General features: G+C 48.1%; 1 pseudogene; it reads right to left on the bottom strand.

Annotated features, from left to right (window-relative positions):
* Positions 1 to 31,729: 31,729 nt before the first annotated feature.
* On the bottom strand, positions 31,730 to 43,041 carry LOC131559646 (serine/threonine-protein kinase PAK 3-like; annotated as a pseudogene).
* Between the last annotated feature and the right edge of the window lie 28,582 nt (positions 43,042 to 71,623).

Below are 71,623 nucleotides of genomic sequence, written 5' to 3'. Positions count from 1 at the left end.
CTGTTTTCTATCAGTTGGCAAGCTGCGCACACAATCCCAGTGTTGTACAGCTTCCTTCTTCACCTTTCCGATGCTGCCGCTCTCTCCGGCTCCCGGAGCCGAAGAAGCGGCTTCTTCGCGCAAAGACGATTGTACCGCTCACAGTGCTCTCTTAGCGCGGCTTCTGCCGAAAGAAGCCCGGGAGCGGCTCTTAGCTCCGGGGGCATCGTACCTTCGTCTTTAGCGTCTTTTGTTGTCTACATCTTAGCCGAAAGCTTTTCCACTCTGTCTGGCAAGGAAAACCTGCGGGAGCACAGAAAACATCTCCCATCGTGTTCTGCACGTTGCACGGAGGTCTGCCAAGTGTTTGCCATAAAGAATAGAAAATCTGTCCGAAACAGCTTCTTATCGAATATTCATGTGATTGGAAAAGTCAGGAACGTGGTAATGTACTGTTTTCTATCAGTTGGCAAGCTGCGCACACAATCCCAGTGTTGTACAGCTTCCTTCTTCACCTTTCCGATCATGCCGCTCTCTCCGGCTCCCGGAGCCGAAGAAGCGGCTTCTTCGCGCAAAGACGATTGTACCGCTCACAGTGCTCTCTTAGCGCGGCTTCTGCCGAAAGAAGCCCGGGAGCGGCGCTTAGCTCCGGGGAGCATCGTACCTTCGTCTTTAGCGTCTTTTGTTGTCTACATCTTAGCAGAAAGCTTTTCCACGCTGTCTGGCAAGGAAAACCTGCGGGAGCACAGAAAACATCTCCCATCGTGTTCTGGTATTGCTCGGAAGTCTGCCAAGTGTTTGACAAGAAGAAAAGAAAAGTGGTCCAAAACAGATTCTTATCGAATATTCATGTGATTGGAAAAGTCAGGAAAGTGGTAATGTACTGTTTTCTATCAGTTGGCAAGCTGTGCACCCAATCCCAGTGTTGTACAGCTTCTTTCGTCACCTTTCCGATGCTGCCGCTCTCTCCGGCTCCCGGAGCCGAAGAAGCGGCTTCTTCGCGCAAAGACGATTGTACCGCTCACAGTGCTCTCTTAGCGCGGCTTCTGCCGAAAGAAGCCCGGGAGCGGCGCTTAGCTCCGGGGAGCATCGTACCTTCGCATTTAGCGTCTTTTGTGGTCTACATGCTAGCAGAAAGCTTTTCCACTCTGTCTGGCAAGGAAAACCTGCGCGAGCAAAGAAAACATCTCCCATCGTGTTCTGGACGTTGCACGGAGTTCGGCCAAGTGTTTGGCATAAAGAAAAGAAAAGCTGTCCAAAACAGCTTCTTATCGAATATTCATGTGATTGTAAAAGTCAGGAAAGTGGTAATGTACTGTTTTCTATCAGTTGGCAAGCTGCGCACACAATCCCAGTGTTGTACAGCTTCCTTCTTCACCTTTCAGATGCTGCCGCTCTCTCCGGCTCCCGGAGCCGAAGAAGCGGCTTCTTCGCGCAAAGACGATTGTACCGCTCACAGTGCTCTCTTAGCGCGGCTTCTGCCGAAAGAAGCCCGGGAGCGGCGCTTAGCTCCGGGGAGCATCGTACCTTCGTCTTTAGCGTCTTTTGTGGTCTACATGCTAGCAGATAGCTTTTCCACTCTGTCTGGCAATGAAAACCTGCACGAGCACAGAAAACATCTCCCATCGTGTTCTGGACGTTGCACGGAGGTCGGCCAAGTGTTTGGCATAAAGAAGAGAAAAGCTGTCCAAAACAGCTTCCAATCGAATATTCATGTGATTGGAAAAGTCAGGAAAGTGGTAATGTACTGTTTTCTATCAGTTGGCAAGCTGCGCACACAATCCCAGTGTTGTACAGCTTCCTTCTTCACCTTTCCGATGCTGCCGCTCTCTCCGGCTCCCGGAGCCGAAGAAGCGGCTTCTTCGCGCAAAGACGATTGTACCGCTCACAGTGCTCTCTTAGCGCGGCTTCTGCCGAAAGAAGCCCGGGAGCGGCGCTTAGCTCCGGAGAGCATCGTACCTTCGTCTTTAGTGTCTTTTGTGGTCTACATGCTAGCAGAAAGCTTTTCCACTCTCTCTGGCAAGGAAAACTTGCGCGAGCACAGAAAATATCTCCCATCGTGTTCTGGACGTTGCACGGAGGTCTGCCAAGTGTTTGGCATAAAGAAAAGAAAAGCTGTCCAAAACAGCTTCTTATCGAATATTCATGTGATTGGAAAAGTCAGGAAAGTGGTAATGTACTGTTTTCTATCAGTTGGCAAGCTGCGCACACAATCCCAGTGTTGTACAGCTTCCTTCTTCACCTTTCCGATGCTGCCACTCTCTCCGGCTCCCGGAGCCGAAGAAGCGGCTTCTTCGCGCAAAGACGATTGTACCGCTCACAGTGCTCTCTTAGCGTGGCTTCTGCCGAAAGAAGCCCGGGAGCGGCGCTTAGCTCCGGGGAGCATCGTACCTTCGTCTTTAGCGTCTTTTGTGGTCTACATGCTAGCAGATAGCTTTTCCACTCTGTCTGGCAAGGAAAACCTGCACGAGCACAGAAAACATCTCCCATCGTGTTCTGGACGTTGCACGGAGGTCGGCCAAGTGTTTGGCATAAAGAAGAGAAAAGCTGTCCAAAACAGCTTCTTATCGAATATTCATGTGATTGGAAAAGTCAGGAAAGTGGTAATGTACTGTTTTCTATCAGTTGGCAAGCTGCGCACACAATCCCAGTGTTGTACAGCTTCCTTCTTCACCTTTCCGATGCTGCCGCTCTCTCCGGCTCCCGGAGCCGAAGAAGCGGCTTCTTCGCGCAAAGACGATTGTACCGCTCACAGTGCTCTCTTAGCGCGGCTTCTGCCGAAAGAAGCCCGGGAGCGGCGCTTAGCTCCGGGGAGCATCGTACCTTCGTCTTTAGCGTCTTTTGTTGTCTACATCTTAGCAGAAAGCTTTTCCACGCTGTCTGGCAAGGAAAACCTGCGCGAGCACAGAAAACATCTCCCATCGTGTTCTGGACGTTGCACGGAGGTCGGCCAAGTGTTTGACAAGAAGAAAAGAAAAGTGGTCCAAAACAGCTTATTATCGAATATTCATGTGATTGGAAAAGTCAGGAAAGTGGTAATGTACTGTTTTCTATCAGTTGGCAAGCTGCGCACACAATCCCAGTGTTGTACAGCTTCCTTATTCACCTTTCCGATGCTGCCGCTCTCTCCGGCTCCCGGAGCCGAAGAAGCGGCTTCTTCGCGCAAAGACGATTGTACCGCTCACAGTGCTCTCTTAGCGCGGCTTCGGCCGAAAGAAGCCCGGGAGCGGCTCTTAGCTACGAGGGCATCGTACCTTCGTCTTTAGCGTCTTTTGTGGTCTACATGCTAGCAGAAAGCTTTTCCACTCTGTCTGGCAAGGAAAACCTGCGCGAGCACAGAAAACATCTCCCATCGTGTTCCGGACGTTGCACGGAGGTCTGCCAAGTGTTTGGCATAAAGAAAAGAAAATCTGTCCAAAACAGCTTCTTATCGAATATTCATGTGATTGGAAAAGTCAGGAAAGTGGTAATGTACTGTTTTCTATCAGTTGGCAAGCTGCGCACACAATCCCAGTGTTGTACAGCTTCCTTCTTCACCTTTCCGATGCTGCCACTCTCTCCGGCTCCCGGAGCCGAAGAAGCGGCTTCTTCGCGCAAAGACGATTGTACCGCTCACAGTGCTCTCTTAGCGCGGCTTCTGCCGAAAGAAGCCCGGGAGCGGCGCTTAGCTCCGGGGAGCATCGTACCTTCGTCTTTAGCGTCTTTTGTGGTCTACATTTTAGCAGAAAGCATTTCCACGCTGTCTGGAAAGGAAAACCTGCGGGAGCACAGAAAACATCTCCCATCGTGTTCTGGTATTGCTCTGAAGTCTGCCAAGTGTTTGGCATAAAGAAAAGAAAAGCTGTCCAAAACAGCTTCTTATCGAATATTCATGTGATTGTAAAAGTCAGGAAAGTGGTAATGTACTGTTTTCTATCAGTTGGCAAGCTGCGCACACAATCCCAGTGTTGCACGGCTTCCTTCTTCACCTTTCCGATGCTGCCGCTCTCTCCGGCTCCCGGAGCCGAAGAAGCGGCTTCTTCGCGCAAAGACGATTGTACCGCTCACAGTGCTCTCTTAGCGCGGCTTCTGCCGAAAGAAGCCCGGGAGCGGCGCTTAGCTCCGGGGGGCATCGTACCTTCGTCTTTAGCGTCTTTTGTTGTCTACATCTTAGCCGAAAGCTTTTCCACGCTGTCTGGCAAGGAAAACCTGCGCGAGCACAGAAAACATCTCCCATCGTGTTCTGGTATTGCTCTGAGGTCTGCCAAGTGTTTGGCATAAAGAAAAGAAAAGCTGTCCAAAACAGCTTCTTATCGAATATTCATGTGAATGGAAAAGTCAGGAAAGTGGTAATGTACTGTTTTCTATCAGTTGGCAAGCTGCGCACACAATCCCAGTGTTGCACGGCTTCCTTCTTCACCTTTCCGATGCTGCCGCTCTCTCCGGCTCCCGGAGCCGAAGAAGCGGCTTCTTCGCGCAAAGACGATTGTACCGCTCACAGTGCTCTCTTAGCGCGGCTTCTGCCGAAAGAAGCCCGGGAGCGGCGCTTAGCTCCGGGGGGCATCGTACCTTCGTCTTTAGCGTCTTTTGTTGTCTACATCTTAGCCGAAAGCTTTTCCACGCTGTCTGGCAAGGAAAACCTGCGGGAGCACAGAAAACATCTCCCATCGTGTTCTGGTATTGCTCGGAAGTCTGCCAAGTGTTTGACAAGAAGAAAAGAAAAGTGGTCCAAAACAGCTTCTTATCGAATATTCATGTGATTGGAAAAGTCAGGAAAGTGGTAATGTACTGTTTTCTATCAGTTGGCAAGCTGTGCACCCAATCCCAGTGTTGTACAGCTTCTTTCGTCACCTTTCCGATGCTGCCGCTCTCTCCGGCTCCCGGAGCCGAAGAAGCGGCTTCTTCGCGCAAAGACGATTGTACCGCTCACAGTGCTCTATTAGCGCGGCTTCTGCCGAAAGAAGCCCGGGAGCGGCGCTTAGCTCCGGAGAGCATCGTACCTTCGTCTTTAGCGTCTTTTGTGGTCTACATGCTAGCAGAAAGCTTTTCCACTCTGTCTGGCAAGGAAAACCTGCGCGAGCACAGAAAACATCTCCCATTGTGTTCTGGACGTTGCACGGAGGTCTGCCAAGTGTTTGCCATAAAGAAAAGAAAATCTGTCCAAAACAGCTTCTTATCGAATATTCATGTGATTGGAAAAGTCAGGAAAGTGGTAATGTACTGTTTTCTATCAGTTGGCAAGCTGCGCACACAATCCCAGTGTTGTACAGCTTCCTTATTCACCTTTCCGATGCTGCCGCTCTCTCCGGCTCCCGGAGCCGAAGAAGCGGCTTCTTCGCGCAAAGACGATTGTACCGCTCACAGTGCTCTCTTAGCGCGGCTTCTGCCGAAAGAAGCCCGGGAGCGGCGCTTAGCTCCGGGGAGCATCGTACCTTCGCATTTAGCGTCTTTTGTGGTCTACATGCTAGCAGAAAGCTTTTCCACTCTGTCTGGCAAGGAAAACCTGCGCGAGCACAGAAAACATCTCCCATCGTGTTCTGGACGTTGCACGGAGGTCTGCCAAGTGTTTGGCATAAAGAAAAGAAAAGCTGTCCAAAACAGCTTCTTATCGAATATTCATGTGATTGGAAAAGTCAGGAAAGTGGTAATGTACTGTTTTCTATCAGTTGGCAAGCTGCGCACACAATCCCAGTGTTGTACAGCTTCCTTCTTCACCTTTCAGATGCTGCCTCTCTCTCCGGCTCCCGGAGCCGAAGAAGCGGCTTCTTCGCGCAAAGACGATTGTACCGCTCACAGTGCTCTCTTAGCGCGGCTTCTGCCGAAAGAAGCCCGGGAGCGGTGCTTAGCTCCGGGGAGCATCGTACCTTCGCCTTTAGCGTCTTTTGTGGTCTACATGCTAGCAGAAAGCTTTTCCACTCTGTCTGGCAATGAAAACCTGCACGAGCACAGAAAACATCTCCCATCGTGTTCTGGACGTTGCACGGAGGTCGGCCAAGTGTTTGGCATAAAGAAGAGAAAAGCTGTCCAAAACAGCTTCCAATCGAATATTCATGTGATTGGAAAAGTCAGGAAAGTGGTAATGTACTGTTTTCTATCAGTTGGCAAGCTGCGCACACAATCCCAGTGTTGTACAGCTTCCTTCTTCACCTTTCCGATGCTGCCGCTCTCTCCGGCTCCCGGAGCCGAAGAAGCGGCTTCTTCGCGCAAAGACGATTGTACCGCTCACAGTGCTCTCTTAGCGCGGCTTCTGCCGAAAGAAGCCCGGGAGCGGCGCTTAGCTCCGGAGAGCATCGTACTTTCGTCTTTAGTGTCTTTTGTGGTCTACATGCTAGCAGAAAGCTTTTCCACTCTCTCTGGCAAGGAAAACTTGCGCGAGCACAGAAAATATCTCCCATCGTGTTCTGGACGTTGCACGGAGGTCTGCAAAGTGTTTGGCATAAAGAAAAGAAAAGCTGTCCAAAACAGCTTCTTATCGAATATTCATGTGATTGGAAAAGTCAGGAAAGTGGTAATGTACTGTTTTCTATCAGTTGGCAAGCTGCGCACACAATCCCAGTGTTGTACAGCTTCCTTCTTCACCTTTCCGATGCTGCCACTCTCTCCGGCTCCCGGAGCCGAAGAAGCGGCTTCTTCGCGCAAAGACGATTGTACCGCTCACAGTGCTCTCTTAGCGCCGCTTCTGCCGAAAGAAGCCCGGGAGCGGCGCTTAGCTCCGGGGAGCATCGTACCTTCGTCTTTAGCGTCTTTTGTGGTCTACATCCTAGCAGAAAGCTTTTCCACGCTGTCTGGGAAGGAAAACCTGCGCGAGCACAGAAAACATCTCCCATCGTGTTCTGGACATTGCACGGAGGTCGGCCAAGTGTTTGGCATAAAGAAAAGAAAAGCTGTCCAAAACAGCTTCCAATCGAATATTCATGTGATTGGAAACGTCAGGAAAATGGTAATGTACTGTTTTCTATCAGTTGGCAAGCTGCGCACACAATCCCAGTGTTGTACAGCTTCCTTCTTCACCTTTCCGATGCTGCCGCTCTCTCCGGCTCCCGGAGCCGAAGAAGCGGCTTCTTCGCGCAAAGACGATTGTACCGCTCACAGTGCTCTCTTAGCGCGGCTTCTGCCGAAAGAAGCCCGGGAGCGGCGCTTCGCTCCGGGGAGCATCGTACCTTCGCATTTAGCGTCTTTTGTGGTCTACATGCTAGCAGAAAGCTTTTCCACTCTGTCTGGCAAGGAAAACCTGCGCGAGCACAGAAAACATCTCCCATCGTGTTCTCGACGTTGCACGGAGGTCTGCCAAGTGTTTGGCATAAAGAAAAGAAAAGCTGTCCAAAACAGCTTCTTATCGAATATTCATGTGATTGGAAAAGTCAGGAAAGTGGTAATGTACTGTTTTCTATCAGTTGGCAAGCTGCGCACACAATCCCAGTGTTGTACAGCTTCCTTCTTCACCTTTCCGATGCTGCCGCTCTCTCCGGCTCCCGGAGCCGAAGAAGCGGCTTCTTCGCGCAAAGACGATTGTACCGCTCACAGTGCTCTCTTAGCGCGGCTTCTGCCGAAAGAAGCCCGGGAGCGGCGCTTAGCTCCGGGGAGCATCGTACCTTCGTCTTTAGCGTCTTTTGTTTTCTACATCTTAGCAGAAAGCTTTTCCACGCTGTCTGGCAAGGAAAACCTGCGGGAGCACAGAAAACATCTCCCATCGTGTTCTGGACGTTGCACGGAGGTCGGCCAAGTGTTTGACAAGAAGAAAAGAAAAGTGGTCCAAAACAGCTTATTATCGAATATTCATGTGATTGGAAAAGTCAGGAAAGTGGTAATGTACTGTTTTCTATCAGTTGGCAAGCTGCGCACACAATCCCAGTGTTGTACAGCTTCCTTCTTCACCTTTCCGATGCTGCCGCTCTCTCCGGCTCCCGGAGCCGAAGAAGCGGCTTCTTCGCGCAAAGACGATTGTACCGCTCACAGTGCTCTCTTAGCGCGGCTTCGGCCGAAAGAAGCCCGGGAGCGGCTCTTAGCTACGAGGGCATCGTACCTTCGTCTTTAGCGTCTTTTGTGGTCTACATGCTAGCAGAAAGCTTTTCCACTCTGTCTGGCAAGGAAAACCTGCGCGAGCACAGAAAACATCTCCCATCGTGTTCTGGACATTGCACGGAGGTCGGCCAAGTGTTTGGCATAAAGAAAAGAAAAGCTGTCCAAAACAGCTTCCAATCGAATATTCATGTGATTGGAAACGTCAGGAAAATGGTAATGTACTGTTTTCTATCAGTTGGCAAGCTGCGCACACAATCCCAGTGTTGTACAGCTTCCTTCTTCACCTTTCCGATGCTGCCGCTCTCTCCGGCTCCCGGAGCCGAAGAAGCGGCTTCTTCGCGCAAAGACGATTGTACCGCTCACAGTGCTCTCTTAGCGCGGCTTCTGCCGAAAGACGCCCGGGAGCGGCGCTTAGCTCCGGAGAGCATCGTACCTTCGTCTTTAGCGTCTTTTGTTGTCTACATGCTAGCAGAAAGCTTTTCCACTCTCTCTGGCAAGGAAAACTTGCGCGAGCACAGAATACATCTCCCATCGTGTTCTGGACGTTGCACGGAGGTCTGCCAAGTGTTTGCCATAAAGAAAAGAAAAGTGGTACAAAACAGCTTCTTATCAAATATTCATGTGATTGGAAAAGTCAGGAAAGTGGTAATGTACTGTTTTCTATCAGTTGGCAAGCTGCGCACACAATCCCAGTGTTGTACAGCTTCCTTCTTCACCTTTCCGATGCTGCCACTCTCTCCGGCTCCCGGAGCCGAAGAAGCGGCTTCTTCGCGCAAAGACGATTGTACCGCTCACAGTGCTCTCTTAGCGCGGCTTCTGCCGAAAGAAGCCCGGGAGCGGCGCTTAGCTCCGGGGAGCATCGTACCTTCGTCTTTAGCGTCTTTTGTTGTCTACATCTTAGCAGAAAGCATTTCCACGCTGTCTGGCAAGGAAAACCTGCGGGAGCACAGAAAACATCTCCCATCGTGTTCTGGTATTGCTCGGAAGTCTGCCAAGTGTTTGACAAGAAGAAAAGAAAAGTGGTCCAAAACAGCTTCTTATCCAATATTCATGTGATTGTAAAAGTCAGGAAAGTGGTAATGTACTGTTTTCTATCAGTTGGCAAGCTGTGCACCCAATCCCAGTGTTGTACAGCTTCCTTCTTCACCTTTCCGATGCTGCCTCTCTCTCCGGCTCCCGGAGCCGAAGAAGCGGCTTCTTCGCGCAAAGACGATTGTACCGCTCACAGTGCTCTCTTAGCGCCGCTTCTGCCGAAAGACGCCCGGGAGCGGCGCTTAACTCCGGGGAGCATCGTACCTTCGCCTTTAGCGTCTTTTGTGGTCTACATCTTAGCAGAAAGCTTTTCCACGCTGTCTGGGAAGGAAAACCTGCGGGAGCACAGAAAACATCTCCCATCGTGTTCTGGACATTGCTCGGAAGTCTGCCATGTGTTTGACAAGAAGAAAAGAAAAGGGGTCCAAAACAGCTTCTTATCAAATATTCATGTGATTGGAAAAGTCAGGAAAGTGGTAATGTACTGTTTTCTATCAGTTGGCAAGCTGCGCACACAATCCCAGTGTTGTACAGCTTCCTTCTTCACCTTTCCGATGCTGCCGCTCTCTCCGGCTCCCGGAGCCGAAGAAGCGGCTTCTTCGCGCAAAGACGATTGTACCGCTCACAGTGCTCTCTTAGCGCGGCTTCTGCCGAAAGAAGCCCGGGAGCGGCTCTTAGCTCCGGGGGCATCGTACCTTCGTCTTTAGCGTCTTTTGTGGTCTACATGCTAGCAGAAAGCTTTTCCACTCTGTCTGGCAAGGAAAACCTGCGCGAGCACAGAAAACATCTCCCATCGTGTTCTGCACGTTGCACGGAGGTCTGCCAAGTGTTTGCCATAAAGAATAGAAAATCTGTCCGAAACAGCTTCTTATCGAATATTCATGTGATTGGAAAAGTCAGGAAAGTGGTAATGTACTGTTTTCTATCAGTTGGCAAGCTGCGCACACAATCCCAGTGTTGTACAGCTTCCTTCTTCACCTTTCCGATCATGCCGCTCTCTACGGCTCCCGGAGCCGAAGAAGCGGCTTCTTCGCGCAAACACGATTGTACCGCTCACAGTGCTCTCTTAGCGCCGCTTCTGCCGAAAGAAGCCCGGGAGCCGCGCTTAGCTCCGGAGAGCATCGTACCTTCGTCTTTAGCGTCTTTTGTGGTCTACATCTTAGCAGAAAGCTTTTCCACTCTCTCTGGCAAGGAAAACCTGCGGGAGCACAGAAAACATCTCCCATCGTGTTCTGGACATTGCTCGGAAGTCTGCCATGTGTTTGACAAGAAGAAAAGAAAAGGGGTCCAAAACAGCTTCTTATCAAATATTCATGTGATTGGAAAAGTCAGGAAAGTGGTAATGTACTGTTTTCTATCAGTTGGCAAGCTGCGCACACAATCCCAGTGTTGTACAGCTTCCTTCTTCACCTTTGCGATGCTGCCGCTCTCTCCGGCTCCCGGAGCCGAAGAAGCGGCTTCTTCGCGCAAAGACGATTGTACCGCTCACAGTGCTCTCTTAGCGCGGCTTCTGCCGAAAGAAGCCCGGGAGCGGCTCTTAGCTCCGGGGGCATCGTACCTTCGTCTTTAGCGTCTTTTGTGGTCTACATGCTAGCAGAAAGCTTTTCCACTCTGTCTGGCAAGGAAAACCTGCGCGAGCACAGAAAACATCTCCCATCGTGTTCTGCACGTTGCACGGAGGTCTGCCAAGTGTTTGCCATAAAGAATAGAAAATCTGTCCGAAACAGCTTCTTATCGAATATTCATGTGATTGGAAAAGTCAGGAAAGTGGTAATGTACTGTTTTCTATCAGTTGGCAAGCTGCGCACACAATCCCAGTGTTGTACAGCTTCCTTCTTCACCTTTCCGATGCTGCCGCTCTCTCCGGCTCCCGGAGCCGAAGAAGCGGCTTCTTCGCGCAAAGACGATTGTACCGCTCACAGTGCTCTCTTAGCGCGGCTTCTGCCGAAAGAAGCCCGGGAGCCGCGCTTAGCTCCGGAGAGCATCGTACCTTCGTCTTTAGCGTCTTTTGTGGTCTACATGCTAGCAGAAAGCTTTTCCACTCTGTCTGGCAAGGAAAACCTGCGCGAGCACAGAAAACATCTCCCATCGTGTTCTGGACGTTGCACGGAGGTCTGCCAAGTGTTTGCCATAAAGAAAAGAAAAGCTGTCCAAAACAGCTTCTTATCGAATATTCATGTGATTGGAAAAGTCAGGAAAGTGGTAATGTACTGTTTTCTATCAGTTGGCAAGCTGCGCACACAATCCCAGTGTTGTACAGCTTCCTTCTTCACCTTTCCGACGCTGCCGCTCTCTCCGGCTCCCGGAGCCGAAGAAGCGGCTTCTTCGCGCAAAGACGATTGTACCGCTCACAGTGCTCTCTTAGCGCGGCTTCTGCCGAAAGAAGCCCGGGAGCGGCGCTTAGCTCCGGGGAGCATCGTACCTTCGTCTTTAGCGTCTTTTGTGGTCTACATGCTAGCAGATAGCTTTTCCACTCTGTCTGGCAAGGAAAACCTGCACGAGCACAGAAAACATCTCCCATCGTGTTCTGGACGTTGCACGGAGGTCGGCCAAGTGTTTGGCATAAAGAAGAGAAAAGCTGTCCAAAACAGCTTCTTATCGAATATTCATGTGATTGGAAAAGTCAGGAAAGTGGTACTGTACTGTTTTCTATCAGTTGGCAAGCTGCGCACACAATCCCAGTGTTGTACAGCTTCCTTCTTCACCTTTCCGATGCTGCCGCTCTCTCCGGCTCCCGGAGCCGAAGAAGCGGCTTCTTCGCGCAAAGACGATTGTACCGCTCACAGTGCTCTCTTAGCGCGGCTTCTGCCGAAAGAAGCCCGGGAGCCGCGCTTAGCTCCGGAGAGCATCGTACCTTCGTCTTTAGCGTCTTTTGTGGTCTACATGCTAGCAGAAAGCTTTTCCACTCTCTCTGGCTAGGTAAACTTGCGCGAGCACAGAAAACATCTCCCATCGTGTTCTGGACGTTGCATGGAGGTCTGCCAAGTTTTTGGCATAAAGAAAAGAAAAGCTGTCCAAAACAGCTTCTTATCGAATATTCATGTGATTGGAAAAGTCAGGAAAGTGGTAATGTACTGTTTTCTATCAGTTGGCAAGCTGCGCACACAATCCCAGTGTTGTACAGCTTCCTTCTTCACCTTTCCGATGCTGCCTCTCTCTCCGGCTCCCGGAGCCGAAGAAGCGGCTTCTTCGCGCAAAGACGATTGTACCGCTCACAGTGCTCTCTTAGCGCCGCTTCTGCCGAAAGAAGCCCGGGAGCGGCGCTTAGCTCCGGGGAGCATCGTACCTTCGTCTTTAGCGTCTTTTGTGGTCTACATGCTAGCAGATAGCTTTTCCACTCTGTCTGGCAAGGAAAACCTGCACGAGCACAGAAAACATCTCCCATCGTGTTCTGGACGTTGCACGGAGGTCGGCCAAGTGTTTGGCATAAAGAAGAGAAAAGCTGTCCAAAACAGCTTCTTATCGAATATTCATGTGATTGGAAAAGTCAGGAAAGTGGTAATGTACTGTTTTCTATCAGTTGGCAAGCTGCGCACACAATCCCAGTGTTGTACAGCTTCCTTCTTCACCTTTCCGATGCTGCCGCTCTCTCCGGCTCCCGGAGCCGAAGAAGCGGCTTCTTCGCGCAAAGACGATTGTACCGCTCACAGTGCTCTCTTAGCGCCGCTTCTGCCGAAAGAAGCCCGGGAGCGGCGCTTAGCTCCGGGGAGCATCGTACCTTCGCCTTTAGCGTCTTTTGTGGTCTACATGCTAGCAGAAAGCTTTTCCACTCTGTCTGGCAAGGAAAACCTGCGGGAGCACAGAAAACATCTCCCATCGTGTTCTGGTATTGCTCGGAAATCTGCCAGGTGTTTGACAAGAAGAAAAGAAAAGTGGTCCAAAACAGCTTCTTATCGAATATTCATGTGATTGGAAAAGTCAGGAAAGTGGTAATGTACTGTTTTCTATCAGTTGGCAAGCTGCGCACACAATCCCAGTGTTGTACAGCTTCCTTCTTCACCTTTCCGACCGAGGGGTCAGAGCCAGCCAGCGTGGATTTCCATGTCTGCATTGATGATCTGCATGAGGGGATTGAGTCCAGCATAAGCAAATTCACAGATGACACCAAGCTGGGTATGTGTGTGGATCTGCTGGAGGGTAGGAGGGCTTTGCAGAGTGCCGTGGACAGGCTGGATCCAGAGCCCAAATCCAACAAGGTTGGAGGTTGAACAAGTCCAAGTCCTGGGTCCTGAACTTTGGCCACAACAACCCCTGCAGCACTACAGGCTGGGGACAGAGTGGCTGGAGAGAATACAGGCAGAAAGGGACCTGCAGGGACTGATGGACAGCAGGCTGGGCATGAGGCAGCAAGAGTGCCCAGGTAGGCAAGAAGGCCAATGGCTCCTGGCCTAGATCAGGAATGGTGTGGCCAGCAGCAGCAGGGCAGGGATTCTTCCCCTGTGCTGGGCACAGGTTGGGCAGCACCTCGAGTGCTGTGTCGAGTTCTGGGTCCCCTGGGGTGGGGAGTTAGAAGAAATTTGTATCAGGAAGAGTAAAGAAAGCAAAGGTGAAGCAGAGGAAATGCTCAGGGCCGTTTGGGGGTGGATGCCTGGCAGCCCTGGTCTGAGCAACAGCGTCTGCAGCGGGACAGGAAATTCCCAGCTGATGGGAACAAACTTTCTGCCTGAGTGCAGAGGCCACGAGAAAGCTGAGTGGTTTCCCTGGTGTCCCCCAGCCCTTGCTGGCCCCAGGGGCTGATGGCATTTGTGCTCCCTCAGGTTCATGTCCCCACAGCAACAGCATGGGGGTGCTCCGGCTGCTGTGTGCAATGCAAACAGGGGCTGCTGAGCCAGTGCTGCCGTGTCTGTGCCTGCAAGGATGGGGCACCTGTGTGAGCTGGGGGAGAGGCCAGGGCTGCAGAGGGGGGGATGTTGTTGGCAGCTCCATAAGGACGCTCTGGGACGCTGCCCTGGGCTGTGCAGCGCACTGGGGATGGATCAGCCCCTGCTCTGCTGCTCCTTCCCATCTCCCCCAGGGCCCTTGCAGAGCCCCAGCCATGCTGTTTGCCCCCAGCCTGCCCACGGCCAATTTGGGGCTGCTCACGGGGGTCTCTGTGCTGAGCATTGGCCTGGGTGTGTTCTTGAGAGAGCCTGGGCAAGGAGCCTGGAGCTCCCAGGACCTGGGATGAGGCATCAGCGCTGCCCCAGCAGTGCCCATGGCCTGTCCCTGCTGCAGCCCTGGCACTGCCACCCCCAGGGCTGTGCCCGGCCCCGAGAGCACTCAGGCCCTACAGCAACACCAGGGCCACCAGGGCAGTGGGGCAGGGCCACGGCAGCAGCACTGGAAACACCAAGTGCTGCTGCTGCTGGGCACAGATGCTGTGCCAGCCCTGATCTGCCCCCAGCTCTGCACACAGACATTGCTGCTGCAGCTCCAGAGAAGGCAACAAAAGGGCATCTCTGCAGAAAACTTGGCTGGGAGATCCTTTAGTTCCTTTAAAGCCACAGAGAGTGCAGCCCCTCATTGACACAGTCTGTGGTTACAGTGAAGGAATAGAGAAACAAAATGAGAAATGGTATAAAAAATGGCATTTCTTTATAGACAATATGAAAAAGTTAAAAGAAAGAAACAGAACCTCCAGAAAGAAAGCAGCAAGAAATATCAAAGATTAGTTTTATTACAAGCACTTTGCATAAATTAGCCAGCAGTTTAATGTTCCTGAAACCATCCAGTCATCAGTCTCCACATTGCAGCCTTCAGCTCCTGGTTCCTCAGGCTGTAGATGAGAGGGTTCAGGACTGGAGGCACCACCGAGTACAGAAATGACAGGGCCCGATCCAGGGATGGGGAGGAGATGGAGGGGGGCTTCAGGTAGGCAAATGTGGCTGTGCTGATGAACAGGGAGACCACAACCAGGTGAGGGAGGTAGGTGGAAAATGCTTTGTGCCGTCCCTGCTCAGAGGGGATCTTCAGCACAGCTCTGAAGATCTGCACATAGGAGAAAACCATGAACACAAAACAGCCAAAACTTAAACAGGCAATAACAGCAATGAGTCCCAGTTCCCTGAGGTTTGAGTGTGAGCAGGAGAGCTTGAGGATCTGTGGCATTTCACAGAAGAACTGGCCCATGGCATTGCCATGGCACAGGGGCAGGGAAAATGTATTGTCTGTGTGCAGCAGAGAATAGAGAAAGGTGCTGGCCCAGGCAGCTGCTGCCATGTGGGCACAAGCTCTGCTGCCCAGGAGGGTCCAGTAGTGCAGGGGTTTGCAGATGGACACTTAGCGGTCGTAGCACATGATGGTCAGGAGGAAATGCTCTGCTGAGATGAAGAACACAAAGAAAAACACCTGTGCAGCACATCCAGTGTAGGAGATAGTGCTGATGTTCCAGAGGGAATTTTGCATGGCTTTGGGGACAGTGGTGCAGATCATGCCCAGGTCAGTGAGGGCCAGGTTTAGCGGGAAGAAGAACATGGGCGTGTGCAGGTGGTGGCTGCAGGCTACGGCACTCATGATGAGGCCGTTGCCCAGGAGGGCAGCCAGGGAGATGCCCAGCAAGAGGCAGAAGTGCAGGAGCTGCAGCTGCCGCGTGTCTGCCAATGCCAGCAGGAGAAAGAACCTGATGGAGCTGCTGTTGGATATTTGCTGTGCCTTGGCATGGGGATCTGTAAAAAAGTAATCATGGAATAGTTTGGTTTAGGAGAGGACTTGAAATATCCCAGCACAGCCTGGGGGCACTTTCCCCCCACTGCCTACCCAGGGCGCTGCTGCCTGGAGCTGTCCCTGCCAGCAGCTGCTTCCCTGTGCCCAGGGGTGGGCCCTGCCAGTGCTGCCAGAGCCCAGCCCAGCCTTGGGGGCTCAGCTCTGCCGTGCAGACCCCTCCCAGCTCTGGCATTTCCCGAGGGCAGCTCTGGCTCTGCAGGCTCAGATGGCAACATCACAGGAACCCTGAGGAGACTGGGAAAGCAACACTAATGCTGCCTCTAAGGGGCCCTGCAAGGATTTCTGTCACTGCCTGGTTTATTAACATCTGAGAGAATTTTGGGGTTTTTTTGGGGGTTTTTTTCTCAACCTTAACTGAGAGATGAATATCTATGTGCACTTTCCTATCCAGGCAACCCAGAACAGCACATTCAAAAAGCAGGAAATTCCCTTTCATGCAGCCCCTGCCTTGCTGTGCTCCCTGTATAATCTATTTGTTCTGACATTAAATGCCATCCTGGAAGCAGTCCTGAACAATGCAGCATCCTCCCCACACAAGGAGAACACTTCCAAGCATGACCAGCTGTCTCCTCCCAACCAGATCTTGTTCCCCAGCGCTGGGAGCAGCTGCCAGGGCTGGCTGAGAGCTGTCCCTGGCAGGCAGCAGAGTCCCTGCCCCAGCACAGCACCCTGGGCTGCAGGACCCTGCTCTGCAGGAGAGCCCTGGGCACCCCTGGCTGCTCTGGACAAGAGACAATCAGAGAATGTACTCACAGTGTCTGTAGGCATTGGGATGTTCCAGCTTTGGGAGATGGCTCCAGGAGCTGCAGCTGCATTGTCCTGCAGCCAGAGGTTCCTGTGCCAAGGGCTGGCAGTGATTCTGTCCCAGGCACTTCTCAGCACCTTCCCAGCCCTGACTGATTGAAGCTCTCTGTGCCTCTGTGCTGTGCCCAGGGTGGCTGCAGGCAGTGCCCCAGCCCTGCTGGGCTGGCAGAAGAGCTGCTCATCAAGAGAAATGTGCTTTTGAAGCTCTTCTTGGTTACCAGGAGCTGCCTCTGTGCCAGGAGCCCAGCTCAGCTCAGCAGCACAGACACAGAACCAGGACTTTAATGAGCCCTGGGGTTTTGTGCTCAGTCCCTGAACATGAGTCCCTGAGAGGGAGCTGAATAAATCTCTCCAGAACTCCAAGGCAGAATCCAACTCCAAAGTTTCTTGGTCTTTTAATGGGTCCCACTGAGGGACACAACTGAGAAAGTGTCCCCAGGCCCCAGGCAGAGCAGAGAACTGGAGGCAGTGATGACAGGTGGGGACAAAGAGAAGCAAAGCCTTGGTGCCCTGGGGCACAGCAGGGTCTGTGCCACCAAGGGCTGGGAGGAGACACCTTGTCCTGAGGCCCTGGGGCCTCCTGGCACAGCCCCAGTCAGGCTGGGCACTGTCAGCCCCTTGTCCTGCCCTCAGCATCCCCCCCTAGCCCACATCCCGGTGGCCTCAAGGATCTGCTGGAAGTAGTCCCTGGGGAGCCTTGCTCAGCAATGGCCCTGGGGGCTCCTGAATGCTCCCTCTAGGGACTGCAGGTTTTTCAAAGAACTTTGGGTTTGGCTTTTGCCTTTGAGTCTCTGAGAGGTTTGTGCAATCATGGCCTCAAATTATCTGCTTTAATTAGTCCCTGGAGAGGCTTTGTCAGTAACAACACTCATTGGGGCTCATTAGTACTTCAGCCTACTTCAGTTATTTTAAGGTACTTGGTGTTTCCCTTTTGATACTGACTCTGTGAGAGGTTTGTGCAATCATGGCCCCAATTATCTGCTTTAACGAGTCCCTGGAGAGCTTTGTACTGACACTTAGTGGGGCTCATTAATGGCTTTAGATACTTAAGGTTTTTAATATACTTTATGGATTTAAGAATACTTTTAGGTAATTTTAAGGATTTCCTTGCCCACACTGAGTCTCTGAAAGGTTTTTGTACCATCCTGACCTGCAGTTCTCTCCTCCAAGTAGTCCATGAGGAGCCTGTGTTGGGTATCTTCCCTCTTTCTGTTTTATAACCAACATGGAACTGAAAGAATTTTTTAAGACTTTCTAAAAGCATCCAAACAAACATGAGACAATTAACAATACAACAACAGCTAAGAAAATAAATGTCCTTTTTTAGATAGACATCATCCAACCCTTTAGTCCCTTGGATTGGAAGAGTTCATTGACCCAGTCTTTGTTTTCCACTTGAAACTTCTTGAACCCTTCCTTCAGTACCTGAATGCTCTTGTGGATTGACTCGCTGTGGCTGGAGAGGTTCATGCAACACATGCCCTCAGAGTCTACACAGTCATGCCCATGTGCCCAGAATAAAAACTCTATCACTGTTCTGCAAGGTGGCATGTTTGATGGTCTCTATGTCTGAGAGCAGGCCACTCAATGTGAGGGAGTAGCATTGGTTTGCTTACTTAACAGGCACCCAAGATGGTCTGATTGTCCTAAATCTTTAGCTGCAGCCACCCGAGCTAGTCCAAATTGGCGGTGCTACCATCCAATACCTGGATTAAAGTTTTCAAAGCCATCTCTTTGATATCATCCAATACTTCTCTGAGGATACCTGCTGCTTGATCATCTGGTAGGCTGTGTTGTCCTTCTCCAGCTAGATGGTTGATTGTCAATTCCGCCCTTGCCTCATTATTAGCATACTCATTGCTATTAGCATAATAAACACTTCCATCCCTCTTCCCACAGGGTGTATTCTGTAAATGACAACAACATAATATATTTTAAATCATAGGTGCCAGAATTTTGAAGCACCCTCGGGGTTCACATCGGTGACCTGAGCCATACGTGCTGCCGGAAGCCTGGAAAGCTGCAAGAGCGCTCACGAAAGAGGTATGAAAAGGCAAGCAGCATATCCGTTATCCGCCGCATATCTAGAATGCCGAGGGATAAAGGGGATAGATTTGTTATTAGCCTACGGATACGCTGAAGAAACTTTCCTTAACCCACGTGAACTTTCGGAATGGAGAAAATCTGGGGATATACTGTGGGAAGCAGTGTTAGAAGATGATAAGTCAGCAAAGAAACCGAGCAAGCCATGGCGGGTGATATACAATACACTTCAGCATGTCTCTGAGTGCAAAGCAGCAGCTGCGGCTCGGGACGCCTGCGAGGCTGTGCTGCTCCGAACTCGGCATGGGCGCTCCGCCATGGGGAGCAGCCGCAGCGAGCGGCCGCCTGAAATGCTGCGCTGCAGCGGCGGCAGCGGCGGCAGCCGCGGGGGGGTTCGCCCCCTAAGACACAAGCGCCGCGGGACCGGAGCGCTTCTTCCAGCGGGAGCGCTCTCCCTCCGCCCCGCAGCCAGCAAAAGCTTCAGTGTGAGACCTAACAGCTTAATAAATGTGACTCTTGTCAACAAAAGAAAGATTCCTACTGCAACTAAGAAGCCAGTGATAATAAACAAAGGACACCAAGGACCATTACGGTCAAGACGTTTTTCACCTAAGTTAAAAGGACTTTTTGTTTTTCCTAGCAGAGACTGTAAAAGAGACTTTAAATATCAGAAGCCCAACTAACTCAGTCAGTAGAACATTAAACTCTGAATTATATTTTGAAAAAATTTAAAAATGTTAAAAATGTGTTAAAGTGGTTGTAGAAGTAAGATGTAATGAGTGTGGTTTTTGTATTTTTTAAGCTTTGTTTAGATGTGATAAAAGTAAAAGCAAGCACTGAATTTAAAAGAATTTTTCCACAGGTATACCTTGAACAAACTTCTTATGTTTAAGTGCATTCAAGTATAAAAATGCTGCAGCAAATACATGAAGAAACTTGTTTTAGTTTAGTGTTTTAGAATCAGGCCTGTAAGTAAGTTATAGTAAATGCTATATTTTATTTCTATAGTAAGTATTATCCGTTGCTAAGTAGTTTAAGTTCAATTATCTATTAAGTGCCATCAAATGTTAAATACTGTTAAGGTTTAGTTTTGTTAAGTTTAAGTGTTATTAAGTTTATGTAAAGCTAGATTCTGTTTAAATTATATTAGGTGTAAGTTATGCAGAATTTAAAATCAGTTAAGTTTTGTTAAAGTTTTGTTAGATTTAAGTGATTTTACATGTAAGTTCTGTTGATTTAAAAATCTGTTAAGTTTAAGTAAAGATAAGTTTAAGTAATGTTAAGTTCTATTAAGTTTAAATATTTTAAGTTTAGGTATTTTAAGTCTAGGTGCTATTAAGTTTAAGTGATATTAGATAGATTTATCCTTTTACGATAGGCGTTTATTTTTATCACTTCTGTGTGAAGTGTTGTTGTGAACATCAGAGAAACTCCAGTTAAAAAAGGACAATCAGAAGCATTTGTGAGTAGAGCCATTCCTGTTTGAAGTATATCTGCTGTTTGAGAATAGAAAGCAAACTGACCAGACAGTTGACACGGGTGAAACCGGCGCACATGTTACTGCTTTAGCTTTTTTTTGTAAGTTGTATTAGCACACCTGAGTTTTGTTTGAGCCTTGTAGCACATAGAATTCTTTTTGTATCTGCTGTATAGCATATCCTATAAATAGTGATAGACTTTTTGGTTTGTTTCCCTGGCTTAGATCCCTTGTAAGAGAGAAACCTTGCTAGCTGAGAATACTGTTTGAAATACTGTTTAGTTGTTAGAATTGCCTATTTTTGTGTTGCAAAGAGTGTGACACAGATAGCCCATAGAATTTTGCTTTTCATAAAAAATAAAAACAGGGGAAGTGTTGGGAAACTTAGGAGACTAGAGACTGGAAAATACAAAGCCGTGGCTAATTCCAAGTCCTGCACCTGTGAGATAGCGTGTCCTTGGGCCTAGCTGCAGTAGGATAACAATTAGTGAAAGAGACATGAGAAAAGAGAGATGTAACCCCTAAGGAATGAGGAAGAGTTCATGGTATAGTTTAACCAATAGATTACTTGGCTTACAGAATATTCATAAGCTTATTATTTGCTGTATAAGTGTTTGATGCTTTCTTCAATAAATTGGACCTGTCATGAACCATCTGGTGTCCTGGTCTCCTTCCTACGACAGAACCCCATAACCACATGACCGTGATGGACCTCCATAACCCCATAACCTTGATGGACCTCCATAACCACATCACCCTGATGGACCCCCATAACCACATGGCCTTGATGGACCCTGAGGACCTTGATGGACCCCAAGGACCTTGATGGACCCCCATGACCCTGATTGACCCCCATAACCACATAACCTTGATGGATCCCTATAACCCCATGACCCTGATGGAACTCCATAACCCCATAATCCTGCTGACCCACCATGACCTTGACGGACCCTCATGACCCTGATGGACCCCCATAACCACATAGCCTTGATGGACCTCCATAACCCCATAACCATGATGGACCCCCATAACCACATGGCCCCATGACCTTGATGGTCCTCCATAACCTCATAACCATGATGGACCCCCCATAACCACATGGCCCCATAACCCTGATGAAACCCCCTGGACCCATGACCCTGATGGACCCCCATAACCCCATGATCTATCCCATAACCATGATGGAACCCCATGACCCTGATAGACCTTCATAACCACATGACCGTGATGGAACTCCATAACCCCATAATCATGATGGACCCCCATAACCACAATAAATCCCCATGACCTTGATGGACCTCCATAACCACATGACCCTGATAGACCTTCATAACCCCATAACCCTGATGGATCCCCATAACCACATGACCTTGATGGAACCCCATAACTCCATGACCTTGATCAACACCAATAACCCCATGACCCCATATCCCATAACCCCATGATCCCATAACCATGATAGACCCCCATAACCACATGGCCTTGATGGAACCCCATAACCTCATGATCCTGATGGACCCCCATAACCCCATGACCCTGATGGACCCCCATAACCCCATAACCTTGATAGAACCCCATAACCCCATGATCCTGATGGACCCCCATAACCACATGAGCTTGATAGAACCCCATGACCCCATAACCTTGATGGACTCCCATAACCACATGACCCTGATAGACCTTCATAACCACATGACCCTGATGGAGCTCCATGACCCCTTGGCCCTGATGGAACCCCATAACACCATGACCCTGGTTACTCCCATGATCTTGATGGACCCCCATAACCACATGACCCCATAACCCTGAGGGACCCCCATAAGCACATGTCCCTGTGCGGGATGTCCCCGTGCGGGATGTCCACGTGTGGGATGTCCCCGTGTGGGATGTCCCCATGCGGGATGTCCCTGTGCGGGATTCCTGCGTGCGGTGCGAAGCCACCGGCGCCCCACAGGAACACCCGGGGCAGCTGGGCCACCACCAGGAGCAGCGTGTCACCCGCCAGGACAGGGTGGCAGGACACCGGGGACGAGCCTGGGGGAGAGGGGACACGAGTGAGGAGACCTTGGGGACCTTGGAGATGTTGGAGATGTTGGGTGATTGGGACCTTGGGGACATTGGAAAACCTTGGGGACATTGGAGATGTTTGGACATTGGGGACATTGGGGACCCTGGAGATGTTGGGATGATGGGACACTGGGGACATTGGAGATATTGGGGTGATGGGGACCTTGGGGACCCGGGGGACATTGTGATGATGGAGGGCGTTGGGGACATTGGAGATGTTTGGACATTGGGGACATTGGGGACCTTGGAGATGTCGGGGTGATGGGACACTGGGGACATTGGAGATGTTGGGGTGATGGGGACACTGGAGACCTTGGGGACATTGGGATGATGGGGACCTTGGGAATCATGGAGATGTTGGGGACCTTTGGGACATTGGAGATGTTGGGGAGCTTGGGGACATTGGAGATGTTGGGTGATGGGGATCTTGGGGACCTTGGGGAGCTTGGGGACTTTGGAGATGTTGGGGACCTTTGGGATTTTGGGGACATTGGGAACCTTGGAGATGTTGGGGTGATGGGGACCTTGGGACATTGGAGATGTTGGGGTGATGGAACCTTGGGGATACTGGGGACATTGGAGACCTTGGGACATCGGAGACAGCTGGGGACCTTTGGGACCTTGGGAATATGGAGGGCATTGGGGACATTGGAGATGTTGGGGTGATGGGGCCTCGGGGACCTCGGAGACGTTGGGGACCTTTGGGGGCAATGGGGACATTGGGGTGATGGGGACCTTGGGGACATTGGGGCTTTGGGACATTGGAGAATGTTGGGGACCTTTGGGACCTTGGGAATATGGAGGGTGTTGGGGCCCTTGGAGATGTTGGGGTGATGGGACCTTGGGGACATTGGAGATATTGGGGACCTTGAGGACCTTGGGAGTATGGAGGACACTGGGGACATTGGGGATGTTGGAGCAATGGGGACCTTGAGGACCCTGGGGACATTGGGATGATGGGGACCTTGGGGACACTGGAGATGTTTGGGACCTTGGAGACCTTGGGGACCTTGCGAATATGGAGGGTGTTGGGGCCGTTGGGGACATTTGGGACCTTGGAGATGTTGGGGTGATGGGGACCTTGGGGACATTGGAAACCTTGGGGACCTTGGAGATGTTTGGACATTGGAGATGTTGGGGTGACGGGACCTTGGGGACATTGGAGATGTTGGGGACCTTGGAGATGTTTGGACATTGAAGATGTTGGGGTGATGGGACCTTGGGGACATTGGAGATGTTTGGACATTGGGGACACTGGGGACACATTGGGGACCTTGGGGACCTTGGGGACATTGGAGATGTTGGGGTGATGGGACCTTGGGGACATCTGAGGACCTTGGGGACCTTGGGGACATCTGGGGACATTGGAGACCTTGGGGACATCTGAGGAGACCTCGGGGCCATCGTTCTCCCCGAGGCCACTTTGGTGTCCCTCAGCCCATCCTGGTGTCCCCAAGGCCGTTCCTGGGCTGGCATTGCCACCCTCGGTGTCCCCAAGGCCACTCCTGGGCTGGCATTGCCACCCTCGGAGTCCCCAAGGCCACTCCTGGGCTGGCATTGTCACCCTCGGTGTCCTCGGGCTCCATCTTGATGTCCCTCACCCATTGTCACCATTTTTAACCCAATTTTCACAATTTTTAACCCATTTTTACAATTTTTAACCCATTTTCAGCATTTTAAACCCATTTTTCACCATTTTTAACCCAATTTTCACCATTTTAACCATTTCCCACCCCATTTTTCACCATTTCCCCCCAATATTTTCACCATTTTAACCAATTTTTCACCATTTTAACCCAGTTTTCACCATTTTTAACCCATTTTCACCATTTTAACCCATTTTTAACCCATTTTCACCATTCCCCGCCCATTTTTCACCATTTTAACCCATTTTCACCATTTTTAACCCATTTTCACCCATGTTCACCATTTCTAACCCAATTTTCACCATTTTTAACCCAATTTTCACCATTTTAAACCCAATTTTCACCATTTTAACCCATTTTTAACCCAATTTTCAGAATTTCCCCCAATTTTCACCATTTCCCCCAATTTTCACCATTTTTAACCCATTTTTCACAATTTTCACCATTTTCCACCATTTTTAACCCAATTTTCACCATTTTAGCCCATTTTTACCATTTTAACCAATTTTCACCCATTTTCATCATTTTTAACCCATTTTCACCCATTTTCACCATTTTAACCCAATTTTCACCATTTTAACCCAATTTTCATCATTTTCAACCTATTTTCCACCATTTTAACCTATTTTTAACCCATTTTCACCATTTCCCCCATTTTCACCATTTTCAACCCAATTTCACCATTTTTAACCCATTTTTCACCATTTCCCCCCCATTTTCACCATTTCCACCCATTGTTCACCATTTTAACCTATTTTCACCATTTCCCACCCAACTTTCCCCATTTTTCATCAATTTTCACCATTTCCCCCCAATTTTCACCATTTCCACCCAAATTTCACCATTTTTAACCCATTTTCACCATTTCCCACCCCAATATTTTCACCATTTCCCACCCATTTTCACCATTTTAAACCCATTTTTCACCATTTCCCCTCAATATTTTCACCACTTCCCCCCCAATTTTCCCCATTTTTTCACTATTTTTCCATTTTCACCATTTTTTCCTATTTTTTCCTCTTTTCCCCTCCCTTTTCCCCTATTTTTTCCCATTTCCCCAATTTTTCCATTTCCCCCCCGATTTTCCCTGGTTTCCCCCATTTTTCACTATTTTCCCCCAATTTCCCCATTTTTCTGCAGTTCTTTCCATTTCTTCACCATTTTTCCCAATTTCCCTCCATTTTCCCCTGGGTTTTTCCTATTTTTTCCCCATTTTTCCCACATTTTTCCTGTTTTTTCCTCCCATTTTTTCCCTATTTTTCCCTCTCTTTTTCCTATTTTTTCCCCATTTTCCCCACATTTTTTCCACATTTTTCCCCGGTTTTTTTCCTATTTTCCCTCCCATTTTTCCCTGTTTTTTTCCTATTTTTCCCCATTTTCCCTGGGTTTTTTCCTATTTATTCCCCATTTCCCCCCCATTTTTCCCTGTTTTTTTTTTCCTATTTTTTCCCACATTTTCCCCACATTTTTTCCTCACATTTTCCCCACATTTTTCCTTTTTTTTTTTTTTTTCTATTTTTCCCCCATTTTCCCCGCATTTTTTCCTGTTTATTCCTCCCATTTTCCCCCCATTTTCCCCTGTTTTTTTCCTATTTTTCCCCCATTTCCCCCCCATTTTCCCGGGTTTTTTTTTCCGATTTTTTCCCCATTTTTCCCACATTTTTCCTATTTTTTTCCCACATTTTTTCCTATTTTTCTCCCCCATTTTTCCCCACATTTTTTCTCCATTTTCCCCCGTTTTTTTCCTATTTTTCCCCACTTTTCCCTGGTTTTTTTGCTATTTTTTCCCCATTTCCCCCCAATTTTTCCCATATTTTTCCTGTTTATTCCTCCCATTTCCCCTCCATTTTCCCCTGGTTTTTTCCCATTTTTTCCCCATTTTTCCCACATTATTTCCTGTTTGTTCCTCCCATTTCCCCCCCATTTTTCCCTGGTGTTTTTCCTCATTTTTTCCCGATTTTTCCCTGTTTTTTTCCTATTTTTTCCCCATTTTCCCTTTGTTTTACCCCATTTTTTTCCTTTTTCCCCATTTTTTCCCATTTACCCCCGTTTTTCTCACCATTGATGACGCTCTGGGCCCTCAAACTCCCCCTCATTTTCCCTCATTTTCCCTCATTTTTCCTTTCCCCCGCCCATTTTTTTTGGTTTTTTACCGATTTTTCCCCCAATTTTTAATTTTTCCCATTTTTCCCCATTTCCTCGTTTTTCCCCCCATTTTCTCTCCCCGTTGACCACACTCTGAGCCCGGAACCTCCACCTCATTTTTCTTTCTTTTCCCCCATTTTCCCCATTTTTTCCATTTTTTTGCCGATTTTCCCCCTTTTTTCCATTTTTTTCAATTCTTTCCCCATTTTTCCCAATTTCCCCGCAGCTCCGGGGACACAAAATGGGGACTAAAATGGGAAAATTTGGTTAAAAATGGGGGGAAAAGCGGGAAATTTGGTCCAAAAGGGGAAAATTTGGTTTAAAATGGGAAAATTTGGGAAAATTTGGGATTTTTGAGAGACTGGAACGGCCGCAGCTCTGGGGACATGAAATGGGGAAAAAACCCAGAAAATTTGGAGATTTTCACACCAAAATTTGGTTAAAAATGGGGAAATTTGGGGAAAATTTGGGGAAATTTGGGGAAAATTTGGGATTCCTGAGAGTCTGGAACGGCCGCAGCTCTGGGGACACAAAATGGGGGAAAAACCAGAAAATTTGGGGACACTCCCAGCCCCTCCCAGTTCCGTTTTCCCCTCTAAAATCCCCATTTTTAACCCAAAAAAATCCCCGGATTTTTCCCCGCAGTCCCTCCCAGTCCCTCCCAGTACATCCCAGTACAACCCAGTCCCATTTCCACCCCTAAAATTCCCATTTTTAACCCTTCAATCCCCATTTTTTTCCCCGTAAAATCCCCATTTTTAAACCTGAAATGCCCAAATTTTAACCCCAAAATCCCCGGATTTTTTCCCCTCAGTCCCCCCCAGTACAAACCAGTATAACCCAGTCCCATTTTCCCCTATAAAATCTCCATTTTTAACCCTTCAATCCCAAATTTTAACCGTCAAATCCCCAGTTTTTGACCTAAAACCTCCAGATTTTCACCTCCCAGTCCCTCCCAGTTTGTCCCAGTATAACCCAGTCCCATTTTTAACCCTTAAATCCCCAATTTTTAACCCAAAAATCCCCGGATTTTTCCCCCCAGTCCCTCCCAGTATAAACCAGTATAACCCAGTCCTATTTTCCCCTGTAAAATCCCCATTTTTAACCATAAAATCCCAATTTTTTCCCTCAAAAATCCCCATTTTTAACCCTTAAATCCCCGGATTTTTCCCCCCAGTCCCTCTCAGTTCATCCCAGTCCCCGCACCTGCGCACTGGAGCCGCGAGGGGCGGGGCCTCGCCAGGGCCACGCCCAGCTGGGGGAGGGGCCCTGGGGGGGGAGAGGGGCGGGAGCGGCCCCAGGGCTGAGCCCGCGCAGGGCACTGTCCCAAATGGGGACAAATGGCACCAAATGGCACCGAATGGCATGCCAGGGGGTGCCATGTGTCCCTACATGGCACCAGAGTGGCACCGAAGGGACAAAAAGGGGCACCAAAGTGGCATCAAATGGCACCAGGTGGCACTAAATGGCATTAGAGTGGCATAAAGTGGCACCAAATGGCACTGAAGTGACAAAAATGGCACCAAAGTGGCACTAAAGGGACATCAGGTGGCACTAAATGGCACCAGAGTGGCACCAAGTGGCACCAAAGTGACAAAAATGGCACCAAATGGCACCAGGTGGCACTTAAGGGCATTAGAGTGGCACTGAGTGGCATCAAATGGCACCAAAGTGGCACCAGGTGGCACTAAGGTGGCACTAAAGGGACATCAAGTGGCACCAGGTGGCACCAAATGGCACCAGAGTGGCACTGAGTGGTGCCGGGTGTCACCTGAGTGGCACCAAAGTGGCACCAGGTGGCATCAGAGTGGCATAAAGTGGCACCAAATGGCACTGAGTGGCATTAGAGTGGCACTTGAGTGGCACTAAAGTGACATCAAATGGCACCAAATGGCACCCAGGTGGCACCAAAGTGGCATAAAAGGGACAAAAATGGCACCAAAGTGGCAATAAGTGGCACCAAAGTGGCGCCAAAGTGGCACCAGGTGGCACTGAATGGCACTAAAGGGACAAAAATGGCACTGGGTGGCACTGAATGGCACCAGAGTGGCACCGAGTGACAAAAGTTGGCACCAAAGTGACACCAGGTGGCACCAAAGGCACAAAGAGTGGCACCAGGGTGACACCGAGGGGCCACAAATTGGCACCAACCCCCCCCCCAATGTCACCAAAGTGTCACCAAAGTGTCCCAAAATGGCCGCCAAATTTTAGGGACAATTTTGGGGACAATTTGGGGACATTTTCAGGACATTTGGGGACATTTCAGGAGCAATTTTGGGGTAAAAGTTGGGGCAAATTTGGGGGATTTGGGGACATTTGGGGACAATTTTTGGGACATTTTGGGGACAAAGTGGGGGAATTTGAGGAAAATTTGGGGACAATTTTGGGATATTTTGGGGACAATTTGGGGACATTTTCAGGATATTTGGGGACATTTTCGGGACAATTTTAGAGTTGAATTTTTGGCAAATTTGGGGACAATTTTGGGGACAATTCTTGGTTATTTGGGGGAAAATTTGGGAACAGTTTGGGGTCAATTTTCAGAATATTTGGGGACATTTGGGGACAATTTTCAGACATTTTGGGGTCAATTGTGGGGACAAATTTGGGGCATTTTTGGGCCATTTGGGGCCAATTCTGGGACTATTTGGGTCAATTTGGGACATTTGGGGCAAATGTGGGACATTTGGGGACATTTTGGGGACATTTGGGGACATTTGGGGTCAATTTTGGGGTAAAATTTAGGGGAAAATTGGGACATTTTAGGGACAATTCTGGGGGGAAATTGGGGCAAACTTGGGGCAAAATTTGGGCACAAATTGGGGAAATTTTGGGGACAATTTGGGGAACAATTATGGGGAAAATTTGTGGTCAACTTTGGGGGCATTTTGGGACATTTGGGGACAATTCAGGGTCAATTTGAGGCAATTTTGGGACAAATTTGGGTCATTTTGGGAACATTTGGGGAAATTTTGGGGACAGTTTTGGGGATTTGGGGGCGTTTGGGGACAATTGAGGACATTTGAGGGGCAATTTTGGGATATTTTGGGGTCAATTGGGGACATTTTGGGGTTAATTTTGGGGAAACTTCAGGGCCTTTTGGGGTCATTTGGAGGAATTCGGGGTGAGTTGGGGTCATTTGGGACATTTGGGATTTTTTGGGGGAATTTTGAGATTTTTTGGGTTCACTCACAGCAGGGTCAGTGCCAGGAGTTCAATTTGGGATTTTTGGAGAAATTCTGGGACTTTTTGGGGTAAATCTTGGGGGTTTGGGGGTCATTTGAGGACATTTTTGGGTCACTCCCAACAGGTTCAGCATCAGGGGGGGAATTTGGGGTGAATTTGGGATATTTTGGGGTAAATTTTGGGGTGAATTTTCAGATATTTTGGGGTGAATTTTGGGATGTTTTATGACATTTTTGGGGTGAATTTTTGGGTAAATTTTGGGGTTTTATGGGGGTGAATTTGGGACATTTTGGGGTGAATTTGGGGGGTTTTGGGGTGAATTTTGGGGTTTTTGGGTCACTCACAGCAGGGTCAGTGCTGGGAGGTGAATTTGGGGTGAATTTGGGATTTTTGAGGTGAATTTTGGGGTAAATTTGGGATTTTTGGAAATAATTTTGGGGTAAATTTGGGGGTGAAATTCGGATTTTTTGGGGGTAATTTTGGGGTGTGTTGGGAATTTAGCTGCTAGAGATTGGAAAAGTACGAAGCCGTGGCTAATTCCAATTCCTGCACCTGTGAGATAGCGTGTCCTTGGGCCTGGCTGTAGTAGGATAACAAATAGTGAAAGAGACATGAGAAAAGAGAGATGTAACCCCTAAGGAATGAGGAAGAGTTCATGGTATAGTTTAACCAATAGATTGCTTGGCTTACAGAATATTCATAAGCTTATTATTTGCTGGATAAGTGTTTGATGCTGTGATAAATAGGTATGATTTGTGCTGATAAAAATTAAAACAGTAATCAATATTGATACAGTAATTAATATTTGAGAATAATAAAATAGTTAATAGCTAAAAGTTGTAATGCCAAAGAAGAGAGGGAAAGGAGGGGCTCCACCCACCCCCTCCTTCCCAGCAGATGTTCACAAGGACAGGAGGAAAGAAGCTGAAGATACAGTTGCTAAAAATGACCAAGAACCTGGTTGGGTCCAAGAAAATGCTAATTATAAGGGACTTATTGCTTTGATATGTAGATGCACTGATACGTTAGTCTTGGCTTACATTGTACTGGCTTGGTGCGCATGTGTAACCCAAAGGTGAATTAAAGGACAACGAAGAAGACTACAGGGCCTTCATCAGTGACGACCCTCAAAGACTTGTGCGACCACCAAACCGAGTGATGGCGCATGCGTGATAAAGGTGGTAATGAAGGCGGAGACAAAAAAGTGACAAACCGAAAATAGGAGATGGCATTTGCACATGGCATATAAGGGGTGACTTTCACCTGGCAAGCTTGTACGTGAAGTGGCAAGGGTCATTGAATCCTGCCCTCTGTACCCCGCGGTTGTTTTTGCTTATGCACTATTATTTGAACCAAATTATCCCTTGTTTATATATTTTCTAAACTATTTAATTAAAACTGTTACTACTTTTAATACTATTTGGCCTTTTTATGATGGGATAATTGGGCAAACATAACAATGCTTTCTTTAATAAACTGGACCTGTGATGAACCACCTGGTGTCCTGGTCCCCTTCCTACGACATGGGCCCTGCCAAGCTGTCCCTGCCTAACACTGGCCTCGCTTCCCCTGGCTCAAGCGCCAGGCCTGAAGGAGCTGCCCTGTGCTCCAGCCTGCCGAGCAGCCCGGCTCCCTACCCCGGTGCCCAGAGTGCTGCACACACTGCTAGCCTTTGCAAGGAGGTGCAGGGCAGCTGGCAGAAGAGGAGGAATCCTCATCCAGCCCAGTGGCCCGCAGCTGCCCTTGGCCTTTCTCTGCTCCTGGGCACACTCCAGACGGCCATGGCCTCCAGGCCGAGCTGTGCCCAGCACGGCTGCACTTCCCCTCAGCAGCAGCCAGCTGCCACCTGGGCTCTGAGAGTGGAGGATTCTCCCGCTCCCAGCAAGAGGCACCCAGGGCCCGGCTGCTGCCTCTTGCAGCTCCAAGGGCCTCCTTCCAGCCTGCCTCTGCCGGGGCTCTGCTGGGGCTCCAGCCCGGGCAAGGCCGGGCGCGCTCTCACCTCACAGGCGCTGACAGCTCTGCACCACAGGAGACCTTCCCGAGCACCCTCTCTGATCTTTCTGCTTTCTCACTTGAGCAAGGCTCTCCTCCAGCCAAAGAGATTATTGCATTTAGGGATCCAAATCCAACTGGCAGGAACCCCAATGCTCTCCAGTCACAGATGAAGGCCTGCATCTGCACAGGGTGTTTGGGCTGCCTCATTCTTCTTTTGGTTTTGCTTTCAAATGCCATTGCCCTTTCTGCCTCAAACAGAAGTACCAAAGCTGGCCAAAAACAGACCAGTGGGCCATATTCCAAAGGCAGTGTGGTCTGGAGAGGATGAATGAAGAACATCCTTCCCCACTTTCACACCATGCCAAAGACACTGTGTCACTTTCCACCTTTAGGAAACAACAGACAATTCAGAAAGAATTTTTGAGCTTATTCGCAGAGTGAGAAGGAAGGGAATCTTCAAGGTGAGGTGTGGTTTCAGAAACTTTATTCATTTCCAATCCTACTCTGCAGTCCTATTAGACAATCCTACTCTAACTCTAACCCTAACCCTAACCTGAACCCTAATCCTAATCCTATTACTCATCCTAATCCTAGTCCTAACCTACAATCCTAGTCTAAACTGGTTGAGGAATAAATGGTCCTGACGTGATTGTCACGATCTTGTCTCCCTCCTCTTCTTCACTGCAACAATCAGTGGCACCAGGGTGGACGCAGGCTCAGCAAATGTTACAAATGGATGCTGCCCAAAGGGAAAAAAAACAAATCAACAAAAAACAATGGACCATGACTTTCCAAGCTCAGTGCTTCACGGGACTCCTCTGGCTCCTAGAAGGATACAGGAAGAGGACCAATGGGACCATCTACACCTCCAACTTTATGTGCAGGACTTTGCCATCACAGGCAAACCTGGCCCAGAATCCCACTCATCCATTTATCCAGGTGTCCTCAACTTGCTGAGATTTTTGCCCTGTCAGTGCTCTAGAAACGGTGCTTTCTGTCCTCGGAGTTTCAACTTTTCAGGAAACTCCAAAGCCTCACACTGGTCCCTCTCTTTGAAAGACAGGCACTGTGCTGATTTCCACAGGGAGACAGAGAAGTGTCTACCATTCCATGCCCTGCCCCTCGTGTGCTGGATGGCACCTTCCTTCCCAGCAGGGCCAGCCCAGTGGCACTGGGCCCTGCAGTTCCCTCTCTGCCACACAACCTGGCAGTAACCCTTCCACAGTTCCCGTCTGCTTGAGCGTGCCAGGCAGCAGATGGGGCTGGGACAAGTCCCTCCCAGCTGTCCCTGTTTGCATGGCAGAAACCTCTGAGGGTGGGCTGGGGGGCACAAACCAGGGTCCCTCAGAGGCTCACAGTGAGTCCCCCACAGCCCCTCTTGCCCACAGCCAAATCTCTGACCCCTAGGCTGGGACTGGCTTCCTTGGGTTCCTCCACCACCATTTCATGTCTCTGAAGCCTGCATTGCTCTATTTCAATTCTTTTGCCATTAGATAAAACTGAACACCACACCAAATTACAAAAGAGGGTGACAGAAACAGCCAGAGGACCTCTCTGACTCAGGAAATGCAGAGGGAGCTGGAGTTTTTCAGTTTTGTGAAGAACAGGCCCCAGGGAGACTTTATTGCCACTTTCCAAAACTTCAGAGTGGCTTTGAAGAAAGTGGGCGACATCTTTTTTAACAGGGCCAGATACAATAGGATGGGGGTGAATATTTTTAAACACAAATAGGATCTAATCAGAACTTGTTTACTCCGAGCATGGTGTGACCCTGGCACAGCTTGCCCCAAGAGCTTGTAGGAGCCCCATCCCTGCAACCATTCCAGCTCCGGTGGCAAAGGGCTCTGAGCAACCTGATCTCTTTAAAGATGCCCCTGCTCATTGCAGGACACTTGCACCAGAGGACCTTTACAAGACCCTGCCAGCCCAGCCCAGTCTAGGATTCCTCACCATTTTCATTTGAAGAGCAGCAAGAGGGGAGGTGAGGAGCAGGGGGGCTCATCTGATGCCTTGGGCTTGAGTGGAGGAGGAGCCCATCCCTCAGAGCCTGTTTCACCTGCAGCCCCTTCACATTTTACCTGCAGGAGCTCCTTGGCAGACCAGCGCCGTGCCTCATCTCTCTGCAGGCAGCAGCTGAGGAAGTCACGCAGGCAAGATGAAAATAGGTTGGGCTGCTTCAGCTTTTGTCTTCCTCCTGTGGCTATCAGGAGTTGGGGCTGGGGAAAAAGGAGACACCAGGCTCCACCTGCTTCTTTCCCATCTGTCACTGCTCTCCCAGATCCCATTGATTAAGCTCCACTCTGCAGTGGCAGTTTCTGCCCTGGCAGAGACCCAGAGATGACTTTTCTTTACCAACCAAAACCCCAAACCCCGATGCAGCCACAGCCTCTCCAACATCCCACAGATCTTGCCTTGGCAGCTGATTTCGTTGACTGACCTAGTTAGTGGGAACTACATCACCACAATCACATTTCCTTCCCTGAGGATTCATACCAACTTGAGAGGCTTTTTGGAAGAAGGACTTTGCTATACTAACTCTACTCTATCCAAGGGTTAGTACATGAAAAGTATCTCTGAAGTGCTTCTTGGTCCCTTAAGCACAGCTGCCATAAAACAAAATGAATCAAGCTTTTGCTTTGTTCTTGAAAACAATGGGAATTGGAAGGAAAGAAAGGAAATGCACCAGGTATTCCTCAGGTAAGGAAACAAACATTGGGAATCTCATCTTCAACACAGACACATTGAGATGCATGCACAAATGTACTGGCATGAAAACACCTGCTTGGACATACAGGAGCCACCTGCAGCTCCGTCTCTCAGCAGTCTGAAAATTTCTGCTTTCCTTACATGGAAAAGAAAAACCTTTCATGGTCAAATCAGAAGGAGAGGTTCCATCCCTACGGTCACCCTCTGCTCAATTGGCTACTCAAGTCAATGCATGAATGCTAGGCCCATCCCAGAAAGTGCCAGGAAACAAATGGGAGGTTCTGGCAGGCTCTCCACATCACCAGGCTCTGGCTTGGTGACGGGCAGAATGTGGCTTGGGCTAGGAGAGAAACATGGTCACTGAGTGTTTCAGCAGCACTGCACAAGAAGCAGAAGAGACTCTTTGGCCTTTACACCCTCATGCCCAGGTTTCAGGCACGTTTCCCAGTGAGAAGAAACTGCACAGGGGGTTAAGTTCCTCCCTAAAAACCAGTGCCTTAGCAACTTTCTTGTGTTTGGGCTTCTTTTCTTCATTTCTGGAAATGTAACACCAGTTCTGAGAGGCTTGCCTTGTGTTTGAGGGGCATCTTCACAGACAGACAAGTAGGAACAACTTGAAACCCAAAGCAAATGTTGCCTGAGAAGAGCTGGGGAGTGTTTGCCTGTGGTGAGGCTTGAGCTGTCTGGCAGTCCCCTTCCATGATGTGCAGAAACATCCAGCTGCTCCCCAGAACTCAGTCCCTCTGGGCACGCAGGCCTCTGGAAACACCTGACGATTCCAGCCTTTCTCCTGCTCAAGAGCATCTAACCTAAACTGAGCTCCAGTTTCTTCAGCAAGGCCAAGGATGCTCACTTCCATGCAGCTGACAGTGTCCATGGAGCTCAGCAGGTCTTTCTGATACTCCTCAGGCCAAGGAATTACAGTGTAGATTGGCAAGACATCAACTGATCATTATCCAGTGTGGTTCATGTGGAACCAAGCTCTAACATGCTGACAAGTCAGAGGGAGAGAGCTCATTCTGCTTTTGCAAGATGGTATTTAGAAACATAAGACATCGACTTGGAACTATTCAGACCTCAATTTGCAGAATCCATCTCAAATACACAGAAATAACAATGGCAAGAGGCCTTGGAGTCTCCATAAAAATGCCCACCACTGTCATGATAACTCTGTGCTCGTGGCACTGAAATAGATGGTGACCAAAGAGACTTTGCTATTAGCCTCTTTAACCCAAAGGAGAATTTCAAAGCCAGAAATGGCAATGCACTCCCCTTGTGTACAAATAATTGATGCGGCTTTCTGTCCTTTTCCCACATCACCAGAGGTGACAAAGAGGGTTTTATCCTGACTCTCAGCTGAGCTCAGCCACTGGCCATGGTGGGGAGCTGGAGCCCTCCCTGTCATTAGAACTGTGCAGGCCAGGGATGGCCCTGCTCCTGTGGTAAAGAAACACAGCACCGTTGTCAACTGCCCACGGTGGATCCCTGCCCAGGCACCTGCCTGCAAGCCCATCAACTTGTTAAAGTACCCAGAAACAGCCAAGGGTTTGGCAAACAATTCTAACTGCAGTCGGAGAAAAACACATCCTACACTTATCCAGGCCACCCACACACATGACTGAACAATGTACAGATGACTTGAAAGCCTGAAAGTTTCAACAACCACAGGATTTGGAAAAGATGCTACAGAATGGAAGAGAAGAGCTGTGTTTAAAAAATGAAAAAGCAAGCAGAACTGCTTGGGCATTGCTTTGGTAGTAGTTTTTTTTCTCTTTTCCTTTTTTTGTTTAGTTTTCTTTTTCCTTTTTTCCTATGTTTTCTATGAAATTTAAACTGGAAAGGTCTAACCTCTATTTCTTGGGAAATTTATCGCATGTTTACCTTGTCCACAGAAAAATTCTTGTCCTTCAGAAACAGAGTTCCAACATTGTTCAAAAAACAAGTGGGAAATGTCAGGCATGGCTGGAGGACAAAATGGCAGGTTTCTGAACTGGTTAGGTTTCTGAACTGCCACTTCCCTTTCTGATACAACCAAAGCTACAGCAGATGCTGCTGTGCTGCAGGGGCATTTTTAGAAGGGGACCTTGGTGGAAGTGGTGCCAGCAGATGGCAATGGGATTTTGTCCAATGGCACACAGAACATGGGACAGGTGAGAAAGACAGTGGGATCAGTGAGTATTTGCACCTTACCAAGACAGGAGTTGCATTCCAGGAAGGAACTTCTCGTTCCACCATTTCGATGCCCACGATTCCCAAAGACCATATGTCCACTTTGGGGCCACATGGTTGACCTGTCACGACTTCAGGCGCCAGCCACCCAGCAGCGCCGGCCACGGAGCTCCGTCTGCCCTGCTCAGGGCTGAGCTGAGCAAAGAGGCCAAAGTCAGCTGTGGAGAAAACAACAAACCATGAAAGCCAGCTCCAATTAGGAAACCAAGCAACTGAATTCCCCACTCTCAGGCTAACAATGTGCTGTTGGATCTCCTGGAGAACTGTCCATGCTCAATTTCCTTGGGGCTTTCCAAAAAATCCCAGGTTTCTTAACGCTGCTCACAGCAGTGGACTTCATTCCCCTGAAGCTTTAGATTGTAGCTCCCTCTGTCTGGAAGGGACACACACAGAGCAAGGCCACTCTTGACTGCTTGTGGCTCCTTATACCTCTGTGCACGTTGCAACTGTGCCCTCAGCTCGCAGCAGGAGTCCCTGCACTGCCACCAGCACCATTTTTGGGGAGCTGGCAGTCACGCCAAGCAGCCCCACACCCACATCCCTGGAACGCTGCACCTGACCAAGAATATACTGACCCAGCTTGACAGAGCCATCAGTTCTGAGAAGGATGTTGCTGCTCTTCATATCTTGGTGGATGACGTGGTTTGAATGAAGAAAATCCAGTCCTTGCAGGCACTGAGAGAGAAAACAGAAAGAGGAGGGCAAAAATGAGTGATGTGATTTCATCACACAAGAAAGGAAACAAAGAATCTAAAAGATTCCCTTTCCAGGGGAATGGGGAGTAATGGCAGAACAGTAATGGCCACTGAGAGGAAGAGCTTGCTGCTACAACACTTGCAGAGCAGGACCTTTCTGAGGAAAGGCATGTCAGCTTTTGAAAGAGCAACAGCACCTGCTGTTGTAGGCTGTCCCCCGCAAACCAGCCAGGGTGACTCCTGCAGCAGTGGACCTGCTTTTTCCATGCAGGGGACAAAGGAGGGGTTTTGAAAGGAAAAGTCCCTCCCTTTGGTGTTTAGTGGATCACTTTTGGGTGGGAGGCTGCATGGAAAAGATTTTCTTGCTGGCCTCAGCACAGGTGTGTAAGTATCACACCAGTCACCTCCTGGAAGCAAAGAGCATTTTGACTGCACTAGTATCCTTTTCAGCTGAGGACTGTGAGAAATGAGTATTTTTTCTTTGCTGGTCATTTCATATCCTGCCACCAGCTCCTTTGCTTTTACAGGCAAGGAATGCAGTGAAGACAGACTCCAGGCAAATGTTTAGAGAGGCAAGGTAGAGAACAGCAAATAAAAATACAAATACAAATACAAGAGACAGAGTGAGAATACTACAGCAGGAGATAAGAGTACTGGCACAGAGTACAGGGAGTGAAGGGGCAATGGCAGGCCTTTCACTTGAGATGCTTTTACTTGCCCATAGAATAGCAGCAACACAGAAACAAAGCTTCTCACGGGAAATCACTCCAGCTCTGAGCCCCCGTTTCCTAGACAATCCTGCCCAAGCCCCTGGAAACACAGCTGGGATTGCTGACCTCCCGAGTGATGGCTGCCATCTCATCTTCCGACAGGTAGGTCTGGCTGATGACATTGCTCAGAGTGCCTCCATCCATGTACTCCATAACCAGGGACAGTTCCTCACCCAGAAGGTAGCTGAAAGAAGGAAACAAGGGCATGGAGATGAATGTAAATGGCTAGGTTGCTGTTTGGAAAAGAAGGGTTGATTCTTCTTTTCAGGTCCCTTTGAGACAAAGACAAAAAAAAGGAATAGACATTCCCTCTTGGCTGTGCATTGTTTGCCATCTGTGCAGTCTCAAGGAGAAAGGCACAGCTGCAAAAAAGGAGATGTCTTAGATGGGCAGTAAGCAAAATGTGCAGTTTGAAAACAGCCCAGGTAAAAAACCTGTCATGCATGGTGTTTCTGGAAAAAAAGCACCTAGCCTTCCTGGCATGCATAGCAATGAAAACCAGTGGCAACAATCCAAGGGAAATCCTTGTTAGTTTACCTGGACATAAGAAGACACTTGAAAAAAATCAAGCTCTAAAACGAAGTGGTGGCTGTGAATATAGAGATCATTGATTTAGTAAGACACAACTCATCCGGGTTTTTGAACAATTTTCAGATACCATGTGCCAGCGAAGACTCATGCAGACAAAATGCAACCTCTTCCCATCCACTGGAGATGAAAAGGGCAATAATAATTAGCCAATAATTACAGCTCTGCCACTGACCAAAGTGGGATTTTCTGCCACTGACCAAAGTGGGATTTTACCTTGCATGTTTGCAATATGTAAACAAACATTCATGGGACAAAAGCACAACTCACCTGTCTAAACAGTTGACCAGGTTGGGATTTCTATTCACCTTCATGACCATGAGTTTGTTGACTTTTAGTTCCTCCTTCCTCAGTCCGTGAAGCTGTATTTTCTTTATGGCCACCTAAAATGACATTGAAAATCAGTAATTTGAGAGGTTGGTGGCACGAGACCACAAGGCATGTGGAGCGAGTGATTTTGCAATGACACAGCTCAGCTGTGCCAAACTGCCTTGGGATTAGGCAGTGCAGTAATCAGGAACTGACATTCCAACAGCCCATTTCTCTGCTCCCTTGGGAGCCAGTTACAGGGCACGTGGGGCCACTGACATTTGGCCTTGACCACTTGGTAACAGTGGTGTCTCAGTTATCACCCACAAACCTCTGACCACACTCTCTGCTGCTTGGTTTGGGATTCAGAAGTAATCCATGTCTTAATACTCTGTGGGTACATCTTGTGATATGGGCAGGGCTTAGGGCTTTCAGGGATGCCTTGCAGATCTCTCCCTATGTGCAGTTCCCAAGTGCAGCACTGCAGGTGGCTAAGGATCTGCCAGTAACTTTCAGATGGATTTGCTGGCAGCCAGAAATGAGAATTCAGGACTCTGAAGCTGCAGCCCCAAAGAGCAGTGAGGTGCTCGCAGGCACCACCTTTGTTTTAGCAATGGAGAGCGAGTGAGCGCGGCCTTCTCTGAAAGGAACCGCTGCCCTCCGTGCCTTCCTTCTGGCAGCTGAGGAGGACAAAGTCCCAAATGTGTTCTGTGGGCTGGCACCAGTCTGTGCTTCTTGTGCCTTTTCAGCACAGCTCTGCCCAAAGCTCCAGCCACAGCTCACACCAGAGGGGAAAGCCCTCGAGTGCAGCAGAGTCCGCAGGGGCTGTTGACATTTACCTCTCCTCCTGTGGCAGTGTCGAGCGCTCTATAAACGTCTCCAAAACTCCTAGAAACGAAACAGAAGCAAAGAAAGGAGAAGCCATTTAGATCTTGCAGTGAAAGCCAGCCCACACAGGAGATCTCTGCTGTAAATGCCTGCAGGACCACTGGAAGCATTGAGATGTGTTTGACAATGCCTTCTGAGCACACCTAGAAATTCTGATCAGCACTGACAATCTAAGCCCAGTGCCTGAACACATTTGCAGCTTGTCTGACTTCACACTTGATACCTATTCCACCAGCAAAACACCTGATGCATAGTTTTGTACCATTAACATTGCTTGGACTCACCCACTGCCAATATTTTCCAGTTCAATGTATTTTACAATAGGACTTTCCATCTTCACCATTCTCCCTGAGGGAAACAAAATGCAAGATGTTCACTTTAAAGCAGAGGTCCCACCTTCTAGGAGATACAAAAGGCAGCCCCACTGTCTGGGGCTCTGAGCCCTCCCTTGGTGGACAGCTAGCTAACAACAACAGGAACAGCAACTGGAACACCAAGAAAAGAACAGCAGGCCCACAGCACAAGTGGCTGGCACAGAGACTGATTTCTAGTATCCTTTGAAGTGAGAGACCTCTTGACAGCAGACACACAGGGAAGCACAGGGAGATACATTCAGAGGAGACTGAGACCAGAAGAGAATACCTACCTAGGCAATTAAGTTTGTCATCTAGAAACATTAAGGAGAGCTGGAACTAACAGTGCCTTTGTTTTCTTGGGAATAAACACTGTGAGATTTAGAAAAGGTTTCCTACTTGCTAAGATTAAATGCACCTGGACATGTAGAATCAATTCCTCTGAACAGATGTCAAGTCCAGAACAGAAGGAATATTGCCAAGTGTTCCCATCTTTTCCACCTTGCAGCAGTTTGCCAGAAGAATGCCTCTGCGTTTGTAAACCAGAGCAGCTCATGCTAGAACCGATCCCCATGGGGCTTTCAGCATCAGGACCCTCACCCTTTATGAGCAGGCTGAACTCAAAGACATCATTGCCCGTGCCCCGCGTGAAGAACCGCGCCGCTTCTCTTCACCCTGACAGCGCGGATCAGTCGCTCCCATTGCACTCGCCCTCTCGGCACCGCACACGTCCCCATCTTCTCAACTCAGCACGGCGGGCACAGAGAACAGCAGAGCTCCTCAGGCGTCCCTGTGACACAGAGAGCTGCCCAGAGGAGATGCTGACCCTCTGGTGAGTCCAGGACGTGCGAGGCAGAAGCTGGCCCAGAGAAGGGGCTGCGGCCTCAGGCAGCTCCGCACTGCAGCAGCCGGGCAGCAGCAGGACCCTCCCAGCTAAGGAAGACTCCAGCCTCTGCATTCCCACAGCCGTCAGGGGCAGGGCAGTGACCACGACAAGGCTGGCAAAGCCCAAAGCCCCAGCATGAGCACTGACAGGCACTGATGGGAAGAAGCCAGAGTGAGCCTGAGCCCCGGACAAGCTGTTGCCCCCATTCAGGACACAACAGGATGGGCTTTGAGATCAGCCGAGGCACAGATCAGTGCCCTTTTTGTCCCAACAGCTGATGGTAGACACAGAATCCATTGGGCTTTCATCTCAACCCTACCAGATCTTATCTGAGAGCACAGCACTGGCAGCCGTTAAGGGCAAGAAACAGATCCATTGGGTTGTGCTGCAGAATCACAAAGGGCTTGATGTGTTTTCCTAGAGACTAATCTCAGCAGGGCTTCTGCCAATGGCTAGGACTCAAGCAGTCACAGCCTTCTGCTGATCCAGGAACAATCCCTGCTTCTGCCTTCGGGAGAGAGAAGGGAAGCCCAGGCAAACTCCAGCCAGTCTAAGCTGCCCTCAGAGGCAGCAGGAACACCCAGAGCTCTCTCTTGCTGCCTCAGAGCAATGCCAGCACTTCTGTGACACTAAACTCAGGAGAACCCTTGGGTACAGCTGTGCTGACACGTGCACACAATTCACTGTCCCTCAGATAAGAAAGATACCAGACGTACTCTGTTGCTCCAGGGAGTCACCTGCCATCTCCTGTTGCTGAGCAGCAGCTGGGTCAGCACGGGAGGTGAACCAAGGGCTCAGGCTCCACTTCTTCATCTGGAGAGCAAAGGCTCCTTGGGATGGCACTGCTGCTTCTGCAGCAGCTTCAGTGTCAAAGTCAGTGTAGATCTGAGACAAGAAATGAGTTGATGTCAGGAACGTGTGGCAGAGATTGCTCTGAAATGCAAGAGAGATTGCCATTTGAAATGCAAGCCCTTAGGAAGCTGCTGTCAGCCACATGCAGAGCTCTTCAAATGGATTGCTTTGGATGTCCACTTGTGAAACCAAATGGTCAAAACCAAAGGCTGGTTTTACTCGAGTTCATAGCCAGTTTCTTGTTCTAAAGGATGACTGCAGCAATGACCGCTCCACTTCCTCCCAAAGACTCCTTTCCCCCTCCTAGGTCTGCAGATACATTTGCAGCTCCTCATTCTAATGTTCTACCTCCTGCCATGAAATTCTCTTTTTCTGCACCTTCCTTGGGACGTGCTTATCCTGCAGCATCTCTGGATGGGTCAGTTCCTGGGCCTCATGCCAGCCTCGGGGCTCTTGGTTGCCCGTCATTTGCTGGAACTCTCTGCAGGCTGCCAGGTAGGATGGCAACACTTCCACCTCAAGTCAAACAGAACAAAGCAGTCAGAGACTACAGCTTGTGCCCGTCAGCCAGGAGTCATCGACTGGGAAGAAAGGAAAGTACAGGAGCAAATTTGCAAGGGATACAGACAGCTTGTAGCTCGTATTCCAAATCTATGTGAGTGACCATGTTCACCTGCAAAAACACCTCAAGAAACAAGGTCACCTGGAAGAAGCCAGCAGGAGTTCATTTGGATGACTGCTGGCTAAATGGCCAAAGGAGTAATGCCACTGCCTAGAGCATCAGCTGAGATCCAGCAGAGCAGGAAGTGTCCCTGAGAGCAGCTCTGACAGAGGCCTCATCAGGATGGCACTCAGAGGCATCACCCACCCCTGCTGCTGCTCTGCACTGGAAAGGCAGGGCAGGCAGAAACCACCCCTTGGGTGACTGCAGTGCCTAGTGCTATTTCACTCGCTTTTCTAGAGCCTTTTGCTCCTGAAGGAGGTGATTCATTTTCTCTTTGATGATTTTAATTTTTTCATCTAGCCTCTTCTTCCTTGCCTTTATCCTAGTCTCAGTTTCTTGCAGCTGTGCCTCCATCTATTCGTCAATTTTCTGTAAACAACAATGGAAAGGCCTCTCTTTCATGAGTGGAGTGGCTGCCATTCCTTCATTCACCTGTTTTTGTTGATTGCCCCTCTGCATAGGGAGATTCTTCTCCTCTTGGATGTCTTCATTCCTCCTCTTCACTGCCATGATGGCACTCTGAGCTTCAGGCAGCCGTGCTTGTGGCTCTGCCTTGATGTTCTGTGCACACAAAAGCAGAGCAAGTGACTGAGAGCTGCCATCAGGCTCAGCTTTTCCCTCTTTTAGCCTCAAAATAACATTTATTCAGCCCCTTTCTGCTTTTCCACTCAGCTCTGCTTCCACTGTAACCTTCCTGTCCTGGTGCTGATCTCTGCAGATTGCAAGGCTCTGTGCTTCCAGTGCCTGTTGGACTCCTGGCCTCCTCAGTCCCAAGAGCTCTGGTTTATGCCCCTCTCCCTGCCCTTCCCTCTGTGCCCTGGCCAGTCAGGCTTACCTGGCCATTCTCCTGTGGCTCTTCCACCTGCTGCCTGAGCTGCTCTTCCTGCTCTCGGGCAGGGAACAGCTCTCCCTGAGTCTGGCCTGGCAGCTCAGATGAGGCAGTGTGCTCCTGCTCTTTCTCTAGAAGCACCTGCACAGAAAGCAAGAGAAGATGGGTTTCAACTTCCCATACGCCCTTTGTGGGCCAAGACTCACAGACTGCTGGGCTCACACGTTCCCAAAGCACTGTGCTGCTGCTCTCCTGGGTCTTTCTCTGCCTGAGGGGAGGCACAGATTCCAAAGTGACCCTGGCCCTACAACCAGGGGCCATCTGGGACTGAAGCTCCAGCAGCCTCTCAGGCAGCTGACAGGGAAGGGGTGGCATTTCTCAAGGGTCTGGTGAGGGCCTCCCTCTGCTTCTGCCGTGTCCTGTTTGTCTTTCAGTAGTGACTGACACCCCGCCCTGTCCCACAGCTCCATCCTGGCTCTGCAGGGGCTTCCTGGGTGAGCTCACTCCTTGTGAGAGACACTTCTGGAGTTCACCTTCTCTTCAGGCCTGCACCAGCACTCCTCCCTCCTGACATCCACACTCTTGTTAGAAAACCAGGTCATTCAGGAGATAAGGATGCATGCAAAGATCTCTGATGGAAGTCAGAGAACCTCTATGGCCACCTCAGTATATGGAGGAGGACTAAGGTGTTTCTTCTCCCTCTTTTGTCAACTGAGAATTCTGACCAGCAGTAACAGAGTTTCTCATAAGGCCCCATTAACGAATGCACTTACACAGCCCTGGGGATGCCAGTGAAGGAAACCATGTGTCATGTAATGCAAACCATGTGTCATGTATGAGCAAAGTCACCAGACCCCAGCTACAGCATGGGATAGTTCCACTCCCTCAGGACATGCAAAAATTTAAAGAATAAAAAGAAGGCTTCAGGGCACAAGAGGCTGGAGGAGGAAAACATGAGGGGAAAAAACAACCATCTCTGGAGGGGGAAACATCTCTGCCTACTCAGCATCAGTCAATGGAACTTGTCTCTACTCCTCTCCTGAAGGGATGCCTTTAGGTGAGCTTTGCATCTTCCACTGCTTTGGAGCTGAGCCAGGAAGATTCAAATAGATAGATAGACAGATCTCATTTTTTTAATCTCTCTTTACTGTGCTGTGGCATTTACATTCTTTGAATACAGAGAGATATAGTTCCTCTCTCTCTCCTAGGTTTTTTTTAAGGGAAGGTAGTGAGAAACTTAGAGAAGAAGAGAAAACAATTATCTCTACTGGCTGTTGTTGTTTAGTACATGTAGAATGTGTTATAGTGATTGTTTACTGAAAGTGATTTGTTAATTGGATTTTAGTGGTAGTTGTTTAGCTTGATTAGCTAATTAGATAAAATCTGTGTTGTGACTGTCTGGAGACAGTCACGAATTTTTCTTTTGTAGCTTTTTAGTATAGTATCTCTATAGTATAGTTTTAATATAGTACTAGTGTAATATAACATAGCCTAAGAAAGCATTTGTTTAACCTTCTAAATCATAGAGTCAAAGCACATTATTCGCCACGTGGGGGTCACCCTGAATCAATCCTGTCCTTTCTGTCGCTACACACATCAGCACTCGGTAGCAGTGCCCCGATCAGCAGCCATCCTGAACTTGCTCTCCTGTTGCTTCAGTAACCCACACTCTTGGGGAATCTGGAGCGTGTGGGTCCTTATGGAATGCAATCAGACCCAGAGCATTGCACTGGGAACTGCACTCTTTGTGCATCTGTGCTCGGGCAAGTTCTTCTCTTGGACTCAACCACACTGATCGTGCTAAAGTGGCCTGAATCAAAAATGCAGCCCAGCCCCTCACAGCACCTCTAATCTCTGAGCACCAGCTGGAATGCAAGGGCATTGATTTCCTGCTCAATTCCCAAACACAACACACACTGATTCCCTGGGCAGCCTAAAGACACGGGAGTCATTAACCTGAAAGTGATGTGTTTCTGCCAGTGCTGGAAAAGGGCAGGAAAGATTGAGTAAAAGCTCCCTTGCTCCCTGGAGAAGGAGAAATTGCACAAGGCTTCTCCTTCTAGCAAACAAACAAATCAACAAAATATGAAAGTGTTACCTACTCCAGTGTCTAAAGCACTTGGATGCAGTGAAGAGATGTTTGGCAGGGAAACAGCCCTCGTGCTGAGCATTGGCTCTATGGATCTAAGGCAGGGATCTATGGAAGTCTGCCTGAAGGTCCCTCATGAGCCCCCATTGTCCAGGCTGAAGCTCCCTCAGCCCCTCCTCCCTGGCCTTGTGCTGCACCCCTTGCCCAGCTCCCCTGTCCCTCTGTGCCCACGCTGCAGCCCCTCCATAACTTTCTGCTTCCCAGGGCCCACAGCTGCACAGAGCACTCCAGCTGTGGCCGCAGCGCTGCCCAGCACAGGGCCACGCTCCCTGCCCTGCTCCTGCTGCCCCACTGCTGCTGGCACAGCCACCGTGCCCTTGGCCTTCTTGGCCCCCTGGCCCCACGCTGCCTCATCTTCAGCTGCTCACGGCCGCCAGCCCCGCGTCCTTTTGGCCCACGCAGCTCCCCAGCCACAAAGGTGCCCATTGCACTTCAGATACAGCAGGCACCATTGCAAGATGGCCTTCCTGTTCTACAACCTCATGTTCCAAGAGGATATCATAAAGTTTGATAGGAATAGAATTCTAAGGGACTCTGACTAAATTAAAATGGTCTAATTCAACTGTACAGGAAATTGCTCCTATGTAAATATTCCACCCTACCTGCCATCAGCAAGCAAGGTTCTCTCTTCAAAACTAGGTTTGTAGTTCTTCAAAGCTCTGATATAGAAATTTAAAATATCCATTTCGCACTTTGTTATTTTTCTTCAGGCATGAAAATGGATTTTCTTTTGGCCTTCCTAGCTGGCCCTCCACACTCTACTGCTACTGGCCCAGCTCACATCATGTTCTACAATTCTTAAACACCAGGAACTTGAAATGTTCCTTTCTCACTCACCTCAGGATCTTCAGCACTGCTGAATACACGCTTCAGGTGACCTGTAGTGGGAAGGGAAAATGAACCAGATGCTCTCAGAAAACTGCCTGGGCTGCTGAATCCCACAGAACAAGTCACCCCAAACAGAGATGATTTCCCATTTCACAACATCCCTCCAGCAGACACATTTCATTCACACAGCCAGCAAGGGATCAGGACAATATTCTTGCTTGTGCGTACAATTTGGCCTGTTTTGCCAGTAAATGAATACAAATATGACCAAGAAAATGCAAATTGTTTTTTAACACTCAGTGCTCCTGTTCTACCAAAGACATAAAACAGCTTCTGAAATCCTCTCCTTGAGGTTCTTTTTTTTTCTTAATCAGTTGCATGCACCGGTTCTCATTAACTTGCTTGAAACAGTTGCTCAGAAAAGCTTCCCTAAAATCCCCCTGAGCTGTGGCAGACACTCACTGCTTTGGAGTTTGCATTTCCTTGCAAAGGGAATCACTATTTTAGTACTTTGAAAAAGGTCGTTAGACAGTCAAATCCTTTCATGACAAAAGTTAAAAAGAAATAAGCTTTCTCTGAATTCCGGGAACAACTGCAGAGTTTTTAGAAGGCCTTCCAAGAAGCTCTGCCAGTCTACAATCTCAAAGGTGTCTTGCTTGTCCCAGCAAACTGAGGAAATGGCAGACTCTGCTGCCACAGACTCTCCCCTGGAGGGAACGGAAGCCCTGCAAGTTCCCCTGCAAATGCTGCCCCTGTGGCTACAGACACCCCCTTTTTAGCTGAATGTCATGACAGGAGCTTTACCACACCAGTGGCATCCTAATGCTCTTTCTCTTTCAAAATCAGAAACTCAGCCACCAGCAGGAAGACATACAAAAGCCAGGTTAGGATACACCCTAACCTAAGTAGAATGGAAAACTCTACTCACGTGCAAAGTGTGTAACGTAATACGCGGAAAAACAAACACCATAAGCAGCAAAAGCTGCTGTGGCCAGATGGTGGATCATATTCCCAGAGCTGTGCCAGTCTTCTCCAACACTAGAAAAAAAAATGGCCTCTCAGAGTGCAACTACCCACTGACCAATGCTCCAATCAGGAGGGTTCTCCTGATGTGAGCAAAGCCTAGGGCTGCTCTGACACTCAGGCCTTCTGTGCACCAAGGCAACCTTCTGATGTCACCACAACGATGTGGCAACCATGCTGTGACATCACAAAGCAAAGTATGACAAAGAAAAGCATCACAAAGCATGTTGGTCTGTGAATTTATGCAAAGCAATAATCAACCTTCCCTACAGCAAACACAAAAGAGCCTGGGAAGTTCTTCTCTGTCACAAAGCAGCACAAATTCCCCTCATGGGCCAAACCCTGTTGTTCAGGGGATCCAAGAGGAACTCCAGGAGTGCCCCAAGCACCTACAGCCTGTACCCCAGCTGAGCACTCAGATGGGACCCAAGCAAAGGAAACCAGACCAAGACAATGGCCCACAGCATTGCACATTCGAGAAATGACTCTCACTTTTAAAATTTTAAAGGTTTAGTAAACCTTAACAAAGGACTGAATAAGGAAAAATTGCAGCATTGGGAGTCTCTTTGACTAGCAGCCATGTGCTCATCTACAAAAAGGATGCTCTGCCTTTTATACCCTCAGCCTCTCCAAAAGTTTTGTCAGTCAACTCTTTCTCTGCTGTCCATTGGTGGAGATTACTTTCCTACATCCCGACTGGAGGTCAGGTGTTGTTACACCCTGCCTGCTGGTCACAAGCCAGCCGTCCCCAAATGCCCTGACTACCCAGGCTGTTACAAGGGGGACGGGAAAGAGGACTATGGAAGGATATATTACAATATAATCACTACTCATTTGAACATCCACATAACATCTGCTTCTTAATTGTCAGAGCCAACCATTGCATTACTCGTCTGGAACACACAGAACCAGGAGAGAAGCCACTGTTGGCATCACAGCTGAAATGTTTCCTAACAAATCTCCCCACATATTTGCACCTTTATTGGACATGTCCAGGGCTCCGGTGCGGGTACATCTCTGCCTTTCTTCCCCTTTGGCAGCAGTCAAACCGGCACCATCTGCCCGCCAGCAGCAGCTGCTCCCAGCTGGGAACGCCACTGGCGGTGCTGATTTCCAGAGGCTTCTGTGTGCCAGGGGAAGCCAAGGCAGGAGCGGGTTGAACGGCGCTGGCGCTGCTGCTGCTCTGTGCCAGAGGGCCCTGGATGGGCAGGGCACGGTGCCCACTGCGCTGCGGGCTCCTTCTCCTGCCACAGCTGGGCACACCTGGCAGCAAGGCATGACAACCTGTGGGCAAGCCTGTGGAGAAATGGCTACATGACAGAGGTCACGTAGACATTCGCTTGTTAGCCGACCAGGAGCTGGGAAAGTACCGAACACAGCTAGTTTGAGTTTTTGCACCTGCAAGATAGCATGTCCTTGGGCCTAGCTGGGTATGATAACAAGTAGACAGAGAGACATGGGAAATAGAGAATGTAGGCCCAAAGGAATGAGGAAGAGTTGACGGTATAGTTTAACCAATAGATCCCTTGGCTAACAGAATATTCATAAGCTTATTACTTGCTGTATAAGTGTCTGATGATCTCTTCAATAAACGGAACTTGCTGTTGACTCATATTGAGCCCTGAGTTTTCCCAGCACCAGACAAATGGCTCATGCCCGACAAAGGCCTCATTCTGCAACACAAGCCAAAGGGTGTCTGGGGCTGCACTGCTCTGCACACACTCAGCACACCTGCAGCACAGAATTTTAACCCTCAAACAGGTAAACCAAAGGGAAACAGCTGGAAAAGATTTCATTTCAACCATTCTTTATGCTTCAATAGAAATGACCAAAATGAAAGTTACCAAGCAGGGCCCGATCCACCCTGCCAGCTCAGTGTGAGAAAAGAGGCATTACTTTATTTCAGTGCTGGGTGCCTGAGAATCACTCCCCTGAAACCTGCACACCCACATGTTAAGTATCCATGGAACTAAGACATTACTTTCATTACTTTTATTCATTACTTTGCTCAAACTCACAGGCTAAACATTCTCCCAAAGTATTTGACATGTTTAAATCATTTCCCCAAAATTACTGACATTTAGAGTAGGGGTCTCTTGAGGGTCTCTGGTGGTCATGTGCTGAACATCCCATTCCTCAAATTCTCCTTCCATGGTTAAGAGCCTTCTTCTCCTTGAATGCATTGCAGCTACCTCCTCAGTAGGCCCACTGTCTTTATTCTCAAGGCTAAGACATCCACTTGCACACATTAACCACTGGTGTGAGGGAAGGTACGACTAAGCACTGCCTGTTAAAGCTTCACAAATTCACAATTTGTTGCATGTCAACACTTCCCCAACACCTTTCGTTCCTTCTCTGGGAATCAAACACAAGCATTTTGTGATCACTGAGCCCAAGGCCGCCTCCAGCCCTCCTGTCACCCAGCAGCCCTTCTCTCCTCACAAACAGCAGGCCCATCAGTGCCTTCCCTCACTGGCTCAGTCCCCAGCTGTGTCAGGAGTTCTCTGTCACACACTCCAGGACCATCCTGGACTGTTTGCTCTCCGCTGCACTCTGTTGCCAGCAGATATCCCCACCCTGTTCCATGCTCCTTGCAGAACCCTGCACCTGCTGTCCATGGGCACCTGGAAGGGGAGGCACTCACGGCAGAGATGCACCAGCTGCCCTGGGCAGGAACCAAAACCCTCTGGCGGCACAGCTGCTGGCCTGGGTCTGGCATAGCTCTGCACGCCCCACTCCTCATGGGCTTTGGGCTGGAAATGCAATTGCACTTTCTGCCTCATGGAGAAAAACCAGGGCTGCACAAACAACGGCCAGCAGGCCACATCCCAAAGGCACTGCAGCATGGAGTTGAGAAGGAAGAAGACCCTTCCCCAATTCCTAACCATACAAAACCCAACATATTGGGGACTTTTAATCTTCTGAATGGAGAGTTGATTCACAGGGTGACAAAGGAATCTTCCAATGGAGTTGAAGTTTGGTAGAGATTTTATTCTGAGTCCTACTCAGACTGTTGATATGAAAATTTATTTGAAAATATTTTTTAAAAGGCTGTGCAGTCATATGGTTTTGTTCTAATACCAGAATGGCTACATGAAATGTACTGGCATTTTAACTACATCCAAACTGATTAGTCTGTAAAAGCTTTCCTGCAGAATAGCCACTAAACAAGAAATGAAAATCAGTGGACTGTTGACTTCACAAATTTCTAATAAACTTATCAGACAATGAGGCATTTTTAGTTAGATCATAGAGCAAATTAATTCCTATGGATAACTTGATTTGGATAAACCTGTTGATTTCAAATTAAAACTGCCAGCACATACTAAGTGGAAATCTGAATACTCGCTTCTATGAGTTCTGAATTATTAGATAGTCAGTGTTTGCCATATTAACAAAAATTAACATTCTGGCTAATTTTTTACTTACAGTCAGCTCTTCAACACTATTTGTAACACCAGAATGAGAGTTTGTAGCAATGTGAACCATGGGCTGGTGGAGCATTGCAGAAGGCTCCTATGCCAGCACTAAATGTTCACATTTACCATAGCATCACTTCTTGCCTTTAATTCCAAGCTACAGCTCAGTTCCTGCAGTATAGATTCACACTTGTAGTCTGTATTTGCAGCTGGTTCTTACTTCCCTGTCCAGAAAAAATCATGCTTGGATCTCAAATCAAAATAAAACAAGGAGAAAGTCAGGTTCTGGATAGGTATAGCAAGAACTAAGATATTTATTTGCAAGTATGTTGTAAAGTTGTTTGTACATGCTGCAAAAACAGCAGATTAAAGACTTGCACTCCAACTTGCAAGATGAGGTTTGCCTGTTCTTTCTGGACTGATTTCTTGAGGCCAGACACTGAACCTCGTCAGTAAGAAAATCAAAACCACAGGAGTAGTTTGGAGAATACTGTAAATTATTCCATCATGATGCTTTTGGCCTAAAAGTGCTGGCCATCATCTGACTGGAATAATTAGAGGAGATTGAAGCCATCACACTGTGCCTGTGCACACAATTCATTCCCAGGAGTAATCCATGAAGCAACGCTGACACATCCACACCAGCAGCTGCTGCCACACAGTCATGAAGCAGAGAATATGTATTTCTGCTACACTTGCACAGCTGAAGATGCCTCTGCTGAGCTAATTTTAGTGACTCCCCACCACAGATGATACCTTGTGGTCAGTCTCCAGCAAGTCAGGCGAGTTAATATTCTGCCTAAATGAAGTAAGTCTAGCAATACACAGACCATGGAGCCTGAGGAAAGCCAGCAGCTGTGGGAGATTTAATTTGTTTCCGTATCTTTCCTTTTACTAATTAATTGCAGTCAATTATTTAAAAAATGGAAACTTTTGGCATACCGTTGGCTGGAAGGTTGGTCAGTCTTCCATTCACGACTCCTCTGAAAGCATCACCCCAGTGTTTTTATCACGCACCAGGAGAAGGGGGAGAAAGCTTTGTGCAGAGACTGTGTCAGCTGAAGAGACATTTGTTTCCTCTGATTTGGCTGAATGGCTGCAGGAACATTTCTGGCACTGCTGGCGGGGTGGCCTTTTGCAGGGCTGGACAGAGTTTGGGGCCCAGGATCCCTCCTCTCGGTGGGACACCAGGGTGAGCAGCCCCTGTCCCAGGCAGGAGCAGAGGTTCTGTGGCTCTGCCCTGGGCACAGGGACCTGCCACTGCCATGAGCTCCTGCCGCGGCTCCTCTGGGGCAGCTCCTGCTCTGCAGTGATGATGGGCGCAGATGGGGGTGGCTGCAATGGAGGGGGGCTTCCAGTGGGCTCTGCTGGTCTGCCACACTGGAGCCAGCCGAGCTTCTGGAAGGAGTCTCCTCTTGTGAGCTGCTGGAGCTGGAGCTGGCACTGGCCACAGAGCCGCTGTGCTCATCCCTGACAGGACCAGAGCACAGCAGCCTCTGGGCCTCTTTGCTGCACGATGGCAGTGAGGAGGCCACGGACCAGAGGTTCAGTATGTGTGACTCAGTTTCCTGATAAACTGTGCTAAGAAAACCCTGCATCCCTCCTGCCAGATCTAAGACACCCAAGAAATCTGTGGGCACATTGGGAACTCAGAATTGTTTGCATTTTGAACAATTGTCTTATGAGTGCTTTTGATTGTTTTTGTCATTTTGTGTTGATTCAGTTGATCCTTCAGAGAAGCTTTCCTAATAATATAATACATGGGGAATTGCGGAGACCCTGGGGGGGCATTCCCTGGTCTAGGGAGACACCAGAAGCTTCCCTCAAAAAGCTGTTAGACCCCATTGGCTCCTTCCCCTGTTCCTATGTCTGTTCCTGTGTTCCTGAGCCACACCTTCCCTATTCCCTGATTGGCCCCCTTACCTTTGTACTGCCCCGAGATCAGGGTCAGCCCCCAGGCCCCTGTGGAGACAAAGTGAGACCCTCTGTGTGTAGGTGCTGAGACCTGAACATCTCCCTGCACAGCTGAATAAAACATCTGTGGAGATCATGCAAAGGTCCTTTTTGCTTCTTTACCCTGGACTATGCTAGCAGCAATTCAGACTGCTCCAGAGGAGAAGCTGCAGTACTGGCACCAAGAGTTTGGCAACTTGACCACAGGCAAGAGGGCGTGCAGGATGCTGCTCTATGAATTCCTTAACCAGCCATCTCTGGTGCTGGCATATTCCCTCCAGCTTCTGGTGCAGCCAGGGCCACCTTTGGTCCAGCAGATGACATTGTTATTTGAAAAATTCGGCCCACACCTTGGGCAGGAGGCCATCCACAGGCTCTGGTCCTGCAGCCCCTGCTCAGCTGGGGACAGTGTTCCCTGTGGGGAAGATGGAGCAGCCATCACAGGGTCTGGGGGGCTGCTTTCAGCAAGGTGGCCTGGCTCTCTCTCTGCTGGACTCTAGCAATTGTTTGGGGGAGCTGATGGCACATTGTATGTAGTCCTGTTCATCCTACTCAGAAAGCCTGACAGCTTCTATCATTCTTCTGCAGAGTGGGCATGCTGGATTTCTCTTTGCCCACTGCAGGATGCAGCCCAGGCAGAATTGGTGGTGACAGGGCAGAGAAAAATTCACATCCTTCTTAGTGCCCTGGCAGATGGGGCAGCTCCATTCTGTCCCCATGGCCATGTCTGTCTGTCCCAGCAGGAGGGAAGAGCTGAGGACCACGAGCTGCTCTCATCAGCAATCTTGCTTGGCCAGAGCCCAAGCTCGAGCCAGAGTGGTCCAGGCTCTGTCAGTGCCCAAACATAAGCAGAAAGCGATGTTGTATCACAATGCATTCCTTGGTGAAGGAGGTCCATAGCAGCCTCAGGAGGCACCTCAGACACTCAGCAGTCAAGGCAGTAACACATGGACAGGACACAGATGGCAGTTCATGGCTGGGAGAGCATTCGTAGACATATCCAAGGACAAATTTCCCAGGAACATTCCACAGCTCTTGGATCTGCCCATCAGCTCTGTCAGAGGCTGCAGGAGAGCAACCAGAGTCCTAAAAAGCAGCTTCCAGACACTTTTCCTACCATCCTGCCTGAGTAGCCGGGTTGCTTGCTGCAAAACACTCTTTTTCTCCTCCTCCCCAATGCTCTGTGGACACTTGCGGCCAAAATAAAAAGCTCCTGGCCCTCTGTGTGATGTGATAATATAGTTATTATATTTCCATGCTGGGATGAAAGAAAGCTGTGCTGTGGGTCAGGAGAGGCCAGAACCCACTTGTCCTTCCTGCAGGCTGAGGGGGTCCCAGCAGACATCCTGCTGCATTTTTGCGGAATGTGTGAGGGGGAGTGGAGGGGGTGACAGAGAGGCCGAGATCATAGAGTGGAAACTCAGCTCCAGAGTGGCAGCGTAGACTCTCCCTGCTGAATGCCTGCTGGGGCTGGCAAAGAAGGAAAATGCCCCAATAACAGCCAGTGGCACTGCGTCTCAGGGACAGGTGCAGGGAGGTGACAACAAACAGCAGCATGGCCCGGTCTCACAGTGTCGGGGGTTTAGTTCAAGCATGGCTTAAAGAAAAAGGCCATGAAGCCATGCAATTGAGAGAAAAGTCTGTGCTACTCCGAACTCGGCACGGGCGCTCCGCCATGGGGAGCAGCCGCGGTGAGCGACCGCCTAAAATGCTGCGCTATAGCGGCGGGAGCAGAGGCAGCGGCGGGGAGAGCGGAGCCGCCGCCGCGGGAGCCGAGGCGCGCCGCCCCGGGAGAGAGCGAAGCTGCCGCGGGGGGAGAGCGAAGCCGCCGCGGGGGGAGCCGCCACGGGTGCAGCGGTGCCTGTAGCGGAGTCAGCCTGCCGGCGAGTAAACAAAGAGCCCAGTGCAGGGGGGGGGGGTTTCGCCCGCTCTGACACACGCGCCGCGGGACTGGAGCGCTTTTTGCAGCGGGAGCGTTTCTCCCTCCCCCCTACAGCCGGCAAAAGCTTCAGTTTAAGACCTAACAGCCTAATGGATGTAACTTTTGTCAACAAAAGGAAAAGATCCCTGTTGAAAGTGAGAAACCAGTGATGGTAAATAAGCGAAGTTAAAAGCACTTTAGTTCTTCCTGGCAGAGACTGAAACAGGAATCAGCGTACTGTATGCATGGGTCAAATTTCGGCCGGTTTGGCTCGGCATTGGTTGTGCTGTCTTGAAATCACCTGTATTGGCAGACTTTAACATCAGAAGCCCAGATGGCTCAGTCAGTGGAACATCAGACTCTAGAATTATATTTTGAAAAGTTTAAAAATGTTAAGATATGCTAGACTGATTGTATGAGTGAGATGTTGTGAGTGTGCTTTTTGATATAGAAATGCTATAGCAAACACATGAACAAAGTTATTTTAGCTTAATATTTTAGAATCAGGCCTGTAACTAAGTTATAGTAAATGCTATATTTTATGTCTATAGTAAGTTTTATCTGTTATTAAGTAGTTTAAGTTAAATTAAATGCTAAATACTATTAAGGTTAAGTTTGTTAAGTTTACTTTCTGTTAAGTTCGAGGTCTGTTAAGGTTAAATCATATTAGTTTTAAGGTAAGTTAGATTCTGTTAAGTTTGATCTAACATTATTTACAAATGAGTCTAAAATCAGTTAAATTTTGTTATAGTTAAGTTTTGTTAGAATTAAGAGATTTTACATGTAAGTTCTGTTGATTTAAAATTCTATTAAGTTTAAGTAAAGATAAGTTTAAGTAATGTTAAGTTCTATTAAGTTTAAATATTTTAAGTTTAAGTATTTTAAGTATAAATGCTGTTAAGTTTAAGTGATGTTAGATAGATTTATGCTTTTACGATAGGTGTTTATTTTGTGACTTGTGTTCAAAGCGTTGTTGTGAACATCAGAGAAACCTTGCTAGCTGAAAATACTATTTAGTTATTAGAATTGCCTATTCTTATGTTGCAAAGAGTGTAGCACAGTTAGCCCATAGAATTTTGAAACCAGTTAAGTTCTATTAATTTGAAAATAAGTCTGCTAAGTTAAGTATTTTAAGTGCTTCAAGTGCATACTACTTTCTCACCACTCCAAATCAACAAAGGACTGAGAATCGCCCAGCTGATGCCATTTCAGCCAAATGACTAAAGGATTACAGACTGTAAAACTGATTTTGAACTTTTCTGAGAAACCCAAGGAAAAGGTGGATGTAAAAATCTCAAGGACAGAAAGGATCATTTTCAGACTTGCCATTCACCTCCTCTCCAGGTTCACATGAATGAAAACAGCTAACAGTTTTCTTTTCTTAGTCCAATTACCACCTACCGTGCAACGCCTGATAAGGCCGGACATTGTGGCTCAGCTGAGGGTGGTTTTAACCCTTTGGGATAAAACGCCATTGCCGGACGACCAGGGAACTGATTGACATTATTGAATCATTATCATCTTTCCATATAAAAGGACCGGCAAAAGAGAACTGCCTTGAATGTCACAGCCCAAATTGTGCTGCTTGGGTGGCACTGTGTTGTGGGGGTTGTGACAGGACCTTTTGGGTGGATCAGTTGTCACTTTTCCATTTATGGTGTAACACCTGGAATTATAGACATACCTGGGAACATAATTGGGAGTGGGCACTGCGGAATGAAAAAGGGCTAAACACTGCCTCAGCTTTAGATCTTTATGAATCACATGAGCAGAAAATCTTGGCTTATTATCGGTGGGAGGTACAGTTTATTTTGAAAAGGGTTAAAGTTCAAAGTGCATCATATATAACCTCTGTAAGGTATAGAAAACTGTTGCCTTTAACACAACATTCTGTTGTAGGGCCTATAAAAGGAGATCCCAATCAAGCATTAGATAACTGCATTAGAAGGTTACAAAGGTGTGGTCTTCAGGTATCAGGAACAGTAAGGTTAAAAACTGATAAGAAAAAGAAGGTCAAAGTAAAAACAGAAAAATGAGGTTTACTTTTGTTATATTGCTAGGTGTAGTGGTAGCTGAAGAATTAAAGGTAACACATTTTAATCAACCTAGAGATAATGTATGAATAACACTTGCTAGACAGATTAATCAGTCGTCGCTTTGTCTCAGTATTGCCAGTATGGTCTCCTCAAGAATTCTGCAGTATTATTAATAATCGTGCCTTATGTATGCACAATATGGTAAATATTAAATTGCCTGCACAAAAAGGGTATACTGCCAGTCAGAGTGACGGCTACCGCCAATGTCTGCTAATTCAATCACTTAATACTCCTTTGCATTCTCCACCTGAGGAGTTGGAGCTTTTTGGAAGTGCAAATGCTAGCATGACCAGCACTTCCAACGGTGGATGGTTCAGCTTTGATTACTGTAATTCTCAAAAGATGAATCAGCATAAACAAACACTGGATTCATCTCTAAGCCCAGACATAGTGTCCAAACAGCTTTATAATCAATGTAAAGGCTCTAATATCATGACACTTAAGAAATTACCTACAGGAATATTTCTAATTTGTGGTGATAGAGCCTGGAATGGAATACCTGCCCAGCCTCAGGGTGGACCTTGTTATTTAGGCAAGTTATCACTATTCCACCCTAATATATTTGTGTTAATTCAATTAAGTCATAAGATAAACAGGCAAAAGCGTAGCTTACATAACTTAGACTGTAGTCAAATAGGAGATCCGTTGTTCTGGAGTAGATTTAAACAAGTGATGGTTTCAGCTCTCCTACCATGGGGTGCTGCAAGCAAAGCAATGACTCTAGCAAAACAAATAGGGTGTTGGGCTAAGGGTGAATTAAATAAAACTTCACAGATATTAGATATGTTATCTTCAGATGTACAAAGTGTTAATCACGCTGTTTTACAAAATAGAGCTGCCATAGATTTATTATTATTAGCTCAAGGCCATGGATGTGAGGAGTTTGAAGGGATGTGTTGCATGAACCTGTCTGATCGTTCTGTGTCTATTCATGCTAAGTTAAAAGAGCTACGATTAGGGCTTAACAGCCTTAAAGAAGAAGAAGGATTGGGTATTGATGAGTGGCTTAAGAGTTTAGGATTGGGACCATGGCTAAGAAACCTTGTAAAATATGCTATAGGGATATTAGGTGTACTCTTATTGCTTTTACTTATCTTACCTTGTTTCTGTGGCTGTATCCAAAAGATGGTTAGTAGGATGATAGAGAAAATGTGGCAAACTAACCTCCTTTCTTTTAAAGAAAAAGACGGGGGAAATGTTGGGAGTTTAGTTCAAGCATGGCTTAAAGAAAAAGGCCATGAAGCCATGCAATTGAGAGAAAAGTAACAGGTAGCTGTGAAGCAGTTCCAAAGCAGTTCCAAGCCTGACTTCTATAAACAATTAGACTCTCTCAGGCATCATTGTATAAACAATAAGGTTCTCAGGCAGTCTTCCCATAACAAGTGAAACACACTCTCTGGGAAAAGATGGCACCCTGGGAACAGATATGGAAGTTTTGGGAACCGTTCATATCACAGTGAGAACACTGGTTTTATTTTGTGTAAACAATCAACGGTATTGTAAAACAAAAGGAGTGGTTAGAGTTTTCTCTGTTAGCCTATCGTAAACCTGGATTTTGGAATATGCATGAAGTCAATTAACACTGTTATATAAAGTGACTGATCGATCAATAAATTGGAGTTCGATGCATTATAGGATGGTCGTTCTCCCCCTCACTTCAACATCACAGCTCGTAGGAAGCAGTGACAGAGGAGCCTCATGTGCCAGAGATTTCAGAAAGGCTGTCCTCTTAAATGGCCACTCTGAAACCCCTCTCTTTGCCTCTTGGGTTTGTGAATGCTTTTGACAGCCACAGCATCCTGGGGCAACGCGTTCCACGATTTCATTAAGCACTCCTTGAAAAGCACCTCCCATTGTTCACTAGGCTGCCAGCCTGGTCATTTCAGAGGGTGCTGCCTTGGTGGAGAGAAAAATCAATCTTCTGCCTTTCAGGGAGCTGAACGAGAAGGGACTCTTCACCATCCAACACCTGGCTGGGTCCCATTCAGAGGTCCTGCTTTGTAGACTTGGTGAGGTTTGCTTGGCAGTTACCAGCGAGGTGAGAACATTTTTCTGAACTGTCCCCCATACTTCATACACAGTGTGTAGAGTAGGTATGAGCTTGTTCATCTCCATGTGTGCTCAGGGTCTGCCTTCATTTCTGGTTTAAGACCTGAGATTTCTAATGTCTGTCATCTATCTGTAGGATCTGTGGGCACATGCAGCTGTATTCACTGGCAGGTCAGGTATCTGACACTCATCTTTGAGTGCGATGCCTTTATAATGCAATGTGCAAATGAAGAAACTGAGACGCTGATGATGTTATTTGCCAGAGTCCCAATCTCTGCCCAAGCTGTGATTCAACACTGCAAATTATTCTGTAGACCTGAGCCTTTGTTTTCTGTTTCCTGGCTGAGTGCTTCAACTGCTGGTGTTGCTTTTTTGTACAGGAGCACCTGACTCTTTTACCTTTATGATTTTTGCCTTCATGATTTGATAGCAGCTCTTGCTTTAATTTTCTATTAAAAGGGCCTAAAATCAAAGCTGTGGACATTTTAGAAGGGTTAAGTAGAACACTGAATGAAATTTTTATTTTAGGCCTGCAGTAAGCAGGTCTGAGGCCAGAAAGTGGTGCCAGAGTAGGTGCCTTTCTGTGCTTGTGCTCTCCTGCTCTTCCTGTACTTGTATGTTCCTCTGGACACAGTGGGATGTGTTGTCATTTCCTGGGACTTCTGTTGAAGGCAAGTGGTTTTCTTTTCAAGGTGATTCTTATGTTTCCCCTCTTGACTTCCCCAGGTGACCAACCTCCGTTCCAAGGTGTCCTGCTCTGCCATTGTCACTCTGGGAGAGCTCTTTGAGACCTTGAAGAAGGACATGGACTCTCAGGTGGATGAGGTTGCTCGGGTCCTTCTCGAGATGGTGTCCAGCTCCCCAGAATTTGTTCAGAAAGCAGCCAGTGAGACCCTGGGGATCCTGGTGGAGAATGTGACTCCTGCATGAGCAATGACTGCTCTCATGGACATGGGAGTCAAGTAGGTTCTTCTTCTTTTAGTGATATTCTTCACCTTTGTGTGTGTGGGAGGGAGAAGGGATGAGACAGAGAATGGGAATGGTGGGAGGGAAGGGTCCTGTATCCTGCATCTTCTGGGAACTCAGTGACTTGATTCTCCAACCAACCTCACTTCTCCTCTCTTGTCTCCTCTGACTCAGCTTCCTGCTGCTTCCTGGAGTTCTCCCAGTCTGTCAGATTTTCCTAGATGTGGTGACTGATGGGGAAGTGAAAGTGCCTGCAAAGGCCAAGGATAGAGCCTTGTGCTTTTGTGGGCAGAGGGGAAATTGCAATTGCAGCTGGGAGCAGTGTTTGGTATTTCACAGTTCTAACCACAGAGGCCCTGGGAAAACCATGTCTCCTTATGATGCCACTAACTTGGGAAATGAGGAGGGTCCTTGCAGGGGCGTGGAGCACATGGGGGACAATCTGCTGGGTGTGGCACAGCCTGCACAGCAGGTGCAGCTCCTGCCAAAGGACTCTTGTATGACTGTCCTGGCTTAGAGCTCTGCTTTCTATGCAAACTGATGTTTCATGTTAGTCTTGAGATGATGAATCACTTTACAGGCACCTCCACAGGCTGACTACCATGGGACAGTTGAAGCAAATGCTGCCTTAAATGTTGGTGCTGGGCCTGATAGTTCCCAAGAGACACTCTCTAGAGCAGGACAGCCTGGCTAAACTGCCTGCCACCCTTTCCTCAGCTTTGCAATAGGGTAAAACATTCAGATGGATCCATTGGTAAGCCTCACAGAAGAAACAGGTTGCATTGCTGGATATTCTGCAACTTCACAGCCTACAACGTGTTTTCCCTGCATTTGTTGTTTTCCAAAGGTCTGCAGATTTGGGGATAAATGGGTGGAAAGAGCCTCAGTCATGCTGTAGCTCTGTGTACTGGGTCCCTCTGATGGGTCAGCATCAATTGTCCTTAATTTCTAAATTATTCATATGTCATCTATTTCTTTAATCTTACTCCAAGCAAATACTGTGAAAGAAACTGAGTATCAGACAGTGCAGGGAGACTGAATTCCTCCCTCTTCCGTGCAGGCAGGCCTAGTGTGCAATGCTACCTTTGTGTTTAGCTGAGGACAGAGCCTTGTGCAGGTGTCTGAAGGTGCAGGGAGAGCCCAGGCTCCTTCCCCCAGCAAGGGCAGGGAGCAGCTCTGGCCAAGGCCGGCGCTGCCGCTGCTCCTTGTCCCTGTGCCCAGGGTTTGCTCTCTCCTCCCCAGCAGCCGCCCCACCCCGGTGCGCGAGTGTGCGGCCCAACTCCTCCTGTCCCTGGTGGAGAGAATTGGAGTCACCCAGCTCGCAGGCACCCCCAGGGCTGAGAGGCTGCCACACGTGGCAGGGAAGCTTGCTCAGGACTGTCACAAGGACACAAGTAATGATCTTCATTTCACCTCCCAAAACAGGAAAACCGCTTTGTGTCTGGCTGTAAAGGTGAAACCACACAAGAGTGGAAACTAAAGGGAATATGAAGTTACCTCACGGTGTGAATAAGGGTCACAGAATCATGGAATATGCTGAGTTGGAAGGGCCCATCAGGGTCATCGAGTCCATCTCCTGGCCATGTGCAGGACACCCCAAGAGTCGCTCCATGTGCTTGAGAGCATTGTCCAAACTCTTCTTGAGCTCTGTCAGCCTTGGCACTGTGACCACTGCTCTGGGCTGCCTGGGCAAATGGCTGTACTGGGAAACCTGAGGTTGGCCAGCAAAAAGGAGCATTGCCACTTTTTTCCTGTGGCTTGAAGGATTCTTTACTGAGATCAAAAGAGCTCAGATCAGCCAGTCCAACACTTTTGTTTAGCCTTAGGTGCACAACACAAAGCCAAAGTGTTTGCTAATGTTCATCACTGAAGGATCCCAAACATCCATTTCCCATTAACTTCAGACTTTGCTAGAAATATTTCAGGGGTCTTTAGCCAACATATTCAGTTTTTCTAAACCTGTTCTGCAGATTTCTAGAATGCTGTTATCTGTGGCTTAGTCAGGTCCACATTTTTTCTTGAAGAAAACTGTGGTTTCCTAGTGGCAAAATCAACCCAAACCACCAAAATCCCCTTCCTTTGAAGATTAAATTCCCATTAATAGCTGCCAAGAACACCAGAGCAACTAGCTGCCCCTGTGCATACCCATAGTATAGAATAATCAATAGGATGCATGAGGTGTTTTTTCCTGGCTTCCCTGGCAGTTAAAGAAAGGCAAATTATTGTGCAATGGCAGCAAGACACTGCTAACAGGCTCTGACAACAAAGCAGATGTGTTTTGCTTGTTTCCTGGGATCCTTTGATGCCACAGAAGCATACCCCCAGTTTCAGACAGAAATGGTATTTTTCTGTTGCCCCACATTCTCCTCTTGCCTCTTGTGTTCAGCTGACAGCACTGTGCAGTGTCAAGTGAGGTAAATCTCCCTCTTTGCTGAGTAGGCAATGCCTTCTTATGCAGGGATTGCACCTGATGAGTTTAAGGTATCAGCCTCTTCTGTTAACACTCTTCCTGTGTTTGTTCACTTTTCTTTCACTTCCTTCCTTCCTTCCTTCCTTCCTTAGGCATTATGGACAGGAGATGGTGAAGATGTTGCTCAATCATCAACAATTTACAACACTTTTGGAACAATCTCTTTCCCCCCATGACCTGGAAGATATTCTGACAAGAATTAAGAAGAAAGTAAGTGCTGGGCAGGAGAAATGTCTCCTTTGTGCAAGTATTGCCTCTGCTAATATGAGATCAAACATACCCAATCTATCTTTAGCTCATTCCTCTTCTGCTGAATCATTTTGCTCCTGGGAATGAGCTGTTAATCCTCAGCCTGTTCATCTGCAGACCACAAAGGAACTGATATTTTTAGGGAAAAGTGGGGTTTTGAATATTTTAAATATCAGTCACAAAGAGGAAAGGGAAAGAGGAGAAAATGGGTTTACATTTAAGAGTAACCCCCACCATGCTCTCCCTACTCTGCCCCCTGTAAAGCAATTAAGTGAGAATTGTGCTTCTGAAGATAACAGAGTCTTTGCAAAGGACACTGGAAGTAGTAGTGCCAAGAAAATTCCCAAATTTACAAAAGATGTCCAGGTCAATCCTAGTTACTACAATGACTGTCTGTCTTTTGGGAATACTGCCCTGCTGTCCAGCCCTGTGGAGCTGGAAGAAGCTTGGTGAATTCAGCAGCATCCAGTCGAAAATCCTTTGTTTGTTTGGGGGGGAGGGATTTTATTTTTTTCTATTGACATTATAGAAGGGAGCCTGCCTTTGTGCAGGCACAGGGAGAGTGAGTGTTGAACCAAAGCAACTTCCAACCCCCAAAGAGTCCAGTTTGTTCTGCTGCTTCCTTCACGAACACTCATTGCCTGCCAGTTTGCATTATTCCCATTTCTGCTCAAGACTAAGGAATTTGGGATTTTAGATTGCTGCTCAGACTAGTAGCACCCATGACCTGCCTTGGGCTGTTGAAAACAAAGAGTTGGCATCACTGAATCTCTGGTCTGTTTCATCTGTAAGTTAGGAAATGTTTCCCTAAGCCTTGGTAGCAGTGATCCTGGTTCTAACTTGTGTTTTCAACAGGGAATTTCCTGTTTTATATTCTAAAGATTGATGGGGTTTCTCTGTGTCTTTGTAGGGGATGGAAAACCAGAAGGCTGAAGGCCCCCCTGTCAAGGAGCCGGTGAAGGAGAGGAACGATGGCTCAGAGGAGCCCCAGGCCACATTGTCTGCTGGCAAACGGTGCTGAGCACTTTTGTCAGATGTGACAAAGCACATGGCAAGCTTTACATGTCTCTTCCTCAGGAAAAACTGTCTGGCAGAGAAGACCAATGCCACAGATTGTTTCCTTTCCCTACAATGCTCTAGGATAAAAAATGTCTACTTGTGCATTGTGCTGAACACAACTTCTCTAGAGGGTTTTCCACAAAAATGGAGAGACAAACAGACACCCATTGGTGGCAGCTCAGACGATCCAGTGCAGTGGCAAGGGCAGTGTTGTGGAGGCTGGGAGAGAGCCAAGTTTCTGCTGCCTGACTTGGGACAAGTAAATTCAAACGGGGCTTTTCTTTCATCTGAGTGGAGTCTTTTTCAGATGGGTGTTTTGATGAGAAATCTCAGTCTGGAAGCAAGATGCCATTCCACAAAGATGCAGTTCTCATCCATGTGCTTTGGTCTGGCTGAATCAGGGTTTTCTTACCCTCAAACAGTGCCAAGTTTGAGTAGTAAGGAGCAAGGCAATTCCTGAACAACTTCAGTCAACAGGTATCTGAATGTGGACTTTTTGTCTTGATATTCCTGTCCTTCATGTAATCTGCTTGATGGACAGCATGTTTGGTTTATTTCTCCCTGTGCTGCAATCAGCATTTAGGACAGGAATTTGCTCCTTTCTGTCCCTTCATGGCAGCTGCAGAGCTGCTTGTACCTGTTCTCCTCTGATAGCAGAGGGGATTTATTTAGCTCTGTCCTGCTCAGCAGTGGCAGGAAAGTGACCACATGCCTCAGTAGCACAGCTGGCATCTTCCTGTGCTCATGGAAGAGACAGGTTGATCAGGAGAATTGTTCCCAGTGGGGTTGCTACGCTGTGAATCTGGTCTCTAGGGAAGCAAATGAAATGTGAGTGTAGTTCTGGGATGTCTGGCTTCTGTTTTTATCTCTGTTACTGATTTTCTGAATCTTTCAAATATGGCCCTGTTCATCTGTTCAGATGCATCTGAGCTACTTTTCCAGATTGTCATGCCTGGTTGTAGAGACACTTCTCCAGAGTGATGATTTCCCTTATTCTAAGACACACACGTCCCACATGAGGAGGCATTTAAACTTGGAAGTAGTGTCTCTCTTTCTCCACAAAGCAAAGTGACCTGTGTGCCCTGGCAGCCATCTGAAGATAGATCAGATGCATCTCATCCTTGGTTTTCCTGAGTGAGCACTGGTGAGAATGTCACTGGCAGATTGTCTCCTGTAATGATTGTCATGAGGTCCATATTGCTCTTCAGACCATCATGACTTTCCAGCTTGAAATGACATAATTAGGAAAGCTGCTCAAGATGTTATGCTCACAATTAACTGAAGGTATTGTCTGTGGCTGCAGATCTCTCCACAGAGAGCAGCAGGAATAACTTTGCCAGGCATTGTCCTGGGGAAGGCTGTGAGAAGATCACAGAAAAAAATGAGAAACAATTCTTATCTTCACTTGCTGTACCTGTTGTTGTGAACACATGGAATGTGTTATGGAGATTTCTTTACCAAAGGGTAATTTCTTAGTTGACCTCTGGTGATGGTGTTTTGGATTCAGTTGACCAATCTGGTCTGTCTGTATCAGACTGTCTGTAAGGGCGATGAGTTTCAGTATAGTATAGCATAGCATAGTATAGTATAGTATAGTATAGTATAGTATAGTATAGTATGGTATGGTATGGTATAGTATAGTATAGTATAGTATAGTATAGTATAGTATAGTGTAATAAAGTGATGGATCAGCCTTCTGGAATCATGGAGTCAATGCTAATTATTTCCACGATGGGGATGCCATGCTATGATAATTATCACCACCAGGGCCTCATTTGGTTTTATTTTCCAGGGTAAAATCTCCCTCTGATGGACACCTCCTACCTGGTGCACAAGCCCAGGTCACATCACCTCCAGCTGTGGAAGAAACGGAGCTGCTCCAGAAGCTTCACCATCTCCTGGAAGCCAAGGGGTTTCAGACAAGGATGGAAGGAGTGGAACTCCTCCTAGACCTGTGCAAAACCAGCCCCCAGCTCATCTCCACTAACATTGCCCAAGTATGTAGGATATCTTCACTGCTCTTTTCCTTTAGCTCCTTTCCTAAGCCTGTAGCAGCAAAGTTAATTCAGTGTGTCTTGGCACTCTGTCCTGGCTGTTTGGGACACGCTGGTCCCTCTCACCCAGACAAATGTAATTCAGGTCCAGGCTTCAGGACAAGTTATTTCAGTCCAGCTGTATTTGTCTGGCAGGTGCCTATTGATGCTGTTAATCAGATGATGGCAGAATTTTCTGCTGGTGTAACTGCTGCTCTCTCCTACTCCCAGCTGGGTGAAGTGAAGGGAATCCATGAAATCATGGCAATTGTTCTCTAGACCAAAAATGGGTTTGCATAGGGAAGAGAAGAATCAGGCTGGGTTGATTTAAACCCAGCAGGTTTTTTTCAAAGACTACTTCTATATACTCCATCTTGTCTTACACAGGCACAGCTCTGGCTACTCATTTCCATCCTTGTTCCTATTCCTCTTGGTAAAGACAGTGCTCACCCTTCTTGGGGGTCTTTTTTTTTTCTCTTTGGAAAAGGAGGAAAACAGCTAAGGACTCATCTCTGCCTTCTCCACCCAGTAGATGCTTTTTCCCTTTTTCCAGGAAAAGCTGCCTGATAATGTGGCTGTCAAGGGACTGAACCTACTGTAATGAGAGCTGTACAGCACATTACATTTCAGAAGTCCACCTGTTACTTAGAGAAATGGTCTGGTGTCGCAGACATTTTTTCATAGAAATCCTTTCTTTGGGATTTGTTCATCATCTGGGAAGCTGAGGCCCCAGAAGAAGAATGTAAACAATTGTTATCAGCTGGTGTGGAATGCAACAGGTGCAGCGGTGATTTGGCTTCTGTGAGTGTTTGGATTTGCTGACCACTTACAGGAGAGTTTGTCCTTCCTTTCTGCTGGACACAGAACTTTGTTATTCATTCTTTTCTATGCTATTCTTAGCTTAGCAGCCTCTGCAACTTCTCTCTTTATTCTTTTTAGTATAGTTATAATGTATTATATATTATATATCAATAAATCCAGCCTTCTGATCATCAAACAAGATTCTCGTCCACTTCTCTCACCCCTGAAGACCTTCATCAGGTCGCTGTAATAGTCTGGATCCTGGAAGAGATGATCAGAGCCCTGCTCTTCTCCTGACACTGCCTCTGAGACAAACAAAAGAAAACTTAGATCTCCTCCAGCCATAGTTTTGGCAAAATCATAACTGCCCTCACTACTTCAGGCAACTGTATAGAAAACCAGGAATTGTAAACATCTGCTTCCATTCAAAGCAAAGGTACTCTTTAGCATTAATAAATGGAATTGATTTAATGATTTATAGATGGAGAAAAATACCATAGGAACTATTCAGTCCCCAGCCAAACCTCTTAGAAACAGAAGAAAATCTTTCAACCAGCATGAGGTTGTGCCACCATTCCAGTGAGCGGCCCACAGGAAAACAGTGAAATTGTGAAAGGGAGTGCTGCCCTGACAGAAAGGATCACTTTCATCTTTGACATTGCTGACTGCTACATCCACTCTTCAAACAAGGACATTTGAATCCAGCCTTCACGTTGCTTGTTCTCTTCACAGATTTTTGAATATTTTGTCCTGAGAATATCTGACAGCCACAAGAAAGTGAAGCAGAGGGTGCTGGATGTGCTGGCTGAAATCACAGGAGCCCTGAAAGATGCCCTGAACCCAGTGATCATTGGTTTGGTGGAATGAATAACAAAGAACCTGAACTCAAAGGATCCCAGGGTTCGTGGGGCAGCTGTGAAAGCACTGGGAGAATCCATTGCTCATTTGGGTAAGGCTGAGCCCTGGCAGGGACTCTCCTCAGCTTTGTCTCTGTCTCTCCTGCACAAGAGAGCGCTGAGTGCCTTGACAGCTGCTCTTGTCTGTGGAACACTGCAGCTGACACCCACCAGAGGCTGTGCAGGTGCAGTCCTTATGCACCATCCCCAACAGGCTGGAATGGGATCAGCATTTCCCAACAGTCCCAGGAGCCCTTGGCTCTGTGCTGCTTGTCTGAAGAGCAAGTCCTGGGCTACAGCTCTGCTACAGTTCAGGGGCAAAGGGGGTTTGGAGTTTGCTTGGGCCCCGTCTGACTTCCCAAATGAACAGCTTTGCTGTTGGCATGAAGGGACACTCACCCATCAGAGCTTCTGCAGAGCAGCCACCTGGAAGGCTCTTCATTAGAGGCATTAGCTGCCTATTTTCCACTTTTCTTCTTTGTCTTCTATGTTCAAAGGGGTACTGACGATTCACCAAGTTCATTTCTTTAGAACAAACAGGTATAAACCCAGCTGTCAATGATGCCTTGTTCCACGTGTTGTTTTGCATGGGGGAAGATGGCCACAGCAATTAACTACATAGGCAAGGGCTGCTCTAAACTCCTTTGCCACACACATTTATGTCAGCTCTGAGAATGCTGCACTGGGGGAATATGCCTGAAAAAAGGAGTGTTGAAGAGGCAGGTCTTCAAGGGGAGTTTCCACTTTCTCCTCCCCAGCTGTTCTGTGAACTCAGGAACTGCCTGACTCAGTGCCTTTCTGTGACCCAAGTATGGGGCTCTTCCTTTGTGCTCTGGGATGCAAAACCTTTTCACTGCTTCCATGTGACTGAACTCCTGAGGTCCCTGATGTGAAATGTCTTAACACAGCTCCTGCTACAGCAGACAACTTTGGATTTACAAATGTGAAAGGAGAGCTTTTCTTTTGGAATTTAAAACCCTGCCAAGCAGGCTAGAAAGAAAGAAGAAAAGGATTCAAATATCCACAGAAATGTACTTCATTTTATAAAATGGGGTTGGCCCTGCCCTTTCCCTCCCCACTGTCCTTTCTCCTATGACCTGAGCAAAGTGAGCAGAAACGTGTTTCCCTTGTAGATAAAGTGTCCCTGCTGAAAGAGTTCAGCTACCAATGGAATCACCTGAGTGGCCAAGCCCTGCTGGATGTCACCGAGCGTATCACAGGTTTGGCCTCCCCTTCTGAGCCCAGAGCTCTTCCCAGGGAGCATTTACAGGGAATGCCTGTGGGCAGACAGCAGAGCAGCTCCTCCAAACCAGGAGGTGCTGAGCTTGTCCCTGCTGCCCCATAGCCAAGGCAGGTGGGTTTGGCAGGTTTTCCCTGGCTGCTGCAGAGCTGGGCAGCACCTGAGATGGGGGCGGCGCTCGGCCTGGGGCTGAGCTCTCACTGGGGCATCTCAGAACCACCTCCAGCAAAGGGAGAGCTCAAAATGCCCCAGCTGGCTCCTCTCTGGGGAGCTCAGGGACATCTGTGATCTTTGAGGGGAAATGGTGGCCAATTCTGTTTCAGGGCATCCGTTTGTTTTGTCCTCACAGAATTCTTGTTTTTCTCTTGGAAAGTTTTGAGGCTGAACCGTGCAGGGCCTGGGGGTCACAGCTTAGGCCGGAACTCAACAGAGGTACCAGAGGCACGGGTTTAGTGCAAGGCACCTCTGGGGCACAGGGACAGAAGCAGAGTGCTGAGGCTCCCTGCCTGTGCTGTCAGAGGGGCCTTGGACTGAGCCTTTCCGGGTGTGCAAACAGTGTCTGCCTGTGTCAGCACTGCCCAAAATGCTACAAATGCAGCTGATAATTGATTCCTCAGAGGAGCTTGCTATGCCAGCAATAGCCAAGGAATGGAAAAATGATAATCTCAATATATAGTTGAGAAGATGATTGATAGCCTTGCTTTAACTGGGGCTAAATCCACTGCTAATTATGCCAGCATCTTTGAATGCAATGTTTAATACACTTTGTGTCTTCATTAGGAATGTCAAAAGGGCATGTTCAGTGATTGGGAATGTCAAAGGCCCTTAAAGAGCATTTGAATAAAGTAGATCTCCAGCAATAGGGAATTTAGTTTAGCAGTTCTTTTGATCTCTTTTTCAAATAAAGGAATAAACCATAAATTAGGACTACTTTAGAAAAAGCAGATGTTCTCTCTGAGATTTAGTAGGAACAGACAGGTGTTCCTCACATTCAGTAGTCACCAATGTCTTTAATTACATTTAACTCAAATGAATTCCCATTTGAAAATGGGTACCATAACCCTTTCCTGCTTAGCAGAATTGGGACCCACAAGCAGGAGCTCTTTCAATGTTTCAGTGTTGATGACTGCTGGTGGATTAGCAGCATAGAGAAAATTAAGTCTCTTCCACCACAGAATATTAAATGGCTGCTAGATAACATTTTGCCTGATCAGAAAATAAGAATGGTCTCCAGAGCATTTCAGGTTTTGATCTCTCAGCCAAATCTGCCATGCAAGAAGCCTGTTGGTAGTAAATATTTGTCTGTGTTTGATATAGTTCAGTTCAGAAAATGGGCAGAGAGATTCAAGAAATAATATGAGAAAACACCCATGTTTTGTATACATTTTAGTCCCCTGTGTAGCATTTTTCTTTCTCTATGTCCTTGTTCCAGTGGGCATTATAAGAAAAAATGCCATTAACATTTGGAGGGGAAGTGGCAATAAAATGTGCAGATGCCCAAATGCCAAGGCAATGGGGTCTGGGTAATTCTCTAAGACACCCTGAGGTTTGAAACAGCTCTTTGTTGGAAGCCCAAAAGCATTCTGCCAAAGACCCCAGCTGGTCACTGATGTTTCTCATCCAGCTGTCAGGCAGCAGCCATCTCTGGTGGGCTGGAGTTTTGAGGTGTGTTCTAACCCTGCCCTTTGCTGTGTGCCACTGAGCACAGGGAAGAGCCAGACTTCATTTGGCACTTGGCATCAAAGTTACAAAAATGGAATCATCCCTTTTATTAGAAATCTCTCCATTCCCTCTCTATGGTGCATTTCCAAATCTTCAGTGTGGGTTTAGACAACTTCTAAATGGAAATCAAAGGCAGTTGGACATTTCATTCATTGTTCATGAAGAGATTGTGAAATAATTTAGTAAAGGTAGGAACTCTGCCACAGGGACAGGGCTCTGGTTGCAGCAATTAGTGCTGAGGGGTGGGTGGTTCTGTTTCCAGGATGATCAGCTGCTTTGCCTGTTTCTGGACCAAGGGGCTCTGGGTACTATTTTGCTGCTCTTGGCCAGAGAGGCTGGCAAGAAGCAGAAGCAGAGGCAGATCCTTGTTGCAGTGAGGCTGGTGGGTAAGGAGCTGTGTCTCTGTCCCGGCAGTGCTTGTGCAGGGGGTTCGTGCCAGGAGCCCTGGAGTCGTCCAGCGCAACGCCCTGCCCGTGCTCTGGTCCTGCCTGGAGAACAAGGCGCTGCCTGTGCGGAGCGCCAACGTCCACACCGTGGCCACCAAGCTGGCCTCTGCCCTCTGCAAGGTGATGGGCACCCAGCTGAAGAAATGTGCTGCCAGCAAGCCTCCACATGTGCGGGAAAACCTCTCCAGAATGCTGGGCTGGTGAAGGCGAGATGTTCACCAGAAGGCTGAGGAAGTGCTGAGTTGGACACCTCTTGATTTGCCTTATGTGCTGTGCCAAAAATGACGAAATCCTAAGGAAGGGTGTGCATCTGCCCCCATTCTCTCCATTGTCCTTCCTAGTCATGGCATGGGGGCCTGGAGCAGCTCCAGACTGAGGACAAGGTGAAGGCAATTATGGCTCAGCCTCACACAGAGGTGAGGGGGGAGCTGGGCCAGTCTCTGCTGGCAGGAAGGGTCTTGTGGCAGCCCAGAGAGGCTGTGCACATTGCCAGGGAACAGCTGTGCCCTGCATGTGCCCCTGCAATGAGCTGTGCTGCTGCCAGTGCTCCTGGAGCTGTGGGGCTGCTGAGCTGTGGGGCAGGCAGAGGAGCAGGAGGGTGCATGTGCAGCTGAGCCATTCCTGGAGAGCACAGGGCTCTGGGCTCCCTGCTGTCCCAGGGCAGCCCAGAGGCCAGGCTGGGCCTGTGCCAGCTCTGGGCAAGTGGCTTAGGGTTTTGCCCTGGCCTGCCTCAGTGTCTGCCAGCAGGAGCATGTTTCCCTGTGCAGCTTTTTAGAAGTTTGCAGGAAATGTGTCCCAGGAAATATGGAGCTTCAGATGCTTTAGGTTTTCCTAGGTGGCCTCTGTTAAACTTTGTGTCTCCATTTTGCAGATCTGGCTGGTTACAGTCTTACTGAGAAGTTTTTTCTAGTCAGGAAGAAGCTGCCACCTGTATGAAGAGTGTTTGAAGAACAGGATTGATGCATTAGGCTTGGTAGTTAGAGCTGTACGTATGTTTTGATCTTTACATGTAATTTTGAATTATTGTGTTTTGATTGTGTCTTTAAGTTTTGATGGCATATTTTTAATTGTATATAATTCATTTTGATGATGGATAAAAAAGTAAATAAAGAAAAAATAAATAAACTAAGAGAAGAATATGTGACCAGGACCTGCTAGCCTAGAGATTATGGGAGTGCAGCTCACTCAATGTGCCAGTGTCCCACCACATCCTTTCCTCATTGGGCCTCTCCTCTTCCTCTTTGGCCATGTTTTCTTTGTGTCATTTGTGCTGCTCTTTGTTACTTACCATTACAACAGAGTCACCTGTTGACCTGTTTGGGGGACAATGGATCCAAAAGATCCTGTATAGTCAATAGTTTTCTACCTAGGTGTGTTCTGTGCTCACCAAAGGCCTG

This window comes from Ammospiza caudacuta, chromosome 7 (assembly GCF_027887145.1).
Source record: "Ammospiza caudacuta isolate bAmmCau1 chromosome 7, bAmmCau1.pri, whole genome shotgun sequence".
NCBI lineage: Eukaryota > Metazoa > Chordata > Aves > Passeriformes > Passerellidae > Ammospiza > Ammospiza caudacuta.
This window is presented reverse-complemented; position numbering and strand designations above follow the sequence as displayed.